Source organism: Cavia porcellus, unplaced genomic scaffold (genome assembly GCF_034190915.1).
Source record: "Cavia porcellus strain 051 isolate PalLab524CR breed Dunkin Hartley unplaced genomic scaffold, mCavPor4.1 scaffold_3, whole genome shotgun sequence".
Classification (NCBI taxonomy): Eukaryota; Metazoa; Chordata; class Mammalia; order Rodentia; family Caviidae; genus Cavia; species Cavia porcellus.
Genome location: NW_026947486.1, coordinates 75,877,516 through 75,949,604, shown reverse-complemented (window position 1 = coordinate 75,949,604; position 72,089 = coordinate 75,877,516). Strand labels below are relative to the sequence as shown.

At 35.5% G+C, this 72,089-nt stretch overlaps 1 protein-coding gene across 1 annotated transcript; it reads left to right on the top strand.

Annotated features, from left to right (window-relative positions):
* Nucleotides 1-11,544: 11,544 nt before the first annotated feature.
* Il13ra2 (interleukin 13 receptor subunit alpha 2) lies at nt 11,545-66,201 on the top strand. The gene is made up of 11 exons (XM_063246298.1): nt 11,545-11,638; nt 12,247-12,356; nt 46,302-46,438; nt 49,329-49,480; nt 52,237-52,390; nt 53,023-53,143; nt 54,654-54,838; nt 55,814-55,959; nt 57,554-57,698; nt 65,149-65,261; nt 65,987-66,201. Exons 3-11 carry the CDS (start codon nt 46,345-46,347, stop codon nt 66,035-66,037), a joined length of 1,161 nt encoding a protein of 386 aa, XP_063102368.1. The 5' UTR covers nt 11,545-11,638; nt 12,247-12,356; nt 46,302-46,344; the 3' UTR covers nt 66,038-66,201.
* The last annotated feature ends 5,888 nt before the right edge of the window (nt 66,202-72,089 follow it).

The following is a 72,089-nucleotide window of genomic DNA, read 5'->3' as shown; positions in this document are numbered from 1 at the left end:
TACCCAAAGAAAGACCAAATCCATGTAATTAGAAATTATGTAAAAGTGAAGTCACAGTGGGTACCCCTACTATCTAGAAGAACCTTGGTAACTAATTGTATGAAAAACTGTACTTGAAAAATTGGAGAATCATGAAAAATGAACATAGTACTAGACAAAGATGAATTACAAAGACTGAGCCACAAAGACATAAAAATGCTTAAAAATAGCAGGCAGTACAATTAAGGCAATTAAAAAAAAAAAAAACCTACCAACTAAGAAAAGCCTGGGATTTGATGGATTCACTGCTGAACTCTATAAGACTTTGAAAGATACATGATGCCATTCCCAGAAGAACTGAAAGCATCATATCACAGTGATATATGTGCACCTATGTTTATAGCAGCACAATTTGTAATCGCCAGATCTTGGAAACAACCCAAGTGTCCATCAACTGAGGAATGGATAAAAAAGTTGTGGTATTTCTATACAATGGAGTATTATTCAGCTATAAAGAAGGATCACATTGAGATATTTATCAATAAATGGGCGCAACTTGAGACCATACTCATAAGTGAAATAAATCAATCTCACATGTGTGAATACCGAATAGTTTCCCTAATGTAAGTAATGATTCAAATATATAAAAATATGTGGTAATCATGATTCCCCATTAGGTGGCCTTGAAGCCTTATAAAGTTTTCACTCATTAATTAGAAAGGCTTTATTCTGGCCTTCTTGATATGAAAATATTTGAAGCTAGAGTATATGAAATTTTATCCAAATATTTCAAGGAAAAAGACACTATGGTAACTACTATTAAGTCAGGTTATATGGTGGTGAAGTACTAGGTTGTTGAAACAGTCATGCTGTGACCTCTATTGTTATATTGTTATGTCCTGTTTTATCTCAATCTCCCCCTTATTGTTTTAAAAAAATTATTTAGTCATTTCTTATGTTTGTCTTAATTAAAGAAAAAATTTAAAAAATTAGGATATATAAATAGTAACTCTTTTTGATTTCCTATTAACTTGTTTTGAAGTCCTGTAGTACTCCCATGATCTTGTTTTGACTGATTAGACTCTGTTCCATTCAATATGATAGTATCAAGTTTGAAGACATAAGCAACTACTTTGAAGACAATAAGATTCACTAAGATACCCATTCTGGTTTGACTATTGTCTTCTCTGGAAGTCCTGTAATGTTTACAATGCCTAAGTTTTATTGGTCTTGTTCTCTACTGTTTTGTCCAACTTTATAATATCTAATGAGATAGACAATTCTTTTTAAGGAAACAAGGGACAACGTTGATAACCATTGTTGATAAACTTGTACTCTGTTCTACACCATGTGCTATGTCTATCCTTGGTATTGACTGACAGCTTTGTTTTGCCATATTTGACTGTATTCTCTCCCCCCCAAAAAAGTAATAAGCACTAAGGAGTAATAAAATCCAAAATGTGTAAATTTTGTTGTAAAAAAGAGAGGGAAAAAAAAAAGAAAAAGAGCTCTAACGGATATAACAGCAAGTGTGTTTAGGGGTATTAAATAGCTGACTATATCAATGTTTTTGGATCATTGAACACAGCTGTTTGCAGTCTCCCTATTTGAATGTCCACCTTGTATTCTTTGATACTGTGATTTGAGGAACTATTTTCAAGATGATAATATGTAATCTACTAACAGGTGATTTCTTACTGTTATGGTTTTTTTGTTGTTGTTGTTGTTTTGTTTTTTTTTTGTAGTTCTGTATTACGTGTACCCTTACACCGCTTTGGTTTGTTTTGTGTTTTTCTCTTTTTCCTCTTAAATAAAAAAAAAAAAAAGAAAGATACATGATGCCAATATTCCTCAAACTGTTTAATAAAATTTAAAGGGAAGGAGTACTTCCAACTCATTAAAAGAAACTAGTATTACCCTTATTCCAAAACCAATGATTCAACTAAAAAAAAACTGTAGATGTAAAAGTCTTCAACAAGATACGGGCAAACAGAATGCAGTAAGTCATAAAAATGATCACATACCATGACCAAGTAGGTTTTGCTGCAGGGATGAGGTATAGCTTAACATACACAATTCAATAAACCATATAAGCAGTAGCAAGGACAAAAATCACCTGATCATATCTATAGATGCAGAAAAAGCTTTTGACAAAATCTAACGACCATTCATGATTTAAAATAAAAACCTGAAGAAAATTCATTTCAATCTAATATTACCATTTATGACAAACCTATTAAATGAGAAATAGCTGAAAGTTTTCCCTCTAAAACCAGGAAAAAGAAAAGAATATCCACTATCACCATTCCTGTTCAGCACAATATTCAAAATATTAGCTTAGTGTTAAGGCCCTGGGTTCAATCCCAAATACTTTTAAAAAATGTTAGTATATCTCACTCAAAAAAAAAAAACTATAAAATTGCCAAAATACTTCAGGTAATTTGCCCATTTTTCTCCTTGTTCACAAAATCAAATATTTTAAAAATAATTATATATATATATGCTGTTTCTAATTCATCACCTCTCTTATTTTAAAACTGCTCTATTTTCATTCCTCATCTCTTTACTAATATTAATTGTTCTTACGAAAATCATCATGTTGCCAGATACAATCAGTTTTTTGTTTCCAAAATTTTACATCTCTCTATAGTTTCCATCATAGTTTACCTCTCCCCCTTTGAAATATTGTCTTCTTTTAGCTTTTCATGACAATAGCTCCTCTGGTTGCTCTTCTTACACCCCTACCTATTCCTGCACTAACTTCTAGATGAGTAGTTTTCAAGCTTCGGTGTGTATTAAATCACCGTAGAAGTTTGTAAAAATGCAGCTATTCCCAGCACTCTGGGAGGTTGAAGCAGGATAATCACATTGAGCCCAGCTTGCACAACTTAATGATAGCAAGAAAGTGACTTGAAATTAAAACACACACACAGACACACACAGACACACACACACACACACACACACACACACACACACAAATACATACGCACACATATAATAGAGAGCAGAGAGAAGAGAGAGAGAGAGAGAGAGAGAGAGAGAGAGAGAGAGAGAGAGAGACTATTAAAATGTATGTACACTAGCAGCTCTCCATACTAATAAAATTTCTGGAAACTAATAGCCTCCTCTTTGAGCACATCTTGTGAATTCAGAGGCCAAAGGTATCAATCTCATATATCAATCTCATGATGTCTCAATAAATTTAGTATTAAAATATTTATACAAGTTATTCTTTTCATGAATAGTGTGTAAACTTTTTTGGTTGTCTCTGTCTCTGTTTCTGTGGATAGATAGATAGATAGATAGATAGATAGATAGATAGATAGATATTCAAACATAACTATAACTCAGTTCAGATACCCTAGGTTCAATTCCAGTACTCTCAAAATTCTTTTAGTCTTTCAGAAGTTCTGGATGAAGCCTAAGAAGCTATATATTTAATCAGCATTCCAAAAGATTATGAATATCACTTTTGATAAACTGCTTTTAGGTCTGATTCCTGCAGTCCTCTATTTCTTGGTGACCTCATCTATTTATATCTGTGTGAGTGTCTTGCAATGCTGGTTACGTATAACCTAAGGAGATTTTAAAGTGCCCATGTCCATTCCAGACTTATTAAATCACAAACACTTGATGAGAGAGTGGTGGAATCACATGACTTTTAAAAGTTTCCCATATTATTTCTATTTGCAGAGAGAATTGAGATCCACCATTCTGTAGCAGCCTTATAACTGTCACTTTCAACTCTTTCAGCACTTCAGACACATGTATCCAACTGCCTACTTGATAATCACATTGATGTATCTCAGACATCTCAAACCTGAAATGGCCAATGAAAAGCTATCAATTGTGTGTCTCATCCTCAGCATATTCATTCCCATAAAAGTAGATAGATGGCTCGTGGCAGGAAACAGTTATCTTTTCTTTTTTCAAACATGCATAAGTATGTTCCTTGACTCATTAATGGGGGAACCAATAACATGTTACAGTTGGTCCAAAGGGAAATTACCATTTTTATTTTTATTAGTACATGTTTGCAGTACATAACGATTACATGTACTATAGGGGATTGCTGCTTGTATATAACACATTTAAGTTTCCTTCTTCTCCCCCTTTTTTTGCTTGTTTTTTATTTTTTTGGTATCAGATTCTTTTATCTATCCTGCAAGACCTTATAAAGTTAATTATCATATATACAGAATGAAAACCAAACATAGGTCAAAATACATTAAAACATGTAAGATATTTATACTATTAAGTTACATTTTTAAATAGTGTGTATTGTCTATGCTAGATTACAATACCTTTTTTCCTATTATCTGTCTTTTACTTATATATATATATTTATATATACATACATATATAAATATATATGTGTAGTTTTTCATATAAGAGAAACCATGCAACATTTAAGCTTGTGTGTCTGAGTTATTTCACTTAACATTATAACCTCAAGGTGCCTCTATTTTCCTACAAATGACTCTTTTATCCTTCTTTATGATGGAGAACTGCTTCGTTGTGTATAAAGTATCACATTTTAAATTCATTCGTCTGTTGATGAACATATAGACTGTTTCCAAGATTTGGCTATTATGAATATCACCGCTATAAACACAGGTATTCCCACATCATTGTGGTAACTCTTTAGGAAAGATACCTAGAAGGGGACTATCTAGGCCAAATGGAATTTCAGTTTTAGTTTTGTAAAGAATCTCCATATGATTTCCATATAAGTTGTATCAGTTTCCTGTCCCACTAACTATGGAGAAGGGTTCTTTTCTTCCCACAGCTTCACTAGCATTTGTTATTGATTGTTCTTTTTATGTTTATTTTATAGAAAAAAGGAAAAGAGATTTCATAACAAAATAACAGAAGAATAACAACAGTTAATACATTGCAAGTTTTCATCCTCAAGACAGCCATTCCTTTTGGAGACAGATTCTCAGTCTTGTTTTAATTTGCATTTCTTGAATGTCAGTGTGGTGGTTGACAATTGGTCAACTTGTAGCGCCCAGCTGAATTAAATCACTGTGGGGCTGTGTATGGAGAGCCTACCTGAGGGTTGTTGCCTATAGCATAAAAAGGAAAACTGGAGGGGAAGATGGTATGCTGTTGATTCTCCTAAGAAGTGTGTCATACTAATTTTTCTCATATAAAACAGCTGTTCTCATTGTGGAGTTCTGGACTTGTTTTCACTGAAGATGGCTGCAGTTCTTTTCAAGTCCTTACTTTGAGTGTCACTTCCTGGCTCCAGTGCAAATTGCTCAGCCTGCTACCACACATCCTTCATTCCTCTGATGCAGACTTTCTAGCCTCCACCACTGATCTTGGGGCCTTCCCAGTGTAGGCCTTTGATATAGACTTGTAGGAGACATTGTCATGGGCTCTGGGTCGCCAGCTGGACTCACCCAGGATATTGCCATTGGATCTAGGCCATCAGATGGATTCTTTGGGTCTGTAGTGTGCTGAGAGATGTCCCAGACTCTTTTGCACTTGATTCTTTGGGTTACCATTATAAAATAATCCTATAAATTATGTGCCTTGTATTAAATTGTTTCCCTTGTAAACCCTGACTACAACAATTAGAGATGTTGAAAATTTCTTTATGTATTTATTGGTCTTTTGTATTTCTTCATCTCAGACACATTTATTCATCTGAAGAAATAGAAAGGACCAATAAATACATGAAGAAATGTTCAGTGTCACTGACTGTTTTATTTTAATTGAATCTTTAAATTTTGGAGGCCTAATTTTTTTTAGTTTTTTATGTATTCTAGATATTAGTCCTTTGTCTGAGGAGTATACAGCAAAAATTTTTTTCACATTCTACAAGTTGTCTCTTCATTCTTGGTAGTTTGCTTTGCTGTGCAGAAGCTTTTTAATTTTTTTTGAAGCTTTTTAATTTGATGTGATGTCCTTTTAACCCATTCCATGCTCATTAACAGGACTCATCACTTTCACATTCAGAATTTATCTGAAAATTGTCTCATTCTGTACATTTGCACAGTCACAACTCTTGTCTAAGCTACTATTATGATTTTTCTGGACTACTGCAAGAGCCTCCTAACTGGCCTGACTTCTACACTTACAATATGTCATCCCCTTAAGATACCTCACTTTAAATAAACACTGGCTTACATTTCTAACTAGACTCTCTCTTCCCTAAGCTCACCATGCTCTGAATAATTGGGCCTCATTTCTGTCTACAGACCTCACCAATGTGCTAGGGCCTTTGTATGCTACCTGAAATGGGAACCTTCCATGGCTAGGTCTTTGTCATTCAGCTTTAACAACTCCTTAGAGTTTTCACCTGTTAGCAGCAGGGTGTTTGCATTCATTACTGTGTTGGTAGCAACTAACACAGTGCCTGGTACCTAATAGAAGCTCAAAACGAATTTGAATTATGAGTAAATAAACTTAATTAATACCCCTAGATCATTAAATGAAATTATTAACTGAACCTTCCTTCCCTGCTCACTGAGCTTGGCAAATTCCAGGTTATCGATCATGTGCACAGTTTTTTGAGGCACCCTTTGCCAACACCCCCTCATCACTCCCGTCACAAACTAATTTGAGCTTCCTTTTACATATTGTGACACTATTTGTAAAATATTTCCTTACTATCGATATGTTCAGTAAATCAAATATAAAAATGCAAAACTATCAAGTACTTTAGAAATGTTATAAATTGAATCATTTCTACCTATTCCAGTGTTCAATGCAGTATTATATGATGAAGGCTGTGAAGAAATGTTAGACTCTGTGAACTCTTATTTACAGTATTTGGCATGATGCATAAATCATGTTGATCTATATATTTGTAGACGAAATACTTTTCATTAAATTGTGCAAAATTTTTATGTGGAATAAGCTTTTCAATTTTGTGAAACAGAGCTGTGTCAAAGTCAGAAAGACATTTTATACTTTTAAGAGAGTATTTACAGGAAGAAGAGGAAAAAATGGAAAGAGAGGATATATTTTGAGTAGATATTTAGAAAATGGATAAATTCTAATCTTGAAGAGAGCACTTTGGAAAAGAGATGAACTGTACTTTAACTCTAGCCTGCCTATACAGTAAAATATTTCCCAAAGCGTGGAGTTTAAAATGACTAAAATAATTCTTATCACAAAAAGATTCTTTCAAGGGTTCTAAACTATAACACAAAGTTTTTTAGAGTTGCAACTTTAGATTTAAAATAGTTTCTAAAATGAACAATAACTGATGCAATGATTGCTTTTCTGTAGGAAAAATTCTATAATGTATAAAATGTGGCACTATAAAGCCAAGAAAAATAGTTCCTATCCTGCTATGGCATTTTTGTTCATCAAAGAAAGTGTAATAACAGTAGTGATAAGTAGGAAAAGACTGATTACTAATAATTTTTGTCATTTGATTAAAATGACAAAACTATTCCATAGGTGATCATTTAACAAGATTAGGTTGTGATGAAACAGATATGATCAAGCATGCGTTTGGATTTTTTAAAGTTTGGAAGCTCAATTCATCAAAGAAATTGTGTTTTATTCACATCTTCTTTATTATTTATATTATTTTTTTTCAATTTCGTGTGTGTGTGTGTGTGTGTGTGTGTGTGTGTGTGTACGCTTTGGATGGTACCGAGCCTTGTATATGTTAGGCAAGTGCTATGTGACTGAACTACAAATGGGCATGTGATACTTGGAATACTTGAGGTGTAATCTTGAAAGTGTGCCTTCCCATTGGGAACTGAAGAGGTTCTTGTTCCTTCTTTAAGGGTCATGACTGGTGACCAAAGAGGTCAGCACAGTCACTCTTCCTGACCAGATGTAATGGCGAGCAGAAACACCTAAATGACACTCAGAATTTGGAGGCAGAGTTATTTACATCAATGGGAAATGATCGAGATCATTCACAGAATAGAAGACCTTGATCTCTGGTGGTCTGGGGCTTATATGAGATAAGCAAGCAGGAAGTATAGAGGTCAATGGCTTGTCAGCTGGGGACTGGTTCTTACAATATGTGTCATAGTGACCAGCCGTTTTTAGAAGACAGAAACAACCGAAACTGCAACAGAAACTATTACCTGGACAACTAAGAAACTGAAATATACTAGCTGGGGTGCCATTTTCTGTCATGGTAACCAGGAAGCAGAAGAGGGAACAGTGCCAGAGACAAAGAAGCCAGGAACCATTTATAGTTCCCAAGGTCACATTTCCATGACCCACCTATACAAACTCAGAAATGTGTTTCACCAATCCCTAGAGCTGATCCCAAAATCAGTAAAATTAATAAACTGAGTTTCACTATCAAGTCTGGGCTACACATTGAGACTGAATTGGCAACATATGAGCAACTTTGATTTAAAACTCTAGGCAAGTTTTATATATCCACTCTTTGACATGTTTTATAAACTGAGTTGGAACATCTAATTTTTCAGTCAAATAAAAAATAATCCATAGATTAATTCGTAAGGGTTTAAGATGGTTGGTTAGATAAAAACATTTCCTTAGAAACCACAGATTTCTTCTGTTTCCATTGGTTCTATCATGTTGTATCTTATTGGATTTTATTATGTGTGATAGTATAAACAAATTTTCTATGGAAAAATGAGATAATATAACAGCCATTGTTCGTTCTCAGTTATTTGGTTCTGAATGCCCTGTAATACTTTCATTTTCTTGAATGGTTTTATACTATTTTGTTACATTTGATACTATTGTATATGAAGATATGCTCAACTATTTCAAAGAAAGGCCCATTATGGTAATTATTGTTAATTACAGGTTGTCTTGTGGTGAAATACTGTGTTGCTTACATTGTTCTGATCTGCTTTGCTATGTCCTCTTTTGTCTTAATCTCTTTAAAATAAAAAAAAAATTAAAAAAGAAACCACAGATTTGTCATACTAGTCTCCACAAGAATAAGTCCAGTATTTTCTTTTTCTTGAATTTGTTTTTATAGAAAAGCTGTTTTATTTATTATATCCACTTCCACTGAACTCTAATTTCAATGGATTCTAGAAATAAATCCCCTAGAGGAAAAAAAATAATGAACAAAGGGAGAAAATGAGCCAACAATATGACATAGAGCAGCACACACAGCTGGCTTTGTACTAATAAACAACACTCAGAAAACTCTGAGTTCTTAAGAATATTTCCTTAATTATGGTGACAATTTTTGAGTTCCAAGAATAATATAGTATGTGCGGTATGGTAACAAGAATAGAGACACATTGGTAATGAGATATCTATTTTCATTAGAATTTTTCAGAACATGTAAACAAAGATGTCTATTTTACATATTCCTAGGAAAGTAGGATAAGAAATCTGAAAGCTGTAAAATTCAAGAGGTTTAGGATACTCAGGAGTTTTGAGGCATTAGTGCCACACCAATTCAAAGCAAGTCAGTTCTTTTGATATTCCACTGACAATTTCCACTTTGTTTAACTAATGTTTACATTGTATAGTGAACAGGGTTTTGACGTCAGTCTTCCCAAATGTTACTTTTCTGTGGCTGTTTCATTGGCTGCTTTTTTGTTTTTAATGTTCTGGCCTTGGGCTATCTCCTAGTTTCTCCTAATCTAAAACTTTTCTGATACAGTTTTAATCTGGATGTTCATTATAGTGAGAAGAAAAACTGATGCCAAAAGAAAAACTGATATTTTTCCCTGTAATGGGAAAAATAGACACAAAATATCTATTTGCCTAAACTTCACATTTTCCTTGCTTATAATTTGGCTTTCTACATTGGGCTGCTTCCTTTATTTGTGCCCAGAAATGTCACACTGATTCTAAAATGTTCATTTGCTACATCTTTCAATTGGGTAACTCAACCTTGGATTTGCATTCAAAGTAAAAGAATAGAAATAATCTTGGCATGGTGGTCCATGCCTGTGATCCCAGGTACTTGAGAGGCTAAATCAGGAGGAATGCAAGTTTGAGGCCAACTAGGCAACTTATTAAGACATTGCCTCAGGCTGGGGATTTAGCTCAGCGGCATAAGCGCCTGCCTTGCAAGCAGGCAGTCGTGAGTTCGATCCCTGGTACCAGTAAAAACAAAAAAGACAAAAAAAAAAAACACAACAACAACAACAAAGACGTTGCCTCAAAATTTCAAAGGGAGAGGGTGTGTGTGGGCACATAGGACAGTAGAAAATTTTTTCCAGTACTGCAAAAGAAAAAGAAAATAAGAACAGCATGAGGAGGCTGCCATATATATATATATATATATATATATATATATATATATACCAGACAATCTGCAGATGGACCCAATTAAGTTTATGAAATAGGCAAACTGTAGCCTTTTATTCTCATTCATCCTCTTCCCATCTCCATCATTCTACTTTTGCTCTTTTCCTCCTTCATACTTAACCTGATTTCCTTCTTATAAGAACTGTCCCTTTGTTATTTTATCAATTATTTCTTCTAATAGGCAAATTAGAGGGCATATCTAAAGTATTATTTTTCCTGCAACCATGTTTATTGTACTAGAAGTCTATTACAGACTGAATCACTTTCTAGGCCCAAAGAACAAATTCCTAATGGTTTAATGGAATTAGCTTCGCCATTTCTGTAAGGGTGCTCTTTGTGCCATGCATACTTCTCATTTTCATATCCGCTTCCCTCCCAAACCTCAGAAGATAGAAATCTGAGAGAGGCAATGATTCTTTTTAAATTGAGCAATATGCAAGAAGATAACTTTTATGTTGGCAATGCCTTCATAAATTCCAAAAGTTCAAATATATATTACAAGACACACCATAAAAATGCATCTTGAGATGCACCATCTCATTCTCTGAAGAATCTAACTTTCCAAGCCGAAATGAACTGGAAATGAGGATGAATACCTACTGCCCAGCCAAATATTTTCATGGTGACATAAGAATTGGGGAGTCAAGAGCTGCTCCAGCTTTCTGGCTTCCTCCAAGGAGTCTAAACATTTGTTTCCTGAGAAATACCACTTGAATAATTTCTTGGCCTCTAGGCAGGATACCACACAGCTAAAATTTGCATTGCCCTTGTTTTCTTCTGTGAGCTGGAGTCAGGACTTTTTAATTTATATTTTGCTGACGCTGTGGTAATGCAACTGTCTTTTGAATAATCTGAGCAATATGGATTAATATAATTCTGAAAGATAAAATCTTTAGAAAGATCAGGTTCTATAGACTCCCTCAAAATTCAAAAGACCAAATTTAGAGTAAAAAAGTAGGAAGAAAAAGCTAAATCCATGCAAATACTACCAGTTTTGACAGGAAGCATCTCCTTAAAAATACAGGCCAGACATCAGAATATGAGATACTCTCTGAGGAGAATGTTGAAGAAGTTGTGTTAATTGACCCAGAAAAGGAGAATTCTAAAAGGAAACTGAATAATTGTCTTAAAATGTACCAATTACTCAGATACAGAATATAGTCAGTACTTGTTCTTTTTATTCTTAGATGACTAAATAATTTAAGGGTCTTAAGAGATTGTGGTAGATATAAAAAGGAATCTTGATTGTGAAACATGGGAAAAGATTTATGGGAAATTGTGGAATATTTTCTCTAAAGAGGTTTATAAATAGGATTCTTAACTGTGATTGTTTGAGTGTAGCAGCAAGAGCTAGTGAGACTAAGGTTTCTTCTGTTGGACTAGATTTGGCATAGCAGCTATTTTGGAATCACATCCTTATACAGTATGTATATATATATATATATATGTATATATTAGGTTGGGCGTGGTGGTACATACATACAATCTCACAGCACTCTGGGAGACTGAGGCAAGAGGATCACAAGTTCAAGCCCAACCTGGGCAATTTACTGACTTAGTAAAAGTTTGTCCTGAAATTTAAAAAAATAGTAAAAGGGGAAGGAGTTGTGGATGTAGCTCATTGTGAAGGCTTGTCTTTTATTCCCTGTACAGCAAACACACACACACACACACACACACACACACACATCCTTTGTTAAATATTTCTAAACTTTAGCTAGTTCCTTTTGTTTTCCAACATAATATCATGACACCCTGAATAATATGCTCAGTAGCCTTCTTTACTCTTTCAGTAATTATTATCTCACAGTAATGATTAGAGATGATGTTACCCATTTTGTTTGGAAGAAGGGAATATAGTGTAGGCTATGCCAGTCTGCACAAGTTCTGTTTCCTTAAACTTTTTGCAAAAGAAAACAGTATTTGTTTGAACAATTTCCTTTCCACAGATATCATCAGGAAGTTTCCAGGTTAAAAGTTCTCTTCCTGTAAGTTGACTTGCTTTTAACCAACATTGTTCTCTTTACACAGGGCTTGTAGTGGGGCTGGAGGTGTAGCTCAGTGATAAGAGCATTTGCCTGACCCAGGGCTTGTAGTGACAATTCACAAGCAGTGGCTGAATTCCACACACATTTGGAAAGGTAAGTTTAAGTTTTCTTAAAATTTATAATGAAATTGTATAAGATAAATGTAGTAAGTAAAATGTATTTCAAGTTATTTTTGGAGAGTAATTAGAGCTTGATGTGATGTTCAAGGCCATCTAGCTTCCTTAACTGATGAGGCAATTGAACTCCTGAGACAAGGAAGAGTGTGCCCGAAGTAACAGTGGTGGTACTAGGGCCAAAACACAAGTTCCTTAATTTGTAGTCCACGCCTCTTTACAGTACACAACACCATGTCTTGCTTTGTTTGGGTGACTGCCTGTTTCGGTAGCATGAGTTTGTGTTTTTGTTAGGGCTAAGAATGTATTAGTCTAGTGAAGTATGACAGCTATATGGAAGTGAGAGATGTTTCACATGAGTATGTTTCCTTAAGTAAGAGGAATGTAGGAAAGGTACAGTTCAGAGGAAGGCTTATATTTTTATGTTTTTAAAGTCAGTCTTTGCCTTTTGGCATTATTCTAGAGTAAGAGGAGAGAGCAAAAGGAAAATATACTGTGCATGGAAATAGAAGCAAATGGTCAGTATAAAGGGAATTGGCCTCATATTAAATATCATAGATGATATTTAAAAAATTAAATGTGATATATATTGACCACAATAAAACCCCATAAAGCCTTATTAGAAAGAATGTTCACAACTAATGAGTTCTTTTTAAAAATGTATGTAGGAAGCAGCATCTGTGTAGGTTGGAATTAGGGCCTGCCTGGGTTATCAAATATTTGGGCAACATAGTAAATGAGAATTGTCAAACAATGTAGCACACTAAAAGCCTGATGACAATGTGAAAGGCAAACCTAACTAATTCATTAAATGAGGGAAACAGCTGATAGCACAGATTTATATACATCAATTACTTTATCACAAAGGAAATCATGATTGCTAGGCCATCTCAGATTCTACCTTTCTAGACAACTGCAGGCCTCCCTACTTTCATCTTTTCCTCATATTTTTCCTATCCTTGACCCATCATTTCTTGCTTCACCAGATACACATTGCAAGAACACAAAGATGAAAAATATGTATTTCTTATACTCGAGAATCTTGAAGTCCAGTTCAGAAATTAGAGAGGTAAACAAATGATTATAATGCTGTCTAGGGAGCATTTTTCCAGCTGAGTCCATGGAAACTGTGCCACAGATTTCAGAAAGGGGATGATGTCACCTTGGAATTTCTAGTGATAAACATGAAGTCTCTAACTGGACTTAATGTCCACATGTTTACCCGCGTACATTTTTGATGAAACTTCTATTCTACAGGTAATAAGGAATAAGAAATAATTAGATTATTTAGGGAAAGGCAGACTGTTTAGTATGACTTTATTGAAGCATGAAAAATCCAAGTAAAGATAAGCAGAGAATGAATCATGAGGTGTTTTGGATGCCATGAGGAAGTTAAAGGGCAGTTGAATTTGTTTTGACTTGAAGAGTAACCCAAACTTGCATTTTGCTCTTGTGATTACTAAGTGCAGATTGTATTAGATTGGGGAAAATAACATGTTAATTTTTACTAAAGAGTACAAAGGATATTTAATTTTTTATAAATATTGTACCTTAATCAATGGCACATAACAGGTTAACATGTGTGACCAATTTAACTTGAAAACTGTGTAGGATTTTCATTCTTACCCTGTTGCCCTAGTCTGGTCTTTCAAAACTTTAGGAAGAAGTGGAATTAATTAATAAGATCTTCTCTATATTGGATTCCTTAACTTTCCTTTTTGTAACTTCTGGGTTTTTGAGATTCTGTAATCCATCCTGGCAGATAGAATTGATAAACCAGGGAAAGGATCTGGTTATGGTTGCCTAATTTTAAGGACTGAACTACCTCACTGTTTTATTTTTTCTCAGAGAAGGAATGCCATGTTTCACAGTGGAACCTGAAGAAGTTCTATTAACATTTACAGAAAATGGCTCTTTTTCCAAAATAATCAATTAATTAACTTTTAAAAAATTAAAAGGCTTCTGACTGTTGCCAAATGTGCCCATGAGAATTTTGTTGACCTAACAACTATTGCTTTATTTTCCTCCATTTTGATATTTCATTATTATGTTTACCCTCTCTTCTGAGAATTATTACACTGATACATGGATCTATGTATTCATATGCTTATTCCTTATACATCATTAAGATTTACCAGTGTAATTTCTATGTCTTTTCTCAAGATAAGAACATTATACTAGGCAAATATGCAAAGGTGAAATACTAACACTTACCTGCTTCTTCTCCACATAACTCTAGTACTTTGAGTATCAATGGGTTTTTAAAGAGCAAATAATTACTTTTTTCAGGAACCTGACACAAATTAGGTATACCAATATTGGGACTTGTAACCCCAGTGGATAACAAAGGGCAAACCCTAGCAAATTAATGGACAGGGAAATTTTATTCCATTGAGACTGTTGCTCACCTTGCCAATCAAAACTTTCCATCACACAATTCACACATAGGAGTACTACTATCTGGGTTAATAGGAGATGTTTTATACAGACTAGTTCATTTAATTCTCACTATAATCCTATGAACTAGGCCCTACAGGCTATCAGTTGAGGAAACTGAGGCATAGAGAATTTGAGTACATTCTCCAGGGTCACACAGCTTGTCAACAATGGAACTGAGATTCAAGTTCAGGTAGTCTGGCTCTAGATTTAATGTTTTAGCTACTATGTTATAGTGTCAAATAGGTTTGATTAATTTAGTTTGGAAATCTGTATTTCTGTCAGCTATTGTGTTTTCCTGTTTGTTTGTTTGTTTTTTAAAATTAGGGCCACATGTGAATGTTACAAAGCAGCCCAGAACTAAGAAAATGTTGTGCAGATTTGTGCTCAGTATTTCATTTCATTTTGGTGGTGTCTTTGTGCATCCTAGACAAGTACTTGTCTACTGAACTACACCCCCAACCATTACTGGGATATTTTTTAATGGTATTAGTGTTACCTAACATTTTTATTTGTTTATGTTTTATTTCCATTACTGGAATGTAAGTTCAATAAGTGCAGGGATTTATCTATTTGTTTATTACTGTATCTCAATGATCTAGTGCAGAATCAATGACTATTTGCTGAATAAATTATCAGCTCACCCAATGAATGAATCACTAAATGGCAGTAATTTAGAGAAGTAATAAATCTTAATCTGAGTAAAGAAATAAAATATTTCTTCATAGATATATTTGCTAATCTCAAGTGTTCACAAGATCATCCTAATATTGCTACAGTCTTACTGTACTCTTATATCACCACTTCAAACCCAATATTAATATAATGAATAATATAATGATATTATATTATTTATGTAATATTAATATATTATTAATATAGTATAATATAATATATAAGGCCATTAAAATCTGTTGTTTGTTTCTAAATTAAAAGAAAATTTATAGATAGATAAAGTTGCTTTGAAACCCTATTTGGTAACATGTAAAACATTGCAAAACCTACATGCCACTAATAAAAAGACAGCTTGGGAGAATAATATGCTTTTTTTCTGTCCTAGGAATTAAACTCAGGATCTTGCATTTGCCAGGCAAGTGCTGTGTCACTGAGCTACATCCCCCATCCTAACATGCATTTTTAATCTTTATTTTTCTTGAGATTTTGGTGTGCCCTGGATCTTGGGGATTTTCTGCTGGTAGTCCAGTTGCCAGCTGGGACTTACTTGTATTAAAACTCAATCCAAGAACACATTTGTACACTCTGTTTTCCTGTTAATAGTTCATTAAAATATTCATTATGTGTTTGTTCCTTGTCTCAGCATTATCAAGGAAGAGCCAAGGAGATCACAATATGGTAAAATTCCCAGCCTCCCCCCACCCAATATGGTAAAATTCTATATGATTGTTTCTCTGAGCAGTTTTTTCTCTCTGAAAAATTTTGCTTGAAAAATTACTTTATTTTATATTATAGTTTAGACACTAAGGGGATAGATGGAAGAGCTGTTTTGTAATTTCTACCCTTGGAAACAAATTTTAGATAGAAAAGACATCTGGTAATGCTTAAGCATAAACTGTCTGAATTTGTAGAGAAAAATGTTTTATCATATTCTATGAATTATTTTCAAGTGATGCAAATAAATTAAACAGTATTTAATACTAGCTTGAAGTATAATGTAATAGAAATGGATCCTTAGTTTTTGTCACTAATTTGAATAGATCTCTCCTTTTAGTACTTTGATTTCCTTGTCTGTAAGAGGTTTTTAAGACTGGAGTTTTTTTTAATGTTTTTTAGTCTTATTAGTTTAAGATTCTGAAATTATGATGCTTCTCGATTTTTGAGAGTAGGAATATCACTTATGTCATTATGAATATATAATTATATTTGTAATTTTGAACCTAGATAATTGACACATGATATTTAACTGTACGAATTCTACCTTGGTTTATGTTTGGATATTCTGATAGTAATAAATTTGGAAATATGCTTGATAAGATAATATTTTAAAATTCAAATTAATCTCATAACGTCTATTTCATACCTATAATGTTTTTCCATTTCCCTCTAAAACATTTATGTAATATAGCAGTTCCACTTATGATCATTTCAGGGGCTGGGGATTTAGCTCAGCAGCATAAGTGCCTGCCTTGCAAGCAGGCAGTCATGAGTTCGATCCCCGGTACCGATAAAAAGGAAAAAGACAAAAAAAAAAAAAAAAAGAAAAAATGGTCCAAAGTTTGCACACATAGCTCTGCTATATCATTGTCTAAGTTTTAGTTACATTTTCTTTCTGAGCAGCAAAGCTAGCTATGTGCATGCTAAATGTATGCAATTCTGTTACTAAAAGGAAAAACAAAACAACAAAAAAAAGATACGCAAAACAGTTGGTAGTCTCTGCCACAGTTTTTCAAACTTTATCTTGATTAGCTTTCTGGGAGAACTTAGTTTTTCCATAAATAAAATTGTTCTAGTTAGAACAATGGTACACACTTTTAATCCCAGCACTCTGGGAGGGTAAGGCACAAGGATTATAATTTCTAACCTAGTTTTGAGAATTTTGGGCCTCAGTGAGAGCTTGTCTGAAAATAAAAAGGTTTGGAGATGTAGCTCAATGCAAAGGCTCTTGGTTCATTCCTATAGAAAAAGAAAAAGAAATTGTTGTAATGAAGACTGACTTATTTGAGGTATTTTCTGATACCAACCAATTTTCCAAATCTTAGATTATATGACACCAATTGGTCTGCAATAGTTCAGTTCTGACTCTAGCTATTCTTAGAGCAGATCCTTCAAATTAACTTCTCAGTCCCACAAGACTGTACCTTCTTCAGGTGCGAGTAACAAGCCCCATTATTTTTGGTCAAATGTCTGTAATTTTGGAGCTCCCACAGTCCTTTCTCAAGCTACATAATTCCTTAGAATAACTCGTAGAACTCAGGAAAATACTGTGTTTACTACTCCTAGTTTATTACAAAGGACATGACTCAGGAACAGCCAAATGAAAGAACTACATGTATGTGTGTGTATGTGTGTGTGTGTGTGTGTGTGTGTGTGTGTGTGTGTGTGTAGGGGGGCGGGCCCGTGCTCTGTCTTTGTGCCTGCCAACTTCCCAGCACTTTGATGTACTCACCAACCTAGAGTTCTTCGAACTAATGCTTTCATTTAGGGTTTATCTTTAGTATTTAAAACTTTTAATTGACACATAATACCCATAGACATTTATGGGTTACAGTGTAATAAATAAATACATGTGTACAATGGATAATGGTATCAGAGCAATTTGAATTTTCATCTCCTCAAATGTTTATCATTTCTGTGTGCTTCTTCATAGTTATTTTGAAACACTTTATAAATTAATGTTAATTATAGGTACTCTACACTAGTGATTATTACTCTCTCTATTGACCACTGTTCTGTGTTTTTTTCTTTTTTCTTTTTTTTTTTTTTTTCTGTGAGATCTTTTTTTGCCTCAGCCTCCCAGAGTGCTAGAATTACAGGTCTGTGCCACCATACCCAGCTGAGAATGACTTATTTAACTTCCACAAATGAGTGAAGAACATGTAGTATTTCTCTTTCTGTGACTGTTTTATTTCACCTAATACACTGTTCTCTAGTTTCATCTACTTTGCAAAAGACAGAATTTCAGTGTTTTTTATGGCTGAATAACATGCCATTGTGCACATATACACCACATTTTCCTTCTCTGTTCATCTACTGATGGGCACCCTAGTTGAGCCCATATCTTGGCTATTGTGAATAGTACTGCAATGAACATGGGAATGCAGGTATCTTTTCAACATCTCCATTTTACTTCTATTGGATAAATGCCCAGTAATAGGATTGCTAGAGCATTCTGCTTTTAATAGATTTTTGTTGCTGGCAGTTCTATTTTGAATTCATTTAGTAACTTTCATACTATTTTCCATAATGGCTGCACTAATTCAGATTCCTTTCAACAGTATGCAACAGTTCCCTTTTCTCCACATCCTTACCAGGACTTCATTTCCCTTCTTTCTGATAATAGTCATTCTATCTGGGATGCTATCTCATTTTGTTTTTGATTTGTGTTTCCATGATGAGCACTGATACTGAGAACTTTTGTCACATATTTATTGGTCATTTGTCTTCTTTTTGAGAAATGTCTATTCAGATCACTTGCCCATTTTTAAATTGGAATTTTTTTGGTATTGTATATAGTTATTTATATGTTCTGGATATGACAGAGTCATATGTTTTGACTCTTTTTTGGAAGAATAATTTGCAAATATTGTCTTCCATTCTGTAGGCTCCATGTTAATTCTGTTCTTTGCTTTGCAGAAGCTTCATAGTGTATCATTTTTCTATTTTTGCTTTTGTTGATTTTGCTTTTAAGAGTATTTTCTAAAATATCCACTTATACTGATGCCTGTCTGTCTGTATTTACTTTGTTTTTTAGAGACAGAATCTCACTATGCAGTTCAGGCTGGCTGTGAACTCACCATGTAGCTCAGGCTGGCCTCAAACTCACAGCAATTCTCCTGCCTCAACCTCCCTAGTGTTAGGATTACAGGTGTGCACCATCGCACCTGGCAACACTTATGTCTAAAATATTTCCTTATTTAGCATTTTAATGGAGGGTCCTTGATGTGGGCATTTTATTAAATCATAGCCCATCATTGATTGACTTAATCTCTTGTACCTCTCCCCTCCTTAGAAATGAGACTTGGGGTTGAAATTTCCAACCCTAGGTAGGTTGATGGGACTGACAATCCCCATTCTCCAAGAGTCACCCTCATTAGCATACATTTAGATTTGGTTGGAAGGGGCTCATTAACAATAACAAAACAGGTTTCTCTCTTTTCAGAAATTCCATGGGTTTTAGGCACTCTGCAAGAAAACTGGGGCAAAGGGCTTTGTATATTTCAGTATTTCCTTTGATATTATCTGGAGCAGGGAACTGTTGCACACTGTTGGAAGAAATCTCCAAATTCTGCTTAAAAATGTTCTCGCTTTTGATAGTACAGAATTAGCTGTTCTCTCCTCTGAGCTCCCTTAGGGCCAGTGATTCCTTCTGTTATAGTGTACTGTTCCCATACTGTATTGTAAATAGTTGATGATTTTGGGTTTTTATCTCTGTCTAGAATGTGGCCAGTAGGAGACAGCATCTAACTAATCTTGTTGTCCTGTGGCTGTTGAATGAATGTGAGTAAATGGAAAATTCTGGTTCTGTGGACCTCTGAGACCAAGCTTGTTAGGTGTTAATTCTTATTCCTGACAAAATTCTTCAGATAACCTGATGTTGCTAACTCTATTTCCCAAATCTTAGAGTTTTCTTGGGAATCTCAGCTCTAGTCCCTTGCAGCTGAATCCTGTAGTCTGAAGAGGACTTTAGATATCAGAAATCGGTTTCAGCAAGACAAAACAGAATTTTTGGTAAAACAGCAGCTTTGATGCCCTCTGTGTCAGAATTTGGTTTCAGGATTTTGTTCCTTTATTTTGTTTTGTTTTTTGGTGATGCTAGATAGAAGTCGAACCCGGGGCCATTGCACGGAGCTACATCTGTATCTCTTTTATTTTGAGGCAAGTTCTCACTGACTTGTTAAATTCCCTAGACTGAGTTGGAAATTATGCTCCTCCTGCCAAAGTCTATCAAATGCTGAGATTATAGGCTTGTGTCACCATGTCTAGTTCAAAATATCCCCTTTAGGGCCAGGGATTTAGCTCAGCAGCATAAGTACTTGCCTGGCAAGTACAAGGTCATGAGTTTGATCTCCAGTACCAAAAAAAACCTTCTTTTTATACAACACTGCTATTCTGTATAATAAGCAATTCTGCTGAAAAACTTTCCAAGTTAGTTTTTTAGAAGTGCTATGACAAAAAAGCCCTCAGAAATTTAAAAGTTTGAAATTTATACAAATATTTAAAAACTTATCAGAGTCAGAATTTTGTAATAAACTATGTGTATGCCTGTTAATGTATTTATACACTAAATACTCAATGTCTCTTTATTGTTCTTGCTTTTGTTTATTTAATATTCTTTTTTCCTTGTAGAGAAAATAACACTTTGAGGCATTAAAAAACTTGTACAATCCACATTTGTGGATTCAACCAGATACCAAAAAATGTTTTCAAAAATTGAGATGTATTGAACATATACATACTTGTTTTTCTTGTCATTTATTTATTAAACAATACAGTATAACTGCTATATACACAGTTAATTGGAATGAATTGTCTTTCTGTTGTATTTCTTTTCACACTAAAAAGCAAAGCATAGCTATACTTTCACTGATGGAGCTATCAAACAATACAGAAGGACTATCTGATTGGACTTTGACAACAGAAGCATGATACATTACTGTTTCCAACTGTATTTCGCCAATTAAATTTAACTTATGGTGTATATATCTACAAACAGTGACTCTGTATAAGAATGTCAGGATTATGGATCTGTGGCATTGAAAGATAAGTTTTAGTAAGTATTTGTAAGTGCCTAAAGACTTGGGGAGGAAACAAGAAGTTTAAGGAAAACTGCCTGGAGTACTTTGTTACTGTTTTTTGTTTGTTTGTTTGTTTTTTTAATAGGAAAAGACAAATAAATTGAAATGCCAATCTCCGGAAAAGGAAAGACTATTTTGAATCCAGCCCTCCTTTTCCTTACAACTGAGTCAGCAAATTCTGATGATAAACTCCCTCACATAGGCCTGACAGTTTCAGACAAAAACAATTGTGAAAAAGCCAAATCAGCAGATGTCTTAAAAGCAAATAACAAATTCCTTAAACAACTCCCAGCTTCTTCCCACCTTCCTAACTTCAATTTACATAGAAGCATCAACTATGGTAATGAGTACAAATTAAAAGACATTTTGAGGTGAAGCATAAACTTAGTAAGGGAGACAAGACTGTATGTATTGCCTTCTCTTCAAATAGACATCCCGTATTTATTTATTTATTTAATGTAAAACTTCTGAGAGAAGTTATCAAATCTGAGCCTGTGTTCCAAAGCAAAGAATACTACTTTTATCCATTGGAATATTAGGTAGTACAGAAAATGAACCAAATCTCAATCAATTCTCATTTTAAATTACCTAAAACATGCTATCTGTTCTAGAAAAGCCTTAAAAAGTATTCTGACTTCTTTTGGCTTTGGATGGTTCCTGTTTCTGGACACAAACATTAAGTCAAGGCCAAAAATAAACTCTGTGGAGACTGAAAGGATGATAAACACTTTAATACTGGCCTGAGTTTCTTACTTTTATTTGGGTTAAAATAAATTCTAGTTTGGCTATGTAAAGAAATACTTGACAAAATTTCAGTGGAAAAAGAAATGTTTAGTACTTGGCATTTACTGAATTTTAATTATAATACCAAGTTCCAAGGATTTTAAAAATCACAAGAACTAGATAGACATAATCTTGTACTTTCAGCTCATTTTACACATGCTAAACTGATCATTGCTTATGAAAAGTGCAGTGTCAGTTTTTGTTTGGAGTTAAAAGACTGGAATGGATGACTTCTGAGGTCTTATTAAATAATATTTTGTGGGTGTGCTGTTGAGGATTGAACCCAGGATCTTGTACCCACTAAGCACAAAGTCCCTACAATATATTTTTTTCAAACTGAATTTCTGCAAGGCTACAGAAACTGTTAATTGTGGGAGGGAAAGCCTAGAGTAGAATCTGTGTTCCAGGATTCCTTGTCTACTTTTGACTCCTCATATTTAAAGATACTGGAAACTCAAAATAATGAGTAGTAACACTGGGAAAATGTAAACCTGGAGATCATATACTTACCTTTGGATTATCTTTTAATTCCCAATGTGGTGAGTCTTATAGTAAAATAAAATTGGCATATGAAGAGGCTGTATCAGGAACTAATTAAAAGAGGAAGAAAGTCACTCAGATGAACTTTGTGATTTCCTTTGAATTTTTGCAAATATAGCCTTGAATACTGATCTGCTGTGGTTGCAAATGTTTTCATGACAGGTAATATTTTTATGAACAAACCACAATTCCTCCTATATAAACTACAGACTTCAGTTCACAGGTCATTTAAAATCCACTAAGCTGAGAAGTTGATCCTTGAGACAGACTAGAAACTTTAGTGATATTGCAGAAGAATCTGATTGTATTTGGACATATCATTTGCATAGTGTAAGTCTAGAATTTAAATCTGTGGAAGTGCAAGACTGAGAGGTAACTTGGTTTGAATTATTGTTTGTTTTATTCATCTTTGTTTAATGGACTAAATCTTTTTGTGGTAAAATTGTTTGATTTGATATAAAAATAATTTTAGGAAATAATCCCCCTTTTTGCTTAAAGCTAGTTCATGGTGCTGGATCACCTTATGGATAGCACTATTGGTTTAATTTTAATTCTTATTAGACTTTATTTCCTATAAAAAGTGTACCTCTTTTAAGTAAAAGTGGGCCTGTAGAGATAAGAATAGTTTCATTTTAGTGTTCTCTGAGGTTATATTGTATATGAATTTTTTCTATAAATGAGAATGCTTCACTTTGTATGAAACTTTCTTTCTTAGAAACAGAGTTCCTCTAAAATGAATAATTTTATTATCTTTACATGATACTTTGATTTAATTTAGATAGAATTAAGATCCTGTATATGTATGATTTCATTTGTTCCTATATATGATTGCATATATACTAGTATTATTACTATAGAAGTTGCAACTTCTACTGCTTTTATTTCAAAAAGAACCAGTATCTTATACCTTTGAAGATTTTTATTTCCTCTGAAAAAAACATAGTCAACACTTAAATATGACAGTTACTTTTATACACTATACTCATTTTGGGTACTTCCAGATTAGTTTTTTTTTTTGTTTTTTTTTTGTTTTTTTTTTTTAATAGTATAAGAAAGTACATAAAACTAAGACATCCACATCAGGAGTTTCTTGTTGAAATGTTATTAAACTGAATGTTGTTCAAGTTCAAGACTCAAATAAATTGCATAAATCTACTGTTAACACTATTGTTTTAGATGGGGAAACTACAAAACTAAGGACCGACAGATTGGATTTCGTGTTCTACATCTCCATATAAAGCTCTGTGACACTGGAATCAATGTCTCACCTTTCCAGTGTCAGTTTTTTCTTCTGTAAAATAAACCTGTCCTGACTTTGCCTGAAGGCAATAAAACTGTTAAAAATAATGACTTAGGCAGCAGGAGAAAACAAAGGAAAGACAGAACACTTATTGCATTAATTTTAATTTTTCTCAGTGCTAAGCTCACACCTGTAAATGAAAAGCTGCTTTCAGAGTACTTTTTGAAAATCAGAGAAATATGTCACCCATAATTTGCAACAATTTGGAGGAGTTGCAATGGAATGCTTCTTCATTTTGATACATTTTTTAGTGTCTTTAAGGAATTTATAGGAGGTGACTCCTGGATATGGAAAAGCAAAAAACAGCAGCTAACAATTGAATTATTATACCTACCATGCCAAATCCTGATTCTACCATTTCCTAGCTCTTGAAATTGCACTTGATACTTAATTTCTTAGAGCTTCCTTTTCTTCTTGAGTGAAAGAGATAACGCATATGGCTAGGCCCTTAATATAGTAATACACTGATTAGAACATCTGTATGCGTAGCTGTGCTAGAATGAGAATGCACTGGAACAGAAGTCAGGAAACTTGTCAAGCTGTATTTCATTCCTTCAGGTAGCTTCTGCTGTGCATCATGTCCTGTGCTAAAGAGTGGTGATGTAGCAGTGCACAATCTGAAGTCCCTGCTTTTTCAATTCTAAATTCTAGTTTGACATTGATGTATAATCGTATCATATAGTGAGAGATTAATGTTCTTCACATATTAGAGATAGGAAACTAAGGGTTAAATTATGGAATGATGATCAAAATAAATATCATCTCTGACCTCACTGAGATTTTTCCTCAAAGATACCTTTTCATGTTTGTTCTCCTCCTCTTCTGTATAATTTATTTCTTCCTCACTTTGAGTTCTTTTCTCTGCAAAAAGGAGAAATAAGAGAGGAGAGAGGCAAGGGGTGAGGGAGGGAGAAAGAGAGAGAGAGAGAATCTTAGAGATCTTTTCTTTATCATGCCTGCGAAACCAATCCTGTACAACCTTTATAATCTGCCTTTAATAAAAAGTGATCCACACATACAACTGCTTTTACCAAGGCCATCAATTATTTCTTACTTCCAAATGCAGCAGACACATTTCAGTCTTTTCTTACTTCTCCCATACATCTTCCCTTCAGTTTTGCCATAAAAAGTACTCAATCTTTTAACAGTCTCTCCTTGAAATATTTTGCTTCATCAGTTTTAGTGATATTAGTTTTTCTAGTCCTTATCCCTACATTTATGGTCACTTTTCAGTCCTATTTCCAGCTACTTGATTATAAATTAAACCTGCAAATTTGACTACCCAAATATCTCTATAATCTCTCCATTTGTTTTCTCCCAAACCTATTTTACCTTCTTAGTAATATGTTGTGTGTTCTTTTTTTTTAAGGTACTGGAGTACCTCACTCTATGAGGGCCCCCTCTATCAGTGAGCTACATTCCAAGCTCTTTTTTAGAAAACAAAATTTTAGAGACAGAATCTTGCTAAACTGCTCATACTGGCCTCAAATTTGCAATCCTGCTTCAGTCTATTGAGTAGCTAGGAGGAGAGTTGTTTGTCACTATGCCGGGTTATATATTCTACCTTATAAAAAGCATTATTATTACCATAACATGGATCTTCATTATCTACATCCAGAACTATTCTAAAAGTCTCCTAAGTTGTTTCTGTCTTTCTTTCCATCACAGATCGATTCTCTTAAGTGTGGAAGAAGTCATATCCCTAGAATGAAAACAGCCATATTGCTGAAGTTTGTATATGTGCTAAAAAGCTATTTAGAAATAGCCCTCAGGTTTGAAACTCCTTGAGGGTGTATTTATAACCCTCAGGATTAAGTCCAAAATCTTTTTACGTGTCACAGAAGGCATGTCTGTGTATATCTTATACTGCAGCCAAAACAAACAGCTTGTAGATCCTTATGTATACTAAGTTTTATCAACTCTCTGCATTTCCTTAATCAATTTTCCTGGGGGAGAATTCCTTCCTTCAAATTCCCCATGACCTCTTTGGCAACCATCTCCTTCTTATCTGTCAGATAGCTTAGGTCCTATTTCCTTTAAGAACTATTCATGACCACCACTCCCAAGAGCAGATTGTGTACCTGTCCTGTGGTATACTAACTGCTTGCCTCTTTCCTGGAACTTATTACTTTTATTATAATAATGATTACATAAATCTAGCCTACAAATTTGGGTATGGAAGAAACTTCATACTTTAAAATATTCTTCAAGCTATCTTCTGTTCAACAATTTGCTAGGAAAGTAAGACACACAACTTTAGTCCACACTTAGCTGCTGATTCGGTTAAGCAAATATTTGAGGCCTTAGGCTAACAGCAATATTGGGGAGGGAGCCCCTTTGCTTACTGATAATTTACCTTCTATGAACTTTCTGATATACCCTCTGATATATCATTTTGCTGCAACCTGGAAAGGTCGTTTCATACTTGTTGCTGCAACACCTGTGCTATGCTTGAGGACTGGTATTTTGCTGAGAGTGGGTCCCCTATACCCAGGCCCTAGCACACTAAAGAACACTCCACTTGGCTGGGGATTTAGCTCAGCGGTATAAGCGCCTGCTTGGCAAGTGCACCTGCTTGGCAAGTGCGCCTGCTTGGCAAGTGCGAGGCCATGAGTTCAATCCCTGGTATGAAAAAAAAAAAAAAGAACACTCCTCTGACTTTTTTCACTTCCTAGGCTGTTGCCATTACAGTTGAACTGTTTCCTTTTTTTCTTGTCATCTCTAAATCGACTCTTTACTTTTTTCTTTTCTGGTCTTTTATATATTATGCCCCTTTCTTTCCTCTTAGTACTCTAAAGGAAATTTTGTCTGGTCTCTTGACACCCTCACTGATATTGCCAAGTATAATCTTTCTCATGACCTTGGATTTGGGAACTTCTGCTTTGGGTTCTGGCAACAAGGGAGAAAGGATTCCATAGGGTAAGGAATAATAAAATGGCCCATCTATCTTCCTGAATTAAGGGGCTTAGAGCAAAAATGAAAATGTTTATTTCTAAATAATATTTCTACTTGTCTTTTAGAAGATCATCTGCTTTAGTAAATGGTGAATGACTTTTAAAATATTGCAAAATTGCATTTCCTAACTGTTTAGTAGTGAGCACAGAGGAGACTCATGCAATTCAGTCTCAGGAGCTAGCACAAAAAATGTATAGAAGAAAGCGTCACCTGAGTTAAATCTCAATGTCTATAAGTAATTTCAATGACTAGGCTAAGTAAACCAGGATTAGTAGAAGTGAAATTGCATGGGCAAAGGCTTAAGGATAAAACAGGATGCTAAATTGGAGATGGTGGCACACACCTATAATCCCAGCACTCTGAAGAACAGAGAGGCAGGAGAGTCATAAGTTCGAGCTCAGTCTGAGAAATTTATCTTTTACTTTTTTTAAAATTTCAAAATCTTGTTGACACATTAATGTTGATCACAGAAAAAAATTAAGATCTCTGATTAAGAATGTTCAACTGTCTAACCAATGGAATTTTTATGCTTCATATGGTGATATAATCTTGACCATGATAAAGTGTCATCTGGTACCCTCCAAGAGGGTAAATATGCTGCCACTCATGTGCAATTCCTTACAGTCCCACCTTCTCCTTCTCCAGTGTCTCTTCTTGGAGTTGTACCTGATTTTATTAACAGTCTTGATCAGAATCCATTGGGGAATGGGATGACTCTGCTTTTGCTTCTTGACCAGGAGTCATTTGATTCTGAAAGTCTTGTGAGAAGACATGGTTAGGTTAGGAGGCAGAAGCATGCATTTGATGGTAGACAGGAGCAGAAGAGTGGGCCGTTTAACAACTTAGTGAGACTCTGTGTCCAAAAAATTATTTTGCTATATTTTATTAGTACATGCTGGCAATACATAATGATTACCTTCATTGTGGGTGGTTGGTATATGTATATAACAACTCTTATTTCATTTTCTTTCATAAAATAAAAAAAAATTAAAAGATCTGGGAAGATAGCTCAGTGCAAAGGCCCTGTGTTTACCTCCCAATACTGAAAAAACAGAAAGCAAAAAAAGAGACATAGACGTGAACAATATTATGCAGGGAGAACACAGAATCAGAAGACAAAGGTCTTGAATGAACCTTCAAAGAACTGTGAAATTTATTATTAAAATAAGCCTGATTAAAGGATGAGCCTGACTGCTTCTCGGCCTTTTGGCTAACATCAAGTGTAAGATGAACCTGAAAATGAAATGAAAAGAGTAGCCGGAGAGGTAAAAGGAAAACCAGATTCAGAAAAACCGTCCAACGAGGACTTCAAGGGTGATGATGGACAGATGAATGCTGCTGAGAGATAAGCAGGATTGCAATAAAAAATATTGATTGGATTCAGTAACATAGAAACATTCATCTTTCTGGTGAGACCTGTTGTTTCAGGGGAGTTGTGGATTGGTGGTGAAATGAAGGAACAAGTGAAAGGGAATGGATGAAGAATGTGAAAGAGGGTGTGAATAATAGCAAGAGTAGACAACCCTGGAGATTAGTCTCTGAAGAAGATGGCAGTATCAGGGCAGTAGCTGAAGGCAAATGTGTGGGCACAGAAGCTTGCTTTTATCTTTAAAGTTGGTGACAAATGAGCGATTTAAATGTGAATGGGATGTGTATCCTCTGTATGCATATTATGTATGTTAAAGATATATAAAAGAAGGAGAAGAAGAAATTTTAAATGTAAGACTTCTAAAAATGCAAGTAAGATTGGAATACAAAACGCATATAAGGAGTTTTATCTTAGATATAAAAAAAAATATACCTCTGATACTACAGCAAGAGGGAAGGGAGGATGTAAGAAAATTTTTGTTTCAAGCCAGAAAGATGAGTGAATTTCTATTTGTAATTTCAATTTTCTTTTTAAAGTAAGAGGCAATGTCATGTGCTGAGATTGAGGGAAAGTGACAAAGAGAATTGAAAAGTAGAAAATGTTTGCAAATGTTAAGAATGGAATGAATTCTAACAGACATATAATAAGATTTGGAATAGTACAGTGAACTTATTTAAAACTGAATGTTAAGAATTTATCATAGAACTTCTTTCATCAGTGTTGTAGTCAGGGTTGCAAATGAATAGATTTAATGCAGGACATATAATTTATGGGATTATTTTTTAAGAGTCACCCAAAAAGTCAAATGTAGAAGGTTGTAAGAGATCTGTCCATGTACTAGAGGCTCAAAATATCCAGCTGAGGGCCTGGATCCCAAGGCAATGTCCTGCATGAGTCCAGCTGAAGATCTAAAGCCCATGGCCATATCCTCCACAAGTCCACCTGGAGGACTAAAGCCCATAACAATGACTCATGCAAATCTGTATCAAGGATCTGCACTGGGAAGGCCCAAAGGTCAGTAGTGAAAGCTAGAAAGTCTGCATCAGAGGGATGTGTGCTAGCAGGCTGAGGGATCTACACTGGAGCCAGGAAGCAGTGCTTAAAGACCAGAGTTCTCCCTAAAAGAACTAAGGCCATGCTTAGTGACAGCAAGGTTCTGAGCACCTCCAGTGATCATAACAGCCGAGTTCATATCAGGAAGACCAGTGTGACAAGCTTCTCCATGAGAACCGACAGTACACCATTTTCCCTCCAGTTCTCCTCTTAGGCTATTGACAACAATCCTCAGGTAGGCCCTCCACACCCAGCACCATGCTGATTCAGTTCAGCTGGGTATTATAAGTTCATCATTGACTAATCCACCACAATGAGGAATCACTTACTTGTGTGTAGGCACAGAAAGTCTGAGAGGTTTATGTAGGGTTGGGATTTTGTTAGGAAGTTATAAAGCAGGCAGAGGGGTGAGTTTAGTTTTGGAGATGAAAGCTTGTCTATCTGCATTGAATAAATAAAGGAAAAAAACAAAATCTGGCTGATGAAGTTAGAAAAACACAAGACTGTGAACTGAAAGTTGCAAATCTAGACAATGATTACAGTGGCAGTACTTGGAAATGTAATACTTAAAAGCAGAAGCTAGGATAAAAGGAGATTGTGGGAATGTCATTTACCTTCTCTGCCCTGTTTCTGCATCTGTACATAAGTCTTGGTGATAGATAGTGGAAGCCAAGTGTGTGTTTCTGTTTATAAATTTGCATATAAACTGCATTGTGTTAAATTAGTAAATATCAAGGAAATCAGAGGAATTAAGGAGCTCTAGGAGAACATTCCAAATTTTTTTAAAGAGTGAAGTGTTTCTGGAAAGTAGGATATACTAGTCAATGTAACAACCCCATAGGTATTCAGTTAAAGGAAGACAAAGCCATAGTTTGCAGGTTTGATTTTACTACCAGTAGTTTTCTTTTCCTTAGACATGTTTGACTTTGCTCATCCAGCAGTAATCAAGCTGTAATTAAAGAGTTAGCTGTGTTCTTTATTTAACACATTTGCAGGAAGCACAGTGTATATTGTTGAACAGAATTAACACTCATTCACTGAGAGTAAACTTGACTTCCAGGGCTTTCTGAGAATAGCCAAATGGAGTGGTTCAAAATGGTTTATTTTCCCAAGTACTTGGTCAGAGTTTTAGACAAGGGAAGTACTACATAGGCTAAATGTTCCCCCTCCAAATGCTCTAGAACATTCAGGCTCAAAGATTAGAGAGAAAATGATGGGGTAGAATATAGAGATGCATTCTTCTTTATTACTTCAAACTTTGAAGAAAAATCATATGAACTTTAAAGGATCACTAAATACCCTTCCACTTAGTTTAAAGCTACAAGTTCTGTTTAAATAAAAGTTTCATGTTGCTCTCACCTGACTGATCTATCTAATCCAGAGCTATGTGAAGACTTTCCAGCTTTACTGAATGAGATCTGCAGAGGTTTTGGGCTCCTGCAAACTTGCTTTTCTGACATTCCTGGGATATTTCTCTCATCTGATTGATGAAAGGTGACTCAGTATCAAAACCAATAGCAAACAGGATGGAGAAAAGGGGAAAAAGGGAAGGGAAGAAAAAGTCCATTGTTTTTAAGCACGTAGACAGTGCTTCTAGTTGCATCTCTTAGACCAAAACCTCACTGCATGCCACATGCAGCCAAAAGGGCACTCAAATGTGTAGTCTTTATTTGATTGACCGTGTTCGGAGATAAAACTTAGGTATTCTGTTACTAGTGAAGGAGCGTAATATTAGCTATCACCTCCAAAAATGATTGCACAATTCATATGTCTACCAATAACTTGAGGGACAGGCCCACATTCCATGACTTTTTTGTGTGTGCCTTCTCAGTAAACCTGAGGGCAGGGAGGATTGCATCTTGCCTGTTTTCATATCTGCAACTTTGAATGAGAATGGAAGCTCTGTAAGTACCTGAGAAATGGAAGATATCAATGAATGCCTGGGGACCATTTCAGCACTAATGCAGAAAGCAAAGGTGAATTTAAGTAAAGGTTTTAAAAATAGAGACTCTCAAAGCCATGAATTCATTTCTATGAGGGACAAACAATCTCTCGAGAAGCAATAAAGTTCTTCCAACATATAAATTAAAAAAACTTTGTTGACACATTCCTTTAAAAAGTAAACTTACAAGGCTGCAATATAGGTTTAATCTTCAAGTAATGTGTGGAAAATTTGTTCTAAATTCAAAGAACTAATAAAAAATGTATTTGAGAGATGGATGTGCTATTTAAAAATAAGGAGAGCCAGTGATTCAAAATATATTAATTTCCACTTAATGGAAAAGAGAAACTAGTAAGAAAGAGGAAGACAGAAACGAAAAGGAAAAGGAAAAGGAGTGGACCCAAATACAAAGGGGCAGGAGGAAGAAGCAGACAGCAAGCGACTGAAATGATGCTATTATCCATGTTCTGCATTCCAAATAGGATGCCCACCTAAACTAGCATAAAAATAATCTTATCTAGAGTTATGTACCTACTGGTACTCTTGGAAGTATATTCAGCTATACTGTTTGATTTATCAAAGTTTTCAAACTCCAGTAAGGATTATGTATTTTTACTATGCATTTTGAAATCAGGACTACCACCAGAATTTCTGATATTCTCTTGAGTCTCACTTTAAATTACATTCCCAGACTAACAACCAAAATTTTTAATTGCCTTATAACAATACAGTTAAAGTTGTTTCTGATAACTTTGTTGCAGAAAAAAAAAATTAGAAGAAAACAAATGAAACTTGTTGTATTGGACACAGAAAGTAGAATTGTTCTATAGTCTGGAGAAATTAGAGACAGTTTATTAGAAGTGCAAGAAATTAGAGACAGCTTTGCAAAACAGTTTGAGTAGATGTGACATTGGAGGTCAGGCAACTTCTGTCTCAGTGATAACAGAAATTAAGACTGAGGCAAAAAGCATGAACTCACGGCAAAACCTCTTTAATTGAGAAGGCAGAGAAAATAAGGAAGTGCCCTTGAAAAGAGCTAAAGTAAGTATTGCACTGAAGGGAGTACTGCACTGGCCTGTTCACAAAAGAAGAGGAAAGCTTTTTATTCATATGTAAGGCTGGGGGTAGGGCAGAGGGAGTCTGGTAATTTTTCACTAGTTTAGAGCAAAGTTTCAAAAGGTGTTTTCTTTTCCTGTGTGAAGATCTCAGCGTCAAGAAACAGGTAGACAACTTATTCCAGAAACTATTCTCTTCTTTCCATCGATGCCCCATCCTATACAAACATCTGGCCTTGTAATAAATGTGGGCCACTATAGTTGCGAAGACAACACATGGTAAGTGTGGAAGATAAGGTAAATCATGCTTTCAACGTGAAACAGGTTAAAGGCCCACGTTTTTTGTCCTCTGGTCCCTCTGCAGCGATCTCCAACAGTTTCTTTTTCTCATCTAGTTTACTCTTGGAGATGAGATTACATCCTGGCTTTAATGAGACAGCTGGTTTTTGAGATCAGTAAGATTTTTGGGAATAGAGTGAAGGGGTCAGAAAGAACACATAGCATACTTTTAGTAGTAATAGGCCTTAAGTTAAGTCCTTGGTCCCCATGGTGGTACTTATTAAACTAAACACTGGTGAAACGTAACTTAGATAGTTTGTAATTGTCTCAGAAAATGCTTTGCCTTGGTGTGGTACTCCTTAGTAAATAATCCCAAACTTCTTTGACCTGTGTCCCTCAAATAGGAGCACTCATACTGCTAGAGGGGTCCAGCAGCAACCCAAGGAAGGGCAGCATAGAGCCTTCTTGTAAGATATTTTCCATCCTTGGCTTTTTATTTTTTAGGCTGTACTGGGTGTTGAACACAGGGCCTTCATACTGAGTTATATCACCAATTCTTTTCAATTTTACCAAAATTTCAAGACAGTTGCAATAAGTCACTATCTTGTCCAGGCTGGGCTTAAAATTGTGAACCTCTTCTTACAGAATTACCTGAGTGCTGGGATTATAAGTGGGTGCCCCTGCCACCTGGTTCCCATCCATATTGTAAAATGGGAAGAAATGACTTATTTTTTTCTTAAATATAGCTTTTCATATCCTTTCATGACAAACTTCTCAGAAGATACTATTTGGAAGTTCACAAACCTGAGTGACTTCCCCATAAGGAGAATAAAATGGCTAAGTTTGAGTTGATCACCAATGGCCAATGATATAATTAATTATCCTATATAGTAAAGTCTGCAGAAAACAAAAAAAGATCTGGTTATAAAGGGCTTCCTGTGTCTTTCCTAATGCGTCTTTGCCTTCTTGCTATTCACTTTCATCCTTTGTACTATCCTCTATAATAAATGAAGAAAAATAAATGAAAGTTTCCCTGAATCATCTTAGTAAATGAGTCAAAACTAAAGAGGACGTTGTGGGAACCTTGATATGTAGCCGATCTGTCTAAAAGTCACAATTGGGGGCTTGAGGCAAAGCACGTGAAGTTAGGGACAGTTGTGGGCACTGATCCCTGAAGTTATGAGTTCTCAAGCCATCTCCCAGGAGATAGTGTCAGAATTCCATTGAATTAAGGGACACAGCAGTTAGCATCTGCGGGAAAATTGGTTGGTTGTTAGTAGGAAGAAATCCCCACATATTTTGGTCATCAGGGATGAAGTTATCTATGTTGTCTTGACGGTGTGTAAATAGGAAAAACAGTTTATTTCCCTATCCCTAATAGTTATATACATTCACTGTTTTCAAATTTTTATTTTACTTTAAAAGAGAAAAAACAGAAAAATGAAAAAGCAAACAAAACAACAAAAACAAAACAACAACAACAACTTTAACAAAAAACAATATTGATACAGGACTTCAAAACAAGATGATAGGAATGTAACAGTGGTTGTTATATCACATATTATCCTCAAAATAGTTGCTCAGGTAACCACGTACAGGCATGCAAAATTGATCAAATACATAGTTTCCCTTTGATTTTATCTATTTTAGCTTTTGGATTTTATTTACTCTTTCAGTTTCTTACATTAGCAAGACAGTATGCTGTTTACACATGCAAGTCTGACATTTCACTTATGAGTATGGTTTCTAGTTGCATCCATTTATCCATGAAAGCCTCAAGTCTATCCTACTTTATAGCTCAGTAGTATTCCACTGTATAAAAATACCGCATCTTTTTCATCCATTCTGCAGTTAATGGTCATCTTGGTTGTTTCAAAGATTTAGCTGTTACAAATCGTGCTGCTATGAACACAGGTGCACATATATCACTGTGATACGATGTTTTCAATTCTTCTGGGAAGATATCCAGGTATTCCGAATAGTTGGGTCAAACGGAACTTCTAATCCTAGTTTTCTGAGAAATGTCCACACTGATTTCCATAGTGGCTGCAGCAGTCTACACTCTCACCAACAATGGAGAAGGGTTCCTTTTCCCCCACAGCCCTCCAGCATTTGTTATTGATTGATTTCTTGATGTTAGCCATTCTTTCGGGGTGAGATGGAATCTCAGTGTTGTTTTAATTTGCATTTCTCAAAAGTCATTGTCTTCAATTTTTACCTCTCCATTCTTTCTTGAACTTTTTGAACTGAGTTTTGTCCTTGCTAGTCCACTGAAAGAATTTCCTTATCAGTATACGGATTATCTCCACTATGCTAAGTCCGGTAAATCATTTTACTTTTACTTCTTAAGTCTTACTCTTCTTACTCTACTTAGCAGCAGCTTTTGACATTTTCTATCATTCTGAAACATTTTTTCCACTTCATCCCTGGAACACCGTAAACTCTTAGTTTTCTTCCTACTCCTCTGGCCTCTATTTAATCTCTTCTACACCTCTTTATTTATTTCATCTCTGTATTTGAAGGTCCCAGCCATGGCTGTCTTCTCTTTATCTCATCTACTCTATATTTTAGATGACTACAATTGACCCTATCACTATACTTTCTATGTGTACATGACTCCAAAGTTTGTACCAATAGATCTGTATCTACAGTATCTTTTCTCTAATCTTTATAGTCAGTTATCCAATTGTCTGTTTAGCTTTTCCGCTCTTCTTGAATATTAATTAGGTAACTCAAACTTAACTTTGGGAAAAAAATCTTTTTTTTTTTTTTTTTTTGGTGGTGGGAATGGAACCCTGGTTCCTATAAATGCTAGGAAAATTTCCTACACAGAACGACATATCCAGCTCCCAAATTGAATGCTTGGCCATTATCTCCAGGCTCCATGAACAGTTATTCAGTTGCCCATATAAAAACTAGAGGCACTATCTGGTAATATTCCACACTCAATCTGCCAGCAAATTCTGTCAGCATCTCCACTGTTACCAACCTGGTTTAAGTCATTGCCTCTAGCGTGGGTCATGGGTTCTACATTTGCCTTCTATAGAGTTGTCTTTTCAAATATAATTTACATACTGTCACTCTTGTTCACAACTGTCCAATTTCTTCCCATTTCCCTAAAAATAAATGGTAAATCCATTGCCATGGTTTACTCTCTGTTTTGTGAGATTATCTTCCAATGTTTCCTATCTCCATCCTGCTAGTCTTACTACTTTTATAATTAGTATGCTGATTTCTCATATTAGGGCTTTAGAATGTACTATTTCTTCTATCTGAAAGATTCTTTCCTAGTATCTTTCCCTCACTGATTTCCTTAGTGTCACTTTTTCAAAAAGGCAATTCTTTGTCTTCTCATTTAAAATGTAACACACTCCTTCTTTTTTTCTTGCTTTATTTCCCTTAAACAATGTGTATATATCTTAATACATTTGCTTTCTGTCTCCTATACCAGAGAGGAGAGTAAGTACTCTGTCTGGTTCACTATTTTAGGTCCAGTAACTGTAACAGTGCTTGGCATGTCATGGGCTCCCCGAAATAACTGTTAAATAACAAATACATGATAGATATATTTGCTGGTTTTTGTTAGCATTCTTTTTGATAGCTGAAGATTGTGTATACAATATAATGCTATATTTTTATATTCTTACAGTCTATGCTTTATGCACATAAAAGTTATACTTGGAATAATCTTGAAGGGTTATGAAAATTGCTATTGTATAATTTGTGTTCTGTTTTTACTGATTATTGAGAGGGCAGGGCACAATCTCTTACTTTTGAAGTAGTTACATGATGTAATATTTCGGGTACAGTACCCACTGTTTGAAAGCAAGTATTTGGGAGCATCTGGGAGTGCCGAGGAGTGTTGAACAAAGGAGATTGTTTTGCTAGTTCCAGAGCAGTGATGTCATTCAAGACAGTGCCTTACTCTTTAGCTACAACTTCACTGGAATAGAATGTAAAGGTTTTTTAAATTTTTATTTTGAAAAGAAAACCAAATGAGAAAAAAAAATAGAAAAAGAAAAAAGAAAATGGAATCATTCAAAACAAAAGGATGGACCTAGTACACGATTTAAAACCACAATATAAGGTGAAACCATGGTGTCTCTTGTTATCTTCAATAGAATTGCCCATATCATCAGGTACAATAAAATTGAACACAACAATACAGAACAAAATCAATAAAAACAAACATTGGAGACATTTAACAGGTTTGAATAAAATCAGTCAAGACAACATAGTGATCGAACAAAACAGATTCAAATAAAATCAGTCAAACATGACAGGGAGAGCAATACAGGGCTTCAGATTAAGTTAACAGGAAATTAAAAATGGTTACCGTAGTATATCCTGCTATCTTTGGAATAGCTATCTATGCCCTCAAATCTAGCACAAGGAACAGAATATAACCAAACTAAGAGGAGCAATGAGAACAACGTGGGCTTCAAATCATGATACAAGATTAACAGTGTCCTCTGCCTTCCTTTATTATACTATTCCTCCCCTTACACTGTCACAGAATACGTTGTACATTTTGTATCTCACTAAGTCCTTTAGTTTTTAGATCAGGGAGGCAACCCAGTATTTATCTAAGTGGTCCTGAACCTTTTTACACCTGAGCATGATCTCAAATTGTATCCGTTTACCTACAAGATCCTCAAGGTTTTCTTTTCTTATAGCTGAGTAGTTCTTCATTGTATAAAAGCATTGTGTCTTTCCAACCAATCTGTACTTGATGGATGAGTACCCCCACTTTTTTCTGTTTCCCTGTCACACAGAGCATTGTTTTCTCATCTTTGACTTTCAGTCCATAAACCCTCTTTCATGTTAATTATATATCTTATAGAGCATCTTAATGGACTCTATCTCCTGATCTACTCTGCCTGTGTTTCTTTTTATAAGTGTATCGATGCCATCTATATTAGTAAGTATAGCCAACCTTCTCTGCCTCATCTCTGCCATGCTATTTTTCTGCCGTTGGTTGTTTGCTTTTCCCCTTCATTCCACTGTCTGCCCCATTCAATGAGCCCCCTCTGCCACTGTTCCTGAAACCGTGGTCTTTTTCTCTCTCTCTAAAATATCCTTCAGTATTTTTGGTAGGGTTGGATTGGTAGTCATGAACTCCTCCAGTTCCTCTTTGTCATGGAAGCATCTTGTTTCTCCATTAATTTTGACAGATAGTTTTCCATGGTACATCAATGTGGGCCGGAGGTCATTTTCTTTCCAGGCATGGAATACTTCACTCCAAGCTGTTCTTTATTTGATGATTTGTGTCAAGAAGTCTGTTGTGATTCTGATGGGTTTTCCTTTATATGTGATCTGTTCCTTTCCTCGGACAGCTTTTAATATTTTGCTCTTGTGTTGAATTTGTGGAATCCTGATTATTATATGTCTGGGTGTAGATCTTTTTTGGTTATAGCTGCTGGAGTTTTGTATGCCTCATATATTTGAATATCATTTCCTTTTCTTATGCTTGGGAAGTTTTCTTTAATTATTTCTGTAAATAACCTTTGTAATTCATTTGTATTTGCCCCTGCTTCTTCACTCACATTTTTTATAGATCCTCTTGTCATCTTCTAGCCTTTGTATTGTTACTTCCTGGTTCCTTGTTACTTTAAGAGATCTTTCCTGTCATGATCACACGTTGCAAACCTGTCTTCAAGGTTTGATATAGTCTATCTTTAGTTTCTTTTGAGCAGTTTTTCAAGCTTTCAATGGAGTTTTTAATTTCCTGGTAATCTCTTTGAATCTGTTTCATGTATTCTAGATTTTTTTTATATTCTTCATTGAAGGTTTCTCTCCTTTTTCTATGTTCCTCCATTGTTCCATCTGTGTCTTCTTGAGAGATGCTCAGCATTTCTTTTATTATTTTTCTTATATCTTTCTTTATTTGTGTTAGTATTTCTGTTTTGAGTTCTTTCATAATGTCATGAGGCTATTTCTTTAAGTCAGATACTGCTTCCTCAGAAACTGCAAGTGTGTAACACTGAATCTCTTCTGTGTTTACGTCTCTTGGGCCAGTTTGGGTTGGAGGCTAGAGACTTGCTTTTGTTTCTTCCTCTTGTCATGTTTCTGGTTTCTTCCAGACAAGTGGATAATGGGACTCTCTGGCACTTCCTATATTAGCTGCAATTACTCTTAAGCATGCTGGCTAGGGATTGCTGTCCTTCCCAGTCTGCTGATGACCACTGAAGTATAAGCAGGGGTGGGGCAGGCTGGCCCCTCCTTTCTGAACTAGTCAACCACTGGAAGCCTTCACCACATTAGTGTGTACCATGGCGATGGGGCCAGTTAGGAATAGTTTCAGGGAGACCTCGTCTTTGGCTATTGGATTGCACACAGGGTTGGGACTCAGTTCAAGCAATTCTCATCAGTCTTCTCTGTGCTAAGAGTGGCTGAATGAAGCTACTGAAATTCTGGTCCCAGGCTTATCCTGCCCAACTCTAAAATGTTTTCCAGCCAATTGCTCACTCCCTCTGGAGGACTGAGTTCTCTGTACTCACTGCAAGTTGGTGTAGATCTCCAAGCCAGTGCTCTGCTCCACCACTCCCCTCTGCAACCATGTCCTTCTGCAGAGGCCTTCGGGCTTGCTAACCCCCAACTCCACTACTACCGTGTATTTTCAGATTCCCATGGTGTTTTGTACACAGTGGGACCGGTTTTGGTAAGAACACATCTGGCTACAGCCTTCTGTCTATGTTTTTGTTTTCTTTCTCTCTCTCTTTTTTTTTTTCCATTTCATTTCTTCCTGGGTCGAGAGGATCCATCTCCTTCCATCTGGTCTTCTCCAGAATGTTTTATTCCAGCATCTGAACTGTTTCTCTCAGAGAGACTCTTTACTTTGCTGCTTATTGATCCACCATCTTCATCTTATTGTATAATTCTTATACAGGTCATTATCTTATATTTACATTCTTACATAGGACTGTAACCGGCACGTTTGTTTATCTGTGCTTAGTTATGTTTACCTAACTGTATCCTCCTGTGCACCTGCACTAGACAAGCAGAGTTATGTCCTCCAGTGTCTTTAGGCACCCCTGAGCTTTGAAGCAGTCTGAGTAGTTCCCCCACAAACGTCTTAAACAATCTGAAAACAGAGGAGAGGGTCAGAAGTGTAGTCTGATGTGAAGGCCCTGGGTTCAATCTTCAGTACTTTAGAGAACAGGCCAAGGGGGCTGATCCTCTCCATACACCCACATCTTCCTTAACAAGTGCCAGGAGACGTGACCCACTTGCGCAGTATGGACTCTGGCATGCAAGGCTGGCTGCTGTGAAGTATTTTTAACAATAATAATTTGACTTGTTTATAAACTGCTTCATGAATTAATATTGTAAACCTGAAAAGCTACAGTAGCTCAAACTAAATTTTGCAGGGCTTCAATAAACTTGTTAGCTAGATGAACTGCTAGCTAACGACTAACAAAACACTATCGAATAGGACTATATAGTAAACGACTAACAAAAACACTATAGAATAGGATGACTAATGTTTTTACAGGACTTAGTGAACATATGCTGTAAACATCAATGTTAGTATGAAGTCGTCTGCAAATATAATCACATTATGGCTAACTGGCTGTTAAAGGGATCTTTGTTAAAAATATCTACCTGTATTTCATTTGCTTAGCTATTTTCATCATTCAGCATGTGCCTAAATTCCTTGTGTTTTTATAGAAAATGACCTACATTACTCGACTAGGAGCAAATATGCATTCTGTTCGAAGCTCTTTTGTGTTTGAGTGCATATAAAATCATCTTCAGCATTCTAAATTACTCCACTACAGGAGGTGGAGTGTTATTTGCTAGTTATTGTGGAAATTAGGTTTGACTCACCATTAGGTCATGGGCTGATTTCACAATTAATGAAACACATATTGATTTCAGCACGTTATTAGATCTCAAGACCTGGCATGTTACGGGTGTTCTGAACATAATGCTGAGTCATGGTCATACTCTAGAAGCCATGAATATATCTTTTTTGTTAGATAGTCTCCTTGAAAAATATGTTATTGAGGAAACCATTGCTCTCAAATTACATCCTGAAATGATGTGAATATAAACCACAGATTAACTAATGAAATTGAGAATAGTATTCTAGAGCTAACTTGTACAAGAGGAAATTGATCTCAGAATGAGATGATTTAAAAGATAGTGTTATATGTTAAAGGTAACATGGTCTTTAAAATCAGATACAAACATCTTTTCTTATTTAAATTATATGATCTTGAGAAATTTCCTTAACTTTTCTGAGCTGCAAACAACTCATTTATAATACCAAAATAGCAATGATAGTAGCTATTAATGTTTGAGGTGCTAAAAAATATCTGACACAGAGATTGACACCTACTAAGGGCTTTTGTTTTGTTTTGGTACAGGGGACTGAATTTGTGACCCAGTGCCTGCCAGGTAGGCACTTGTGCACTGAGTTAAATCCCGGGTCCAACACCTGCTAAGGTTTAAATCAACTGTGGTTCCCATTAAAATTTCCAAAGTTTTCTGGCAAAGCTGGGATTAGAGCTCAGTTTTCCTGGTCAATGCCTTCTTATCTAAGACACTAACGGTTGATGTTTTTAATCTGCAATCACAATACTTTTCCACTTCTTTCTCCTCAAATTCTACTTCTATGTTTTCCAAAATCAAAATTTTTAGACACTTAAAAAATGTAAAAAGGAAGTATCAAATTTGCAACACTACTTTTCCCCAATGGTAACAGAAACATGCCCTAGACTTTTGTTTTGTTTTTGACATTACTGCAGATTGAATCCAGGGCCTGATTTAAAACTATATCCTCAACCCTTTTAATTTTACTATGAGACTAAATTGTCCAGGCTGGGCTCAAACTTGCAATACTCCTGCCTGTTTCAGCATCTCAGGCAACTAGTATTGAAGTGTATCGTTGTACCAGACAAGCCTATAGTGTTTTTTTGTTTTTTTGGTACTGGGGATAGAACTCATGACCTCGCGCTTACTGGGCAAGTGCTCACTCCACTGAGCTAAATCCCCAGCATTCCTATAGCGTTTTTTATGTTTTGTTTTAGTTTTTTTAGAAATCACTGTAGTGACATTGCATCATTTCCACTCATCATTTCCTAATAAACAATGATTTTTCTCTACAACTTATTCTCTTCCTTTACAATCTAATAAAACCAAAAACCGATAGTAGTTTCTGATACTTTGGAATTATCTCTTTTTCCTTGTCAACACTGAGAAAGAATATTGCTTTAGAAAACATATTATGCATTTAATAAATGTTTTAGCAAGTTTTTCTGTCCCTTGCTTCCTTTTGCTTTCTTTACTATGCAGATTATACCAGCTATTGGGACCCTGTGTTCACTCATATTGCTTCCCAAAACTCCAGTTTTACTATTTGTAAATATCTAATGCCAATCTTAAATAACTACAAAAATTGTAAGAAGAATTTGGTAAATTCTTTATAAACTATGAAAAGCCCAACAAATGCAAGAACTTCTTTTTATTAAGATGAAGATCACTAAAGGCAGCTTAATAGATAAACAAGGGTGGTGGAAATTTGAGATTTGTACTAAATGCTTAGTTTTCAACAGCAGAATATAAGACTTGAATTAGTAGAGTCAAATGTATAGATTGAGGCAAGTTATTTTCAAGTTTTATTTAGTGGCAAAGTCCTCAGAGCAAATGATTTTCAAGTATATAGCGCAAATTAGTATTGTCAGAATATTTTCACATACTTTATCTCATTTAATCTTCAAAACACTACCAGCCTGGGTCACTGCTTCTGGTTTTTTTTTGTTTTTGTTTTTTTTGTTTTTTTTTTTTTGTTTTTGTTTTTTTGTTGTTGTTGTTGTTGTTGTCATTGTTCTGTTTTTTGTTTTTGGTAACGGGGATTGAATTCGTGACTTCATGCTTGCCAGGACAGGTGTTTATGCCACTAAACTAAACCCCCGACTCTGATTACCTCTGTTTTATAGATATAAATTCAGGTGTAATTTACCTCTGTGCATAGCGGTTGAAGCAGAAGTAAAAGGTTGATTCTTATGCTATTGTGCTTTTTTACTATAATAATCTCTTCTGCTATAAATCTATCCAAGTTTGTTCCAAGAATAATTAGTCCTGTCAGTTTTTATAAACTTTTGCTTAATTTCAACTTTGCTTTAGATGCCTTTGAGTTCCAAAGATAACCTCCCCTAGCTTGTGACATGTAGAATCTATTTTCTGGCCCTCTGTCTATTTCAGGAACAAAATCTAAGTTGTTTAGTGTGCTTGATTATCAGACAGGAAGAAAAATAGCAGAGATTCTAGTTAAAGCTTCTAAGAGGAAAGGAAAGAAAAAGATCTTGTGATCACTGCCTGTGATAACCCCATTTCTTAAGAAACTATATTATTGGTAAGTACCTGGAAGTTCTCCAGTAAGGCAAGGATTATATAGCCAAGATTTTTTTTTTTTGAGTGTCTTGAATCAAACCCACGCCAGGTAAGTGCTCTACTGCTGAGCTATAGTCTAGTCCCAGTCAATTGTTAGAGTGAGGGGACTATCTTGCATGACTTTGAGGAAGTGAGAAGTAAGCTTGAAAAGAGGAAATTGTTGTAGATTTACCATTGCAAAGGACAATGACAGTTTGAGGCTGTCTCAGCAATAGTGTGAAGTGAAACTGAAGGGTGAAAACAAGAGGCTGCCCTTGTACATTTAACTTAGGCATGGAAAATGCCTAGTATAGTGATTACTGTGGAGGGCTCTGGTACTAGATCATTTAGCTTTAAATCTAAATTTTGCCTTTGGTCTGTGTGACTTGAGGAAAGTTGTTTAAATTCTCAATGTCTGAACTTTTGGCATTTAAAAGGGGACTAAAATAATACATACATGCAAGGATTGTATGAGATAATGTATACAAAATGCTTAGCACTGAACAGTTCTTTGGATACCATGATGGCTAAATAAATGGTATAAGGTATTATTATTGATAGTTATCATTATTATTACTGACATTATGAGCATTGTCATTTGACACTGTATGTTATGTAAGATTTATCTGGAATAGTATCTGGCAAGAAAAAAGTGCTCAAAGCATGCTTATTAATTTTTAATTTTTGCCTCTGCCAGAGGGTCATGAAGATTAAGTTGCATGATGTGGTTGATGGTTTTGGGTGGTAACAGCACTATAAGAAAAGTTAGGTGGAAGAAAGTTTTGGTAAAATAGACTCTTTAGGACAAGAAAAGTTATTTGATAGTAGAAATAATTCAAGAGACCTTCTTTTCAGTCATAGTTCTGCCTTCAAAATTGTGTGAACTTGGACAACTTATTTTCCTTTTTTGTTATTTCCTTGTTTTTAAAAATAAGGAGATAAGATCAGGTAAGTGGTGTTAACTGTGGATTGAGGGTTGTGGAATATATCAGAAACTCCTCAAATTTCCTTCTTCCACTTTCCCTCCTGACTCCAGGTTTTTGCTCTCTCTGTGAAAAAATCAAATCTTTATGGTAATCATATAATATATAAGGCCATTGCACTAGTGAAAAATCCAGTAACCTAGAAGCCAATGGGAGATCATCTTTTTATTCATTTGGAAAAATCTAGATTGACCCTTTCAGTGTAATTCAGCAACTTGTTTTGTGACTGTATTCCAATATATGTCTCCAGAAAGCAAGTCTCCTATTTCTTAGATTTAAGTGTACTGGACTGATCCAGGAAATGCTATTTGACAGTGTGAGTCAGATTTTGGTAATCTATAAATAGGAGCACATTTTTTTAAACTTTCTACTTAGTGTTTATGTTGTACATTATGAAATTTTAAAGGACATATTGGTAAAAGAGAATTTTGCTAGGATCGTTCTGATAGCATTTTAAGGTATGCTTGTTTTAGTCCTGGTAGGTAATGTGGAAGAACTTTCAATTAGATTTAATGCCTGTGTGCATCTTAATCTATGATAATAGCTCTGTGGAATCCTCTGGTAACAAAATCTTCCTAGTACTTACCAATGAATTAATTAGTAGCCATGGGCTGGTGAATAAGGAGTGCTGATGAAAAGGAATTGAGACAGAGATTTGTTGGACTTCAGTAAGAGAAAAGGAATTTCTTTGTCATTTTATGAGGAATAGAATGAATGGCATTCTGTTGACTCAGCCTATTTAAGCAGTAAAAGGAGACAAACATCAGAGACCCAGAAGCGTAGCTTTCATAATTCTGAGTCAAGCACTTGAGACTCAGTACAGTAGGGTGGAAGTGCACATCAGCAGGCATCATGAGGTCTGTTTCACATACAACTGTCACTTGTGCAATCTTGGGCAAGTTTGACATTTGTTTCCTATCACATAAAGGGGAATTTAACTTGGATTGCCTCAAATATACCTGCTAGCTTCAACCATTTAATGCAAAGATTATATTATGCAATAGCCATTGCTTATCAACATTCCAATATTACAGATGTGCCAGGTTGGATTAAGAGGATGGGGTGGGAAGATGGGGTCTTAATGAATTAATCTACACAGTAGAAAAGAAAGTCTGAATTGTTGGGATAACACACCTTTAGCTCTTAACTCTCTATGAAATTTCTGGTTCTAGGAATAAAGGTACAAAATAATGCTCAGCATTTTGGCTTATGTCTATAATCCCAACACTAGGGAGGCTAAGGTAGAAGGAGCACCACAGGTTTGAGGTCAGCCTAAACTACATTTACTATGTAGTTTAGTAGTGTAGTAACTTGAAGGCCTGCCTGGAATGTATAGTGAGACCTTGTCTCAAAAAAGCACCCCTCTCCACAAAAAAAAAAAAAAAAAAAAAAAAAAAGCATAAATTGGAGTATTATTTGTTTTTAGAAGTAGAATACTTCTGACTAAGTAGGTATTTGTGTGTATGAATCCTTTAAGAGTTAATGATAAAGGAATATTTTTCAGCAGTGAAAAGATGATTACCTTGTTTTCAGTGGTAGTAAAACACTGTTAGATTTTAAGAAAAGGGGATAAGTTCTAACCTGCCCTTTAGAAAGGCCAGTCTTGCTATGGGACATGTGAACAATGAGTTGAAGATCAGAAAGAATGATCAGGAGATCCTGAATGATGACGTCTTCAACTGAAGTAGTAGTGATAAGGAAGACACTGGTTGGGGAAGGGAGGAGTTAAAGAAGTTTTCTAGCTGTCCGTCAGTAAAACTTAGAGAGTGGTGGTGCTATTTACTGACAGAGGAAACAAAGGCAAACGTGGGGCAGTTGTGAGAGTAGAAGATGATGATTCAGTAATTTTGAAGAAATAAGGTACACATCTGAATTACTGAGGCTTAAGTGGAAGTTTTGATCTTTCTCAGTAGCCATATAACTTTCAAATACTTTCTGTTTTTTGTTTTTTGTTTTTTTGTGTTTTTTTTTTCTCAGAAAAGAGTATTTGTGTCACTGTATTAGTTACTGGGGGAGATGATTCCTATAGAGACTAATGCTATGGAGACTACTAATGTCATAATCCCTCTTCTCCCACACACGAATAGAACACTTGTGGGTCTAACTTCTCAAAGCGTTTGGAAAAGGGGTGGAAGGAGGTCAGGGACTACAGGGTTTTTGCTTGTTTTGCTTTGTTCTTATGCTTATTTGAAAGATAATAGTAGTTGTATCTCATTGCAGATATATTGGTTCCAAATGTGATTAGTCAGAAAGGCATAGTTTCCTCAAATATTGGTAAAAAGCAAACAGAGAGCTCCCAAGAGCATTATTAATCACATTTAACCACTTGCTTATTTGAAGTAAGATAAAGTTCAATGTTTATTGTATTTTTCTTTTGTAGAGAAGTGATTTCAAGATCTTCAAATCTTTAAAAACTCAGAAAAATGGCTTTCCTTTGTTTGGATATTAGCTGCCTATATATTTTTCTTCTTTGCAAAGCATTTGGCTGTACTTTGGCTTCAAACGTGGAAATAAAAGGTAAACCAACAAATTAAATGGGTTTTAATGAGATAGTTTTAAAAACTAGGGTTTTTAATTGTTTTTTCAACCTACCTTATTGTATTGCATAACTAGTAATTATTCAAATTGTTTCATGAAGCTCATGTACTAAAGATATGTCCTTACTAAAAAGTTTCACATATAAGGTAACATTTTGTAGTACAAAAGCCAAATCAAAAAAATACTTTCTTGGCTGCTTGCATAGTCATTTGCATTTTCTAAAATGTCAAATATCTAAAAACTTCTTGGCTGATGCACAACTAACTGGAATCTTTCCTTGATAGTTATCTTTAACTTTTATGATACTTAGATAAGTAAGAAGAAATACAGAAATTTAAAGTGAAATGTAGAGCCAAACGCAGTGACACATGCTTAGAGTACAACCACTCTGCAAAGCTGAGACAGGAGAATCATGAATTCAAGCTCGTCCTGGATAAGTTAGTGACTTACTGAGACCTTGCCTCAAAATAAAATGGAAAATAGACTGGGGATGTAGCTTAGTGCAGAGGCTCTGTATTCACTCTCCAGTACCATACAAAATGTAAAAATGTAAAAATAATCAGAATTATTGTCATATCTAATGAACTTCTCTTATTTAAAGCAGATAGGTAGAACAGCTAGGCATGGTGGCATATGTCTGCAGTCTCAGAGGCTGAGGCAAGAGGATTGCAAATTTGAGATCAGCTTGGGCAATTTAGCAACTTAATGAGACCCTGTCTCAAAATACATAAAAGAACAGGATTATGTAGCTCAGGGCAAAGACCCTGGATTTGATTTCTATATCAGAAAAAAAAGAAGGTAATTAAAACAACACATATTTAACAATGATTTTCAGCCTTATGAATTCTCAACAGATATCTTTATGGGTACATGGAGTAATTTGTGCCACAATTTTTTTTCTGTGGATTCTTTTCCTCATCTTAGTTGTATGAAGAATTAAAATGAATAACCTGGTAAAAATGAGATGAAATTATTAGTAACAAGGCAAGATGACAGTAATACTCTTGTGTACTACTAGATTTGTTAGTAGGAAAAGTTTCTAGCTTTCTGTTTTGGTAGTACTGGGGACAGAACTCAGCCCTTGCCCCAGACCTTGTTAAATTTTGCAACAGAATTTCTCTGAGTTGTCCAGGCAGGGCTTAAACTTGTAAGCCTCTTACCTCAGCCCCTCAGAATACAGACATATGGGCGGCACGTCCATCAAGTTAAATTTGAAGCATTCTTGTGTGTGTGTGTGTGTGTGTGTGTGTGTGTGTGTGTGTGTGTGTTGCTTTTTAAATCACCAGATGCAGGGGAGCCATTGTCTCTCAATGTCTCTCCTGCCTACCCCACAATAAAAATTAATTTTTTAAATCACTGCTACTTTTTCTTGAGTCCTTCCAAAGAGTGCCCTGGTATGCTGTCCTCTGGGATTGTATTTTGATTGACTAGGGAATTCTATTAATAAGAATGGACTGAGATCTATCTGGCCTCCAAATTTTAAAGATACTTAGCCATTATAGATACGTTTGATATTTTCTATTCCTCTATTATGCCTACCACAATATTATATGCACTGAATTAATGATGATTTGTTTTTGAGATTAGAAAGAGTAATAAAATATTTCCATCAGAGGCCAAACTTCAATACTAATGAGCTCAAAAAAAAAAAAAAACTTCATGTTGAATTTTTTTATTTCTGTGAATTTATTTTTTAATTCCAAAAAAGGAAAGTCACATTTTCTTCTTATGTAAATTCTTAAAAAGAACACAACAATATAATAGTAATCTAAGTTTAACAGTTTTATTTTTTAAGAATAGAAAAAATTAAACACAAATTTAAAAAAGAATAGGAAAATTTATTGGAGAAAAGGAATATCGCTTGAGAGACAGAAGGGATCCCTAATGGGTTGCCAGTGAGCTCACCTCTCAAAGGAAGTTTTTTTTTTTTGTTTTTTTTTTTTTTTTTTTTTTTTTTTTTTTGTCTTTTTCCTTTTTATCGGTACTGAGGATTGAACTCACGACTGCCTGCTTGCAAGGCAGGCGCTTATGCTGCTGAGCTAAATCCCCAGCCCCTCAAAGGAAGTTTTATGGAGCAAAATCATGAGGTGGATACAACATGGGTCAAAATTATGATCAATCAATAAGATTGCAAGTATAGTTGCTTAGGTATTAGTGATCCATTAGTAGCAAAGTTTAACCTTGGTTGATAATCTATACTCTTCACCTTGTCTTTAGTCTTAGCAGTATTAGTTTATTTGCTAGATTTACATACTTCCCTAAGGGATGAATGGAGGTTTGGGGTTATTTGTATCACTCATTTGAGATATACCATTGTCTCAATGGGGTGGGCCATCCTCTCCTTTTATGACTCAGACTAAGAATAAGACTAAAAGACTAACAGCTTTATTGTGATATAATTTATATTACACAAAGCTCATCTTTTTCAAATATGTTATTTGGTGATTATAAGTATATTAAGTAGTTATGAAGTAACCACTGCTACCAAATTCCAGAATGCTTTCATTACTTCCCTCAAAACCCTATGCCCATTAAATACACACACTGTATTCTATCCTCTTTTCTAGCCTCTTACAAACATTAATCTACTTTCTGTCTCTACAGATATTGTTTATAAACAGAATCAAATAGTATATAGTCTTTTGTGACTGGTTTCTTTCACCTGGCATAATGTTTCTGAATTCTTCCGTGTAATAGCATTTATCAGTACTTCATTTTTTTAGAACTACATAATACTCCAAGGTATAGGTATGTTTTGTTTTGTTTATCCATTCATCAATTGTGGCACATTTGGAAGTAATCTCTATATTTAGCAATCCTTGTCATAAAATAAATGAAAAACAAAAATATTTTATTGATTTTATTTCAGTCAATCCTCCTCAGAACTTTGAAATAGTAGATCCTGGGTATTTAGGTTATCTCTATTTGCAATGGCAACCTCCTCTGGCTGTGGATAACTTTAAGGAATGCACAATAGAATATGAATTGAAATACCGAAATGTTGATAGTGCAATATGGAAGGTAAGTACAGCATATACTTACAATATCATAGTTACCATTAAACATTTTCTTTTGATTCTCAACTTCACTGTCCACTCTAAACTTCATAACTTAATAGTTCTAATTAGTTAATGACAAGCTGCCATGTCTACTTTTCTGTCCTGCGCATTCTGTTAAATATATTTTTACCTCATCCTGTGTGAAGACTACTATTAGAAATTTAGGGAAAAAAATCTTTGTCCCACAGAACATGGACTTTAAGAGCATTGTATCACATTTTATAGTGACTTATTATTCATTTTTTGTTGCTCTAACAAGAAAGCTCAGGATAGGCAATGTACCGAGAAAAAAGTTTGTTTAGTTCATATTTTTAGTGGATGAAAGACCAGTATTCTGTGGACCATTTGTTCAGCCTGTGGACTGCATCATGGCGGATAGAATCCTAGTGAGAGTGAGTGAGACAGAGAAATCACATGAGGAGACAGGAAGCCAGAGAGTGACTTTATAACCAGTTGTTCTTGTAGGAGCATTACTAATTGATGTCACACAGAACTACATTAATTCCTTCTGAGAGAGCACTGCCTCAGCAACCTAATTGCCTCTAGGCAACACCTCTTTTTTTTTTTTTTTTTTTAAGGGAATAAAACAAAACAACAAAATAGAACAAAACAAAACAATGAGAACAATGTTGGATTACAAAAACAGGAGAGTAGGAAATCCCCAATCGTTACTATATTGCATATTGTTATACTCTGAATAGATGTTCGAGAACTGGCTTTAGGCCTGCAAAGTCAGTCAAATTATACAAGCCTTGAACTGTTACTCCAGTTGTTATCATCTCAGCCTATGTTCTTCTGAATCAGCCGGTTGCTTGTGGGACAGAAGAGTGGGGCTCTTCTCTCCCCGCCCCTGTGCTGCTTGGTTCACAGGACGGCTCAACTTGGCTTTTTGGTTCTCTCCCGGCAGGTGCTAACTCTAGGCCCCACCTCTTTAAGGTCTTACCACCTATCAACATTGCCACACTGAGGACTACATGAATACATGAACCCTTGGGGGATACACTTAATACTCGGTTTAGAGCACTCACATATTTAGACATAAGGTTGTTGTGGTAGCCGGCAGGAGGTGTCATCACACTATCTATTATAAGGACAAGCCAGAGGGCAGTGCAAGCTCAATCATAGGGGATGACCTAGGCATTTGAGTGTAAAAGATCAGAACAGATCTGGCTACCAGAACACGATTCAGAAAAAAAGGATATTGATGCCATTTTGCTGAAGGCAAGATTGAAACAACAAAAGATTTTTTTCTGCTCATTAATTTACAAAGCCAATAATTTTTGTTGTATCTATTTGTTTGGGGCAGTTTTTTCCCTTTATACAATACTGGAGAAAACAAATGAATTCTATTTTTTACTAAGTATAAACTAGATGTTTCTCTTGATTTACATTATTTTTAGTTGAATTTAATTGAACAGTTACAGGTTGGGAGCATAATGTACTTTGAGGATTATCTTAAAGCACAAATAATGGCTATTTTCAAACTTGACTCTTCAAATTAAACAATTTGTACATTGGGAAGCTACTGATGTGTTGACATAAATAGTAAGGGAGAGCCTGTCCAGAAGATATTTACTGCAAAACTTTAGAATAAAACTATTTCTTTTTATTCAGTTTGTCATATTTGGTTCTAAATAAATTGTGCTTGATTTCTCAGAAAAAAATAAATGTGGGCTGTATATATACTACTGAACTATGAGCTTTTTCCCTGTAGGAATCAATTTTTATTTAGCTTCGTATCTGCCCCACAGAATATAGCATGGTTCTTTGCAATACTGTAGTAAATTCTTAATGAAGGTTTATTGAATTATCAAGTATTTAAATACTTGGCAATCATGTTCATTCAAAGATTTTTGTTGTAGAAGGTATCTAATTCAAAGCAAACATTTATTGAGTAACTTTGTGTACCAGAAACTTTGCTAGGTATCAGGACTCTAAGAATTAGTAATGCATTAATTTAATCCTCAAGTGATCCGGCCTGCAGATCAACCTATCCAGAACTCCTGGAGGGGGAACGGGGATTAAATAAAAGACATGGGGGAGATAAAAAGAGACAAGGCAAGTCGAGATAATCCAATCAAGCCTTCAGTTTATTCAGAAAATGATCACACCTTTTATAGGCTAAGGGCGGGAGCTGGGACAGGAAGAGGTTAAAGAGATGAATACAACAGGATCACCGGCACATCCGGATACGTGACGTAAGCAGGAGAGGATTATGGTTAATGTAGGCAGACGCAGTGCCCATAGGAGAGAGAGGCATGGAGGCAGCAATGCCTGTCACTCGGCTCCCTACACTCAAGGAACTTACAATTTTTCCACTTTTCTCCAATTACCTTCAGGATTTTACTTTCATGATTGCTCAAAGTTTCATTAGTAATGTGAAAGATTACACATCATTTGCCATGTAATGCACATGCAGTATGTGAATGTTATCTATTTAATTCCAAGTTGCTCAAGTGTTTCACATAGAGCCTTTTTTGCCTCCAGAAGTTTTTGTCTTAAATGAGATGTTTAAATTCATATGATGTTATCAAATGGTATGATACATAAAGATGACCCCACTCTGAAATATATCTGGAGCTTTGTAGGAGTATCTAGAGGACTGTGGATATTGAGAACGCACTAGGGATATTAAGGACTTCTTAGTCTTATTAATGTGATTCACCATACCATGGCTGCTTTGAAGCTTGACTTCATTTCATCTCTTTTACCAAACAGACCATCATTACTAAGAATCTACATTACAAATATGGGTTTGATCTTAACAAGGGTGTTGAAGCAAAGATACACACACTTTTATCAGCACATTGTGCAAATGGATCAGAAGTTCAGAGTTCCTGGTCAGAAGCTACTTATTGGAAACCTGAACAAGGTTAGAAAATACTTTTTTTTTTCATATTTAATACCATCATAACAGTCTCTATAGGGAGTAATTCCCTTAAATCCTATGTGTCACAGTGTATATACAATAGATGCTAGGACTGTGTGCTACAAGATGGAATCCTTCTTAATAGTGAGTGGCTGGTCTTTTTGAATTCTTTAAATCAGCACACGTTTACTAAAACCTACATATTACTTTAACAATAGCTCCCAGTTCCTGGGCTGGGGATTTAGCTCAGCGGCATAAGTGCCTGCCTTGCAAGCAGGCAGTCGTAAGTTCAATCCCTGGTACCAATAAAAAAAAAGAAAAAGACAAAACAATAGCTCCCAGTTCATGGTCGTATTAACAAGCTTGCATGAGTATTTACCCAAGTGCTCAGAGCATCCTAGAATAATCAGTTTACCACTTTAGCATAGACTAGTGTTAGTAAATGAAGCCTCAAAAATTTTTAGACTTGCATGTCTCATAGTGAAGTGATTTTCAGTGACTTCCTTCTGAACTACTACTCATTATGTTGATTGCTAAATGAAGTGGCAAGACCAAAGGAAATAAAATTGCATAGTGATTTCATAAATGATTCATCATCATGATCCTCAGATATTTACTATTCATTCATTTCTTAGGAAGTCTGGAAACTAAAATTCGGGATATGGATTGTATATATTACAACTGGCAATATTTACTGTGTTCTTGGAAACCTGGCATAGGTGTACACTTTGATACCAACTACAGCTTGTTCTACTGGTAAGTATGTTTATATTTAGAATTCCATGTTAGAAAAATATCTATCCAAATAAGTCCACATTATGAGTAACTGTATTCCTACTAAATTAAATTCACTATATTTATCAGAGATATATTTATGATGAATGATTATAATTATTTGGCCTTTCCAATGAGAGTAAATGGTTTTAGAATGCAGGTACTACAAGGTATTTTATGAGTAATTTAAAGAATGTAATCACTATTTCTGTACTGGAGTATATTTTGTGCCTTTTAGATAGATGGAGTTACGAGAAGTGTTAGCATATTTTTGTTCTTGCCTTAAAAAAGTAGCTATCTTTTGGGCCAGTTGTGGTGGCACATACCTGTAATTCTAGCATTTGGGAAACTGAGGCAGAAAGATCTCTGTGAGTTCAAAGCCAGCCTGAACTACATAGTGACACCCTGTCTCACAACCCTCCACCAAGGAAAAAAAATGGATAGCCATTAAACTATATCTTTTTTCTGACTCTACATTTATTAACCCTCACTGAGACTTTTAAGCTTTCAGTCATCTTGATTTCTAATTCTTTCATACCTTATTATTTCATGGTGACACAATCACCATGTTCTGACACTCCTTTATAAAATGGCACATCTGTGTTTTACTTTCTATCTCTATTATAAGAATTCTATAGGCTCCTCTCATTCTACACCTAGATGACTGCCATAGCCTGGCAAATGCTGTTTGCTTGGCTTCTGGTGTCTATCCTTCCTATTCATTCTATGTATTGCAGTAAGCTTTATCTTCCTACGTTGCCATTTTCACATGCTATCTCTTTGTTGAAAAATCTCTAGAGGCTCCATATCCCCCTCACCTCCACTACCCAGGATAAAATCTAAGCTGCTACCAAAGTCTGTGGTGCACTGTATCACTGCTTTTCCATTACTGCCATCTACTATCCTAATGTGAGTGCTCCCAATAATTGCCTTTTCTGCTATTTATATCTTGATGTGTTTTGTACTCTTCAAAAGGTTTTCATTCCATTTATTAAGCAAAACATTTTGTAAGTCTGCTCTTAAGTATGCTTTTTAAAAATAACTTTCCCAGTTAAATATTAAAAATGCAGTGTCACTCATGATCATTTACATAAGCTTCAGGTTTCCTTAGTGGGAAACTTAGTTTGATTCACAAACCTTTTGTGACTCAATATGACTTAGTTTGATTCACAAACTATGACTTAGTTTGATTTACAAACCTTTTATGAGTCAAAATGACCTAAGTACATGAACAAAAATCTTTATTTTATCTTTGAGATTTCTTCAAGCCTCTCATTGTGCTGTGAGCTCTGTGAAATCATAGACCATGTTGTCTTTTCATGGTGTTGCATCTTTAGTACTTATAGCATGTAGCAGATAGTAGATGCTAAATAAATATTGTATATTATTGAATCATTTTTTAATTTGCAGGGTATGCTAACACAATTAAAAATGGAGCATCATTATATTAGAAGTTCCTGGTAAACAATTCTTACAGTATTTCTTTTTACAGGTATGAGGGCTTGGACAATGTATTACAGTGTGCTGAGTACATCAAGGAGAATGGAAAAAATATTGGATGTAGATTCCCGAAGTTGGAGTCACCAGAGTATAAAGATTTTTTTATCTGTGTCAATGGATCATCAGAATCCAGTCCTATCAGATCCAGCTATTTCATTTTTGAGCTTCAAAATATAGGTGATATAAACAAGCAATTTAAACTTGAAATTTATAGTTGGGGGCTTAAGAAAGTATAAACATAGAAAAATAAAGGTAGAGTATGCAAGGAAATACGGAAGATAAGAAACTGCATGAAGTATAAAGTATCATTTTTATGGGGCTGGGGATTTAGTTCAGCGGCATAAGCGCCTGCCTTGCAAGCAGGCAGTCGTGAGTTCGATCCCCGGTACCGATAAAAAGGGAAAGAGACAAAAAAAGAAAGAATCATTTTTATTTAGAAATCACAATTTATTTTCCAAACCTCAGAGTGTTGTTCTGCTCTGTAGTACTTTCATCTAGGGTCAGTGATGAAATAATTATAGACTCCCTTATTTTCAGGCCTCAATAGACAAATGGCTGGATATTTTCAGGTTTGTGTTCTCAGTTCTAACAGTTACAATTGAGAGAGTTTCCAGAGTCATCCAGTTCTAGATTGAATCTTGGATCTACCACTTTCCAGTTACATAAATTTGGAAAAGTTGCTTATGCTCAGTTTGTTCTTCTCAGTTTCCTTCTTCATAAAATGAAGTGAATAGAAGACCATCTCATAGAATTACTGTGAGATTAGTACAAGATTATGATATGAGATCCTTGGTGCATTGTCTGATGCATTTTAAGCACAATAACTATTTGTAAAAGTAGTAGTACTGATAGTGGTTGTCGTTTCTAAAGCTACAAAATAGGAAAAGGATTACAATGATTTGGATCTTCTCACTTGGCTCTTGGGTTTCAATATTTGTCGTTGTTTGACATCATAAAATAGGTTTCCAAAATAATTAAGTTTCTCAGCAAACTCACTTTGGTTGGTAAGCAACTTCGATTTTAACACACATCGTGGGGAATAATTTTGAGTCACCCTGGAGGTTTTAGTTACTAGGTGTGCTCAGCTTTAGAAAAGGGCTACTGATGATTTCGACAACTTCCATGTTAAAATTATTTCTCTTTGCTTCTTAGTTAAACCTCTGCCTCCAGACTATCTTAGTCTTACTGTGAAGAATTCATTTGACATTAACCTGACATGGAGCATACCTGAAGGGCCCATTCCAGCAAGGTGTTTTATTTATGAAATTTTGTTCACAGAAGCTGGTCGTTCCTGGATGGTAGGAATATTGCATTTGTTTGGGGAAATCATAAACACTGCCTTTAATAAGAAATTTGAGAATCAAAATCAGATTATTCACAAAGAACAGAATATTCATGTATCATAATAGCTTAACTTCCAGAAAGTCAAATCTGGTGGACAAACGTAAGGTGTCTGTAGTCTGAAAGTGTAATCATGCCAAATTCAAAGCTACATAGGACTCTGGAGATAATGAAGTCACTTGTTTCCAATTTTGTGCCAAAAAATAAACTTAACAAGGGACAAAAGTGGATTGTGAAAATGCCTTAGTTGATGGTGACATACACCAGAACTCTGGGAGGCTGACGCAGGAGGATCATTACGTTGAACCCAACTTGGACAATTTAGTGACTTACTGAGATTCTGTCTCAAAATAAAAACCAAACAATAAAAGGGATTGGGAGACATTTCAGTGTGGGGGCTCTGAGTTCAATTCCCAGGAGGTGAAAAAGAGGGAGGAGGAGGACGAGGATGAGAGAGAGAGAGAGAGAGAGAGCCTCAGGTAAAAACAAAACAAGAAAGCATAAACAAAATTAATCACTTCTCAAGGAACAACCTTGAGGTCAAAATTAGAAGTGGCAGTTACAAAAGAATTACTGTTAACTAGGGAAATGAATTTATAACAGGGGAAGAATGCAATGGTTGTGAGACTAACTATCCCTAACATCAACAAGGTAATGATGCCCTTAACTTGGCATTTTAGATTAATCTTATTTATTGATTTCCAAATTAGAGAATGAAAGGGACAAGTAGTTGAGCCACTGGTTCTAATTAATTCATTTCATAGCAAATGAGAGAACTGGTTTTGAATTGACTTTCAGGTTATAGGGAGATGAATTAACTTCACAATTGAATTACATGTCTAGAACTGGAATTAAGATCTGACTCTACATTACAGTGGTTCCAAACAGAAGATATAACAAACATAAAGCTGATATTTTGGATGAGAAAAACTCTTCAGTTCTTTGAAATGAAAAATTGAAGTAATTGCTTCAGTGAATTTTTGTTGTTGCTTTGCAAAATCACCTAGATTTGTGATATGCTTATGACTGAAGTAGTAATTTCATGGCAATCCACGAGCACAAGTCTTACAGAGATTACCTGAAATAAAAACAGTGGCGAAAAGAACTTTATGTACATGGATTCTGCAATTTCTACAGAAATGGCATTCATACAATGGTTCTGTCTTTTGATATTTCAGTGTATGTACCATTTTCATTATGTGGAATATGGGAAATTTGACTAGTTCAAATATTAGGTATTATAATCATGAAGGTTGCCTAGGAATTTTGCCTGGTCATACACACTGTTCTTTATCACAAGTGTTTCATTATCATGATAGAAAAAAGTTTTTATACATGAATAAGAAAATAATGACAGACAACATCTTTAAAACCAAACAGAAAAACTCAAACACTTACCATATAAAGAGATAATTCCTGCTAGGATACACTTTGTAGTATTCTGGTGCATATATTTTATGGGAAAATAAACTACCATGAAAATGACAAATGGAATTTCTCTAGCTGCAATTAGATCAAGTAACGTCATCTTATTTTTTCCTTGGCTTTCAGACTAATACGATTGAAAATGAAATGCACATCACAAGAGCATTAAATGAAAGTCAAGAACTATGCTTTTTAGTAAGAAGCAAAGTGAACATTTATTGCTCAGATGATGGAATTTGGAGTGAGTGGAGTGATGAGCATTGCTGGGAAGGTATGAGCTAAAAGGACAGTAACCAAGTGACTGAAACTATTTGCTGGCAAAATTAATTTTCTTTCTGTCTATTTTTGTAATCATGGAATTCAAGAGCTCTTGAATATTGTCTATACATGGAGAAGAAAAGTTCACAAATACTTCAATCAAACATAGATTTATTTAAATTCTAATGTTCATTTAGAAATAAGAATGTTATTATGCTTTTATTAGAAAAATTCTTGTTTTCCTGTCATTAAAGAGAATGGGCTGGTTCTTTGCTGGGGGATGGGGAGAGCAGGAGCATATTTTAATCAATGTTTTCTTAGTTTTTCAGTTTGCAAGAAAACAGAAGGATAAGCTTGCCATACATTTATTTCTAAATGTCTAGTATCATGCCAAATGAATATCATTCTAATGAGGAACAATATTCATGATAAGCTATGCCTGTCACTCAGTAGTAGCGTGCTTGCTTTCCATGCATGAGCCCCCAGGTTGGATCCTCAGCACTGCAAAATCAAAAAAGAAGTTATAATTAGTAAAACACATATCCCAATTTCTTCCAACACTGATTAAAATGACATGATAAAAGATATTCGAATTGCATAGAAAAAAACCCAAAGGTCCATATACATAGAAATATAAACTAAAAGGCCTAGATAGTGAGGCAAAATAGGATCGTGCTTCAGACTATATTAGCTTGTTGGTAGAAATTATTAAAAGTGTTTCAAAATTGAAGAAAATCAGCTCACTATTCTCTCAGGTATATTAATATGGATGCAGTTATTAATATATATTCAGATATAGATATAGATACAGATAGTTGTCTATGAATCATTCATCTTCTTTCATGTGGTTCTACTATAGTGAAATCTCTATTATCTCCCTAGGGATATACTGGTATCGTTGTTCCTTTCCATTCATCAAATACTGTTAAGTACCAGTTCTGTGTCAGATTTTCTTTAAGCACTGGATATACAGAGTAAAGAAATTTTTACCCATATGGAGCTTGTATTTTATTCCCAAGTTGAGTAAAGATAAGCAATCAACAAAAGTCAAAAAATATAATCACTAAGGATTATGGAGAAAAAAATAAGCAGGGTAGGAGATAGCTCAATCAAGTGATCTATATGGAATCAGAAAGAGCATTATTGCTCTTATATTTTTCATTTTTTTAACTGTTAGTAGAAATGTGAAGACTCTTATGCAAAGTTACATTCTCAATTATATTTTGTGCATTGTACAAAGTCAGTATGGTGAGTTTTTAACATTCTTAAAAATAGATATCAATTTAGTTAGTGACAAAAAACAATAAAAACAAAATTTCAGTTGATTTTGCATGTCAGGAAATTTACATTATCAGTCCTTTCTCTACATTACATACTTTCAAAACAAAATAATTGAGTTACACTGGTCAATACATTTCATATTGTTATCTTCAAAGTAGTAGATGTCTTTTTATGTGTTTATGCACAATCTTATCAGTGGTATTGATGATTGAATTTTCTTTTGCCATATGGAGAAATGTCCTGGAGAATCTTAATGACATTTAAAAATTAAAAACAAGGAATTTCTTGAGTTGTTTATGGTCTTAGTTTTTTTCTGAGGTTTATACTGATAAACATATTGCATATTGTTATCGTCACAGTAGTTGTTCAGATTACAAGATATAGTCATGGAAAAATGATCAAACAATTGAACAATGAAAGCACAAACTGTTCTCTTTTGTTGTTGTTGTTGTACCAGGGGTTAAACACAACCTCACACTTGGCAGGCAGGTGATTATGTAACTGAGCTAAATCCCTGGCCCTCAAACTGTTCTTTTTGATGAACTAGCACACATTAGTAGTACAGTATCGTGTGTGTGTGTGTGTGTGTGTGTGTGTGTATAAATTTGTATGCAGACATATGATCTTTTCCCTTCTTTCTTTTCTCCTTTCCCCTATCACAGTTGTTCTTTCCTTTTGAGCAGTTTCCTTCTCTTTCACTTTCACGATATATATTGTACATTTTGGAAAAAACCCAAATGCCCATCAACCATGCAATGCACAAAAAAAGATGTCATATTTTTATATAATGGGGTACTACTCAGCTATAAAGAAAGATAAACTTGAAGCTTTTATGGGTAAATGGATGCATATCCATAAGTGAAATAAATTAGACTCGCATGTGTAAATATTGTATTGCCTCCCTGGTGTAAAAACCTGAAACAGTAAATAAGATTCAAAATGTACAATGGTCTTAATTTTTAGAGCATTTCTTGTTCAATGCTTCAAATTAGAGAAAGATAAAGTGTTTTGTTTAGTGGTAATGGGGATTGAACGAAAGTCTAATTTGCCAAATTGCTCAGGCTGTACTTGAGCTACTGATCCTACTGTCTCAGCCTCCCAGAGTGCTGGAATTGCAGGCATGCTCCAAAACACTTGGCTAAGTAAATACTACTTTTGGAAATAAAAATATATCCTTGTCAGGGAGAGCAAGTAGAACCTCAAAAACAGGAGCTCCTTGGCATCTCACTGTTACATTTGCATGTCAGGAAATTTACATGTTCAGTCATTTCTCTGTATTACATACTTGCAAATCCTAAATTAAACATATAAATTTGGTAATTTTCTAGTAAAAAGATTGTAACACAACAGAACCAAAAACAAAAGAAAATGTGGCATCAGGAGAATAGGTCTGGGCCTAAGACTCAACATGCTTTATGTTATTCCAAAACAAGTGGAAAATACTAATTTGGGGAGGGCATATTTTGTCTGCTTTTAAAGTTTATCCAGTGATTACTCATTCTTTCTTATGTAGAAAAGGTTTTAAAATTTCATTCATAAAATAATAAAACACAAAAGAAAAATTGTGTCCCTTTGTTTCATCCCTAAAATGGAATACAATTTTAAAAGTGTGACCTTAGGGGCTGGGGGTTTAGCTCAGTGGCGTAAGCGCCTGCCTTGCAAACAGGCAGCCGTGAGTTCGATCCCTGGTACCGATAAAAATGAAAAAGACCAAAAAAAAAAAAAAAAAAAAAAAAAAAAAAAGTATGACCTTAAAGTCAACACTCAAGAATCAATAGCCTTCCTGTACATAAATAAATTCACTGAGAGAGAAATTGGGGAAATAGCACCTTTCACAATAGCATAAAAATTCCGAGAATCAAGCTTCTACATTGAAAATTACAAACCAAGAAGCCAATCTGTGCCCTCCAATTAGCCAATGGCAGTCAGAGGCCAGGAGGAGAACAAAGAAGCCAACCTATGTCCTCCCATGAACCAGTGTGTGGGCTTGGAGACAGAAGAGTGCCACCACCCCCCTACCCCTAACTGGCCTCAGTAAGCGACCAGCTGATTCAGAGAACACAGGCTGAGGTGATAGCAACTGAAATAAAACAGCTTAATGCTTGTATTGTCTGATTGACTTTGCAGGCCTAAAACCAGTAGTCTGAGCATCTATTTAGAGGATAACAATATGCAATATAGCAACTATGAGGGATTTCCTTCTGTCTTGTTTTTGAAGTTCAATATTTCTCTCACTGTTTTGTTTTGTTTCATTTTATGTTCCCTTTAAAATTAATACATAAATAAAAGATAATCATAGTACTCCAAAAAAGGAGATTGAAGAGGATATCACAAAATGGAAAGATATACCTTGATTTTAGGTAGGAATAACCAATGTAGGAGAAATAGCAATACTTCTCAGTTTGCTATACACATTTAATGAAATCCTGATACAAATTCCAGTAGCATATCTCACAGAATTATAGAAAACAATTTTAAAATTCATTGGAAGCAGAAGAGAGTTAGAGTAGCAAAGATAATTCTGGGCAACAAAGGCAAAGCAGGAGACATCACAATCCCTGACTTCAAACTATAGTACAAGGCTACTTTGATAAACAAAACAACAAAAACAAAAACAAATAAAAACCTTAGCACAATACTGATAGAACAACACAGACTTGAGAATCAATGTAACACATTTGAAGATTCAGAAATAACTCCAGCCATACTCAGCCACCTTATCTTTCACAAAGAAGTCAAACAACTTCACTGGAAGAAAGACATCCTCTTTAATAAACGGCGTTGGAAAACTGGTTTGCCACATGCCAAAGATTAAAACTAGATTCATATCTTTCTCTATGTATCAAACTAAAATTGAAATGTATCAAAGATCTAAATACATCTAGAACAGAAAACTGAAGTCTGCTGGAAGACAGAAGAGCTAGAACTTTTGAAGACACTGGTGTAAGCAAAGACTTTCTGAACAAAACCCTGATCACACAGGGACTATCACAAGGAGTCAGTACCTAGGATCTCATCTTATTAAAAAGCTTTGGCACAGCAAGAGAAGCCTCCAACAGAGTGAAGATACACTCTGTATAGGAAAAACCTGTTTGCCAGTAGTTTCCCAAAGGACTAATATTTAGATTATATAAAGAACTCAAAAAAATCAGACCTCTCTAAAGACCCAATCCAAAAATGGGTATCTGGGTTGAGTACACATTTCTTGGATGAAGAACAAACAGGAAATAAGTATATGAAAAAATGTTCAACATCACTGGCAATTGAAGAAATGTGAATTAAAACAAGCTGATATTCCATCTCACCTCAGAAATAATGGGCTATTATCAAGAAATCAAACAATAACAATGGTTGGGCTGTTTGGGTGCTGGTGGGGCTGTGGGCAAAAAGGAGTTCTCCACTATTGATGGAAGTATAGACTGGCGAAACCAGTGTGGAAAACGATGTGGAGATTTCCTCAGACAACTAGGACGAGAGGTTCCATTTGACCCAGCTATTCCCTTTCTTGGGACCTTCCTGAAAAAAATTAAAAGCATCATATCGCAGTGATATATGCACATTCATTTTTATAGAAGTATAATTTGTAATAGGTAAATTTTGGAAACAGCCCAAATGCCCATTAACTGATGAATGGATAAAGAAGATGTGGGTTTTTTTATACAATGGAATACTACTCTGCCATAAAAAGGATAAGCTTGAGACATTACCTAGAGATAAATGGATGCATCTTGAGACCATACTCAAGTGAAATAAATTGGACACACATGTAAATGCTGTATTATTTCCCTGGTGTGAGAAGCTGAAAGTGTAAATAAGGACTAAAATTTATAAAAGTATTGTGAAATGGAATGAAAATGCTCAAATGGGAAAGGGAACTAGGAAGGGGAGATGGGGAAAAGAAGAAAGGGAAAAAATGAGAAAAGAAGGAAAAATGGAACCAAAACTTCTGTTAATACGGAGAGGAAAACAGGTTGAAGGAAGGTAGGGGAAGGGGAAAAAAAGAATCAAGTTATATCATGCACAGTTACAAATTCCCTATGATAAATATAATCATTATGTATACTCAAAATGTACCAGTAAACTTAATAAATTTAAAACAATGAAAAATGTGTACAAGTGTGACCTTGATTCATGCTTTGTGACTCCTTCCTGCAATCTTTGCTACTCCAAAGCCTGAGGTAAAGGATCACATGATTAGAGAGCAGCCTGCGTATTGTAGCCAGTACTGTTCTTAAAACCAAGAGTGATCTTGAAAGCCTAACTACAAAAGCAGAGACAGCAGGAAAGAAGGCGTGACTGTTCCACAGTGGCCAGGGGCCGGCCAATGGAGCCGCAAACAGTACACAGGTGCCCCCCGAAAAGCATTATCAAGTTTCTGCAGGGTCACTGTTGAGATTCATGGCACATAAATTATGAGAAAAAGTTTAACCCTAGCCGGGGCAGCTAAAATAAGGACCACTACAGTTGGCCCTGTTGGCATGTGCCTAAAATCTCAGCATTCTTAGGGGATAAGACAGGAGGATCACAAGTTTGATCCCAGCATGGGCAATTTAGGAACTTTGTGCGACCCTATCTCAAAATTTAAAAAGGACTGTAGATGTAGCTCAGAGTGCAAGTCCTAGGTCAATCCCCAGTGTGTGTGTGACAGTGGAGTTGAAGGAATTAGAGCTGATAACAGTCTTTTTGAAAGCCAGCATTTAAAGAGTCTGAAAGAATAGTGTCTAGGGGGCTGCGGATTTAGCTCAGCGGCATAAGCGCCTGCCTTGTAAGCAGGCAGTCGACAGTTCGATCCCTGGTACTGATAAAAAGGAAAAAGACAAAAAAAAAAAAAAAAAGAATAGTGTCTGAACAAGTGAAAAATAAGTTTAATGAGAATAAATCCAAAGAAACCCTCCGTATGAAGATCCACCAAAATATATACAGTATCTTCTAAAAAAGAGATAAAATCAAGTTTCTCCAAAAGGAAGATGTTGTCCACTACTGGTATGCACAAGTCCTACATGATGGGACTGTTTTTGATAATATGCATGCAAGAGTTCGAAGAAGAAAAATGATATAGCTTCAAGTTTTAAAGTGGAAAGAGAAAAAGTTATCAGAGGGTAGGATGAAGCTCTCTAGATTATGAACGGAGAAGAAACTGGATTGGTGAGGGAACCAGAGTGGGTTTACAGAGAAAAAAGACAATCCAATACCAAAATTTCACCCAATGCTAAACCTCATTCTTGAACTGGAATTACGGATTTTGATGGAAATAGCAGTGCTTTAGGTCTAAATACATCAGCAATAATGATAAAGCTTGACCTTCAAACTTATGTTACTAGTCAGAGCTTGTTACTTTTGTAAGGAAAAAGTCAATTGGAAGACTCAAGGAGTTTGCTTACTTGACCCTGACTTTTGAGCAATGTAATAAATCCCTAAAATCTAAAATATTTTATTATAGCTGTGTAAAATATGGTTAAGGAGATCTGTTTTCTTTTACCTAATTCTGTAAGCTGAAAGGCTAATAAAATTTTATCTACTCTGAAAAAACTCCATTACTCACACACATTTGAACTGAAGGACTGCTCTTGTTCATTTTAGTGTCAGATGATATAAACTACATTTAACTTGTTATTGGAAGCTGTGGTAGTGCACGCCATATTTGTGTTCTCATCACTCTGGGAAGACGAGGCAGGAGCATAGCAAATTCAAGCCTAGCATGGGCAGCTTAGTGATTTAATGAGACCCTGTCTCACAAGGAAAAAAAATCTGGGGATATAGCTCAGTGTGAAGGCCCTCGTTCCATCCCCAGTACTGAAAGAAAAGAAAAGAAAAGAGACACAGGACATGTTTATTTACCCATTTGCCTAACATTTAATCATTTTTAAATGAAAAATCCACAGGGTCAAATATTAAACAGATTCATACCAAGAAACAAACATGTTTTGAGGAGTTATTTTCTAAGTGAAATTAAGAGATGTCACGGTGCAATAAAGTAGTTATTCTGTATAAAAAGTATGCAAATGAAAGAGATGTCATACTTGAAAACAGCTGTGATAGCTATCCACTGGCAAATATGGTGAGATTTACCAGGTCTAACTCAGCTTTTAATCATTTACTAGGAGTATATTGGTAAAACTGTTATTTCAAAAATTGTTACAAACCTCTCACATTTCCCCTTTCCTGTGATTTTTTGATCCTAGGTAATGGACGGAAGGAGACTTTGGTATTTTTCATCATACCATTTGGTCTGATCTCATCATTTGTTTTGTTACTAACTTTGCTTTTGTATAAGCAAAAAGCTTTAATGAAATCAGTAAGTTATGTATTATAATGCTTAGTCTGATACAGTAAATAACAAGTTCTGCATTTAGAAACAATGGACATATATTTTATACTTTTACCTGCTCCCTTAGAGCACATAGTTGATGTTATAAGGATTATGATAAAGTCTTCAGAAAATACAGTAATTAGAAAGCTTGGCTCTACAAGGGTACATTTTGGTGGGGGTTACTTTTGTCAAAATAGAATAAAGCTTTAGATCGTGAAATGTTATTTAGCTCTAGGTTAGAGAACAGTATAATGAAAGAGGGGTAGAAGAAAAGCAATACTGGGAGAAAGGAGGGGACTGCAAATAGTTGGGGAAGAACATACATTACCAGTGTGTGCCTAAGCACTGGATTCCATCAAAATGGTAAAGTGTGGCACCTGTTCTCAGAGCTCTTGTGCTACTTGGGGAAGACAGAAACCCTGCAAAGGTATAGTCTGTTATAATGACTTTAAAAGATTGCTACTAAGTTGTACAGATAATATAGAATTTTCTAAAGATGGGGAGAACACTTTTAGAAAGCTTTAAGAAAAAGCTGTGACTTGAAGAAAAAAACAATATTACGAATTTTCCTTATAGAAATGTTAACATGTATGAAATGTTTCACTTTGTCTACTGAATACTTTTCCCTTATTTCTCTGAGTTATTAATATTCAATGAAATTTTGTTGTTAATGAAGGTTTATTTATAACAGTGCTCTTTCTAAATTTCAGATTTTCCATATTAAGAAAGAAGTTTTTTCTCATCAGGAGACACTCTGTTGACTTACCAATTTCCATTTACATGACCAAATGTTCAACATCAGTCTTATGAAACTGAACTTCTTCAAATGTTGACTACAAGTCATTGTAAAATGTAGTTGTATTTAAATAGTCTTTTAAGTACTCAAATCCTGAGATCGCAATAAATTTGCCAGATTCAGTTAATAGATGCCTTCTTCATAAATCTGTGGTGAGACTGGTACATGTAGAGTCAAGAAATGGGCCAGAGTTCGCTCAAATAATGCATTAATAAAACAATATGATTTTGTAATCTTCACTAAGTCATGGTCAGATTATTGAAAAATAAGGCTAAATTTTGGAAGATGAGATTGAATATTTTTCTTTTGTTGCTGTTGTTTGTTTTAAATTGCACTCTGGCTTAAAAACATTCAGCATGGGATTCTTTGGCATTGAAAGTAATCTGAGAAGTGAATAAATAGTAAACAATAGATTTTAAATATGTTCATAGGCCTAAATGTGTGTGTCACATTTCATGAAAGAAAAAGAGGAGATAAATGTAGTGACAAGGGATCTTATCTGAACCATTCAAAAGTCACAAACTACATAATAAGACCTTGGGGATTTCTTATACCAGTTGGGAGGAAGTCTTTCCTAATTTCTGATTTGTGTGTGTGTGTGTGTCTGTGCGTGTGCCTGTGCGTGTGTGTACATGTGCGTGTGCATGTGTGTGGTACTGAGAATTGAACCCAGGACCTCACTCATGCTTACATTCCCAGCCATTTTTAAATTTTATTCATTTATTTTTGTAGTTGTTTGTTTGCTTGGTTTGGTTTGATTTAAGAATTGAAAGGTATACATCTTTGAAGTTAATGTACATCCAACCTTCAACAAATTTGATTACCTGGGTGTAGACAATTGTTTTAAACCATGGGGTCCAAACTTTTGGCTTGCCTGAGATGCACTGAGTGAAGAATTGTATGGGGCTGCATATTAAAATATGTAAGATAGCCAATATATGTAAGTAATAAAACTTCCTTTCGTTATTTATATTTGCAGTACTGGGGATTGAACCCAGTACTTTCAATCTAAAATATCACCTGCTGTCCCTCCCCTACCTTTTGAGACAAGTTCTCCCTAAATCTCTAAGTTACCAAAGCTGGGCTAGAACTTGCAATCCTCTGCCTTAGCCTCTCAGAGTCTAGGATTAGAGGCATGTGCCACTATGGTCAACTTTATTTCTTATATTTTAGCTTACTAAATAATTTTATAAAATAATACAATAAGCCCAAGTTTAATAATTAAATAAACTCACATGTCTACCTAATAACAATAAATGCTCATCTTCACAGGGATATATCATGTAGGTAGGTTGAAATATTATTTTCTGTAATCATTACATTTTACTTATAATGTCACACAAGTGTATGCAAACCACATATTTACTGGTTTGGATTGGACTGTATGTCTTAGAAATGTCCTGTGTTCTCCCCTCTATGGCATGTAATTGTTGCCTGTGCAGTCTGTGTCCAAGCACTACACAATCAAGTCATGAAAAAATCACCAAAAATCACATAATATAAAATTTCTGATCCTGTGAAACTGTATAGCTAGCTGCCCAGTGCCACATTCTACCTATAGGCCTCAGGTTAAATATACTGATGTAAGCTCAGGAGGAATTGGGTACAGATTACAATCAAAAGCTTTGTTTTAATTTGGACTAGTGTTATTCAGAATAGAGTAGGCATCACCTGGGAGCTTATTAGAAATTCCCCAACCAATCTACATTTTTTTTTTTTTTGTCTTTTTCTTTTTTATCAGTACCAGGGATCGAACTCACGACTTCCGGCTTGCAAGGCAGGCGCTTATAACGCTGAGCTAAATCCCCAGCCCCCCAATCTACATTTTAATAACATTCTCCAGTGATTCATTTGCACACTTAATTTGTAAAACACTGATATATATAGAGGCAAGCTCATGATCAGAATAGGTACAGTTGTGGCTATGATTGTCACTGATCATCTCTAAAAGAGGAAAGTAGCTTAAACAAGGTGTAAACCAGAATAACATCCTTTGTTATCACTTGGAATGGATGATAGAATGTATCATTATTTCCCAAGTACACCTATCCTTATTAAACATTAAAATTTCCATGGTAGTATGACATAATTAGCAACTGTTGTCAAACCAGGGCTTGCTAAAGCTTTTCTTAGTTGCTAAGAGGTTTGTAGAAGAAAACAGAAATGTGAAGTGGAAAGAACATGGTAAGGCAAGGAAATAGGCAACTCATCTGAGGATTTTGAGTGGGTTTTGCTGACTTAGTGTTTTAATTCTCCTATGTACAGTATACATATCAAACCATACTAATCAAAGAATATCTGGGATTCCTGCTATACCCTTAGAAACTTCAAGTAGAATTGCACTAACAAAGAGAATATGATAATCAAATGACAATAAAACTTTAAAAAGGACCCCTGGAATTCCTGACCTGCTAGCTAACTCTCAACCTGTTAGATGCTCATATGCCAAGCTTGGACTCCCCAAAATTGAAGAATGAATTTGAAGGAACAATGGAGGTTAAGAGTAGGAAATTTTATTGAGCGAGAGACAGCTCTTGAGAGAGACAGGAAGGGAACTGAGACATTTATATAGAATAAAATCACATGGTGGGTATAACGTGGGCTAAAGCTATGGTCAACCAATGATTGTAAGTAGAGCTGCTTAGGTAATATTGGTCTAATAGGGAAGCAGGTCACGTAGCAAGCGTACATGAAAAGAAGAAAGAACTTCTCAGTAAAGAGTGGGTCTGGGGGTCTTGGTCACCCACCAAGGTGACCAAAATTTATGTAGACTTTATTGGACCAGGTATTACTATGTATCATATCTCTTGTAGAAAATGTAGATCTCAACTGTCATGAGTTTTAATCTTTTGTGTTGACTCTCTATGGGACTGTTGTAGTCAGGTGTTGTGCAGAGAACAGGATACAGCATTTATAATACTATTTTATGATGGTAACCCTGAGTTAACACAAGAAAGTGCAGGAAATCTATCCACAATACTAAAGACATAGACTATTCAGCCAAGGGCCTGAATCTCACAGCAATATCCTACATGAGTCAAATGAAAATCTAGAGCCAATGACATTGCCTCCCATGTGTCCAGATGGAGATCTGGAGCCCATGAGAAGAACTTACATTTGCCAGGTGCCGCGGCCAGCGTGGGGAAGGAGTCAGGCGAGAGACTGAAGACACAGGGAGACCAGTTGCTCAGGAGGCAAAAGGCGATTTATTGAAGGACTACAGAGTTTTTATAATGTTTCAAAACAAAGAGCAGTACAAGTCACTTTAGGACACTTTCTTGTGCACACAGCAAAGGTAAACATGCTCCTGGGCCCATGAGAAACTTCTATGTTGTGCAGCCCAGGAGGTAAACATGTTCTTGGGCCCATGAGAAACTTCTATTGTTTATGTTATGAAGCTTTTCCCAGGTTAATATCAGCGCGATGCTTTGTCTAGAAGGCTGAGGTCACTGCAGGATGAGGAACTGATTGAGGTCCAGCTTCAGTGTGTGGTTTCCCACACCCGTTCACTGCCGGACCCCTGGCTCCTGCTCCCAACATACATTAGTCTGTTTTACGGATCCGTGCTGAGAAGGCCCAAAGGTCAGCAGTGGAAGCTAGAAAGTCTATGCCAGTGGGGTGAAGAGCTGTGCTTGTGGGTTGAGGATTCTACACTGGAGCTAAGAAGTCACATTCAAAACAAAGAACCAGGGCTATCTTGAAAAGCACCACAGTCATCCTCAGCAACACGGAGGTCCCTAGCTCCACTGATGATAAGAATAGTTGAGTACATGCCAGAAAGCCAGCAAGATGAGTTTGTCCTATAGATTAAATAGCGCACATTTTCCCCTCTGGTACCAGAAAGCAATGCTCGAGATGTAAGGACCAGAACTCCTCCAAAGTGAACCACAGCGACTCTCACCAACAAGTTCCCAAGCTCTTCTGATGATAATAGTCGAACTCTCACTGGGGAAGCTAGTCATGATGAGTTCCTCCAGGAGAAACAACAGATCAGACAGCAACACTTAGAGAAACCCACGCCTCGCTTCTCCTACTCCACATCTCTATTTATGCTGGCAACTTTCCTCAGGTGGAACATCTATGTTCAGCACTATGTTGATTTAATTCCAATGGTATTAGTTTTTAATCCACAACAGGGACCTAGCCCTGTCTGACTGTCTATAATATTTCTACCTAAGGTAGCTGTCTATGATAATGAGACCCCAGATTTAATGAAGTTTCAAGTTGACATTTTTTGAAGTATGATGGCATTTAATAATATTGACTATTTCTCCAATGTTTGATACCTAAACAATGCCCTGAGTCATGGCCCCCCTTACTCATCTGTCATCAGCAAATTGGGGTTACTCTAGCCCCTAACTTGGGGCCCTATTCCCTAGGAGCTCCTGGATACAGCAACTGAGGGGTAATACCTGTCACAGCAGGAGTCCCTCAGGACTCTAGGACTTGACTAAGCAAGGATGGTTTCATGCTTGTGTCCTGTGCAATTATACACCCTCTTTGTGCTTGGGAAGGCCTCAAGCAAGTTTGAATGATCTACGGTTGTCATCTTGAAGTTCTCAATAATTTTTGAGAAAGAAATGCTATATTTGTTTCTTCACTGTGCCCTGCTAATTTTGTAGCCATTCCTGATAGCCAGCATCAGTTCTGATTACCATTAAAACACCAACATCACTCATTTCTTATGTTCATAAACTAGTGATTGGAGCCAACATTTAGAATTGGAAACTTATAAATCACCCTGATTATCCGTTCTTCCATTTATCTGTCCATCTTTCTCTTCCTTTCCCAACTCTATTGCAAAATTTCTATTCCAAAAAGATAAATCCCTTCCTTTCTCCACATACTACTTGTAGGACAGAAACTGCTCTACTCACAGCAGGCCATAAACACTGGCTTCAATAACACCTACCTCAGCTTGCCTGTAGGGCAGAAGCTCCAGACAGAGGCCTGACCCCATCTGTGAAGCAGAATTTCTGCCAATAGAAAGAGTCCAGCCTCACCCTAAAGGAACTGACTTTGTTTGGAAAGAGTGGTAAAGTGCAAGTGTAAGAGTCTTATAAAAATGCAGATCTTGCTGGTGAGCAAGTAAGAAGAGATTGGTATCCTCTTGATAGCAGTGGTAACAAATGAGAACAAAATGATAGGTTAGCTTGAAGTTAAAAGAGAGAATTGGCCATCTAAGAAAAGCCCTCCAGATGTTAGGAAGAAGTCTGAAAGACAGGACTCAGAGTGCTGTGGAACAGGATATAATTGGCTAGCACTGTTTAACAATTTATACTCCAGTTCATATGGAAAACAATGGAGTAAGCTAACAATTAGTGTACACTAACAACTAAGTATGATAGCAAAGTGACTCACTAGGTAAAAACTTTACAGGAAAATAAAAGGAAGAGAGTAAAAAGGACTGTGGGTTGGTGCGGTCAAGAAGGGAGCTGTGCTGGGCCACCTAGGGCTGTAACTCGAAATGGCACTATCATAGACTAAAGGTAGTGAACTTAATACTAAAGAAGCCTGTTTGTATAACTGAAAGCTCCAAAAAGTTTACTATCACTGTATAGGCTATGCGTGGGGGAGGAATAGCCTTTATTAACATGGCAAAACAACCAAGAAACTAAACAAATAACCAAGAAGCACTGAAGGCATCAGAACCTTCATAGTGCACTATCAAAAATGTCCAATTTTCAACAAAGAATTACAAGATATATAGATAAAGAGGAAAATTTAACCCATATACAGGGGGAAGAAAAGCAGGTGGCAAGGGCCTGGGACTTAGCTCAGCGGCGTAAGCACCTGCCTTGCAAGCCGGCGGTCATGAGTTCGATCCCCGGTAACTATTAAAAAAAAAAAAGGCAGGCGGCAGAAATTGCCTTTGAAAAAGTCCTAATTTAATAAAGATATGATGCAAGCATTATGTGTTTTTAAAAAGCTAGAAAGAGGGGCTGGGGATTTAGCTCAGTGGCATAAGCACCTGCCTTGCAAGCAGGCGGTCGTGAGTTCGATCCCTGGTACCGGTA

Excerpts from the sequence above, each read along its gene's own strand:
- Il13ra2 (XM_063246298.1), top strand. The coding sequence starts at position 46,345 with ATGGCTTTCCTTTGTTTGGATATTAGCTGCCTATATATTTTTCTTCTT. Across the intron at positions 49,481-52,236 it reads TTGATAGTGCAATATGGAAG|ACCATCATTACTAAGAATCT; the intron begins GTAAGTACAGCA and ends TTTACCAAACAG. Across the intron at positions 53,144-54,653 it reads AACTACAGCTTGTTCTACTG|GTATGAGGGCTTGGACAATG; the intron begins GTAAGTATGTTT and ends TTCTTTTTACAG.